Source organism: Enoplosus armatus, chromosome 9 (assembly GCF_043641665.1).
Source record: "Enoplosus armatus isolate fEnoArm2 chromosome 9, fEnoArm2.hap1, whole genome shotgun sequence".
Lineage (NCBI taxonomy): Eukaryota > Metazoa > Chordata > Actinopteri > Centrarchiformes > Enoplosidae > Enoplosus > Enoplosus armatus.
In genome coordinates, this window is record NC_092188.1 from 23,464,798 (window position 1) to 23,536,886 (window position 72,089).

Genomic DNA, 72,089 nt, shown 5'->3' on the forward strand with positions numbered 1-72,089 from the left:
GTGTGTGTATGTCTGTAATGTGTGTTACTGTGTGTGTGTGTGTGTGTGTGTGCTTGTACTGTATGTTACTATGAATGTGTGTGTGTGTGTGTGTGTGTGTGTGTGTGTGCCTGTACTGTATGTTACTATGAATGTGTGTGTGTGTGTGTGTGCCTGTACTGTATGTGCCTTTACTGTGTGTGTGTGTGTGTGTGTGCCTGTACTGTGTGTTACTATGTGTGTGTGTGTGTGTGTGCTTGTACTGTATATTACTACGTGTGTGTGTGCCTGTACTGTATGTATGTATGTATGTGTGTGTGTGTGTGTGTGTATGTGTGTGTGTTCCATTACTGTATATTCCTATGTATGTGTGTGTGTGCCTGTACTGTATGTTACTGTGTGTGTGTGTGTACTTGTACTGTATGTTCCTATGTGTTTGTGTGTGTGTGTGTGTGTGCCTGTACTGTATGTTAATATGTATGTGTGTGTGTGTGTGTGCCTGTACTGTATGTTATTATGAATGTGTGTGTGTGTGTGTGTGTGTGTTTACCTGTACTGTATGTTACTGTGTGTGTGTGTGTGTGTGTGTGCCTGTATTGTATGTATGTGTGCCTGTACTGTGTGTTACTATGTGTGGGTGTGTGTGTGCTTGTACTGTATATTTCTACGTGTGTGTGTGTCTGTACTGTGTGTTACTATGTATGTGTTTGTGTGTGTGCCTGTACTGTATGTATGTATGTGTACCTGTACTGTGTGTTACTATGTATGTTTGTGTGTGTACCTGTATTGTATGTTAATATGTATGTGTGCCTGTACTGTATGTTACTATATATATATATGTATGTGTGTGTGTGTGTTTGTATGCCTGTACTGTATGAATGTGTGTGTGTGTGTGTGCCTGTATTGTATGTACTGTATGTGTGCCTTTACTGTGTGTGTGTGTGTGTGTGTGTGTGTGTGTGTGCTTGTACTGTATATTACTACGTGTGTGTGTGTGCCTGTACTGTGTGTTACTATGTATGTGTTTGTGTGTGTGCCTGTACTGTATGTATGTATGTGTACCTGTACTGTGCGTTACTATGTTTGTATGTATGTGTACCGATACTGTGTGTTACTATGTATGTATGTGTGTATGTGTGCCTGTACTGTATGTTACTATATATATATATGTATGTGTGTGTGTGCGTGTGTATGCCTGTACTGTATGTTAGTATGTATGTGTGTGTGCCTTTACTGTGTGTGTGTGTGTGTACCTGTATTGTATGTTAATATGTATGCATGTTGTGTGTATTTTGTGCCTGTATTGTGTGTTACTATGAATGTGTGTGTGTGTGTGTGTGTGTGTGCCTGTACTGTGTGTTACTGCGTGTGTACTTGTACTGTATGTTACTGTGTGTGTGTGTGTGTGTACTTGTACTGTATGTTACTGTGTGTGTGTGTGTGTACTTGTACTGTATGTTACTATGTATGTATGTGTGTGTCTGTATGTTACTATGTATGTGTGTGTGCCTGTACTGTGTCTTACTATGTATGTGTGTATGTGTGTGTGTGTGTGCCTGTACTGTGTGTTAGTATGTATGTTACTATGTATGTGTGCCTGTACTGTGTACTGTGTTACTGTTAGGGTTCAGTGTCTTGCTCAAGGACACTTCGACATGACGGGGGCAGCCGGGGATCAAACCCGCTCTAACCAGCTTCACCTCCCGTGCGACAGTGCTAACCACTGTGCCACCATGTGTGCCTGTATTGTGTGTTACTATGTATGTATGTATGTATGTATGTGTGTGTGCCAGTACAGTGTGTTAGTATGTATGTATGTGTGTGCCTGTATTGTGTGTTACTATGTGTGTGTGTGTGTGTGCGCGTGCGCGTGTGTGTGTGTCTGTATGTTACTATGTATGTGTGTGTACCTGAACCGTGTGTTACTATGTAAGTATGTGTGTGTGCCTGTACTGTATGTTACTATGTATGTGTGTGCCTGTACTGTATGTTACTATGTATGTGTGTGTGTGTGTGTGTGTGTGTGTGTGTGTGTGTGTGTGTCACTTTATTTTATGTCACTATGTGTGTTACTATGTATGTATGTATGTATGTGTGCCTGTACTGTATATAACTATGTGTGTTAATATGTATGTATGTGTGTGTGCCTGTACTGTATATTACTATGTGTGTTAATATGTATGTATGTGTGTGTACCTGTACTGTATGTCACAATGTATGTATGTACATACATTGTGACATACATTATGTATGTATGTGTGCCTTTTCTTTATGTTACTATGTATATATGTATGTGTCTGTATTGTATGTATGTGCATGTACTGTATGTTACAATGTATGTATGTTACTATGTATATGTGCATGCACTGCATATGTACGTATGTACTGTATGTACTGTATGTATGTTACTATGTATGTGTGCATGTACTGTGTTAGTATGTATGTGTGCATGTACTGTCTGTATGTATGTTACTATGTATGTGTGCATGCACTGCATATGTACATATGTACTGTATGTATGTTACTATGTATGTGTGCATGCACTGCATATGTACATATGTACTGTATGTATGTTACTATGTATGGGTGCATGTATTGTATGTTACAATGTATGTATGTAACTATGTATGATGCATGTACTGTATGTACGTATGTTACTATGTATGTGGCCTTATACATATACATATATGGTATCTCTGGTCCAGGCACAGATGAGATGTTTATGTTTATGTTTATGCCAACGTTCTTTAGTAACCTTAGGTTTACACCAGTTTGCCTTCTGGAACTTGGCCTGCAAATCAGACGAAAGTGGGCTTTTAGGGAGGTGGGCCTTAAAGAGACAGGAGCTCAAACGGCTTGTGTCAGTAGAGGGTCAACTGAGGGGGCTGCATGAAGGGCCAGAAAAAGATAAATCAGGACTTTTTCTGAACTGTGAATCATGCAAAGCAACTCTAGTGGAATCACAAAATGAAAATATAGAGCTGGAAATGAGTATAATCAGTCTATTGCATCTTTATGGTAACATGAAATACACCTCGGTTACTCCATAAACTCTCAAGAGGAGACAATTGAATAAAATGTGTGTGTTTTCTGGAGACTATTTGTGTGCGTTTCTTATTGCACTATTTTATATATACAAATATTAGTTTTGCATTGTGTTCTGCACTTTCAGCAGTGGGTGGCAGATAAAATGGTATCTCAGAGAGTACATAATGTATATTTGGGTTACTGCATATATAGCCCATAGAAATTGAGCACATTATTTGCATGATCAGCCACTGTCAGTAATCAATGCACACATTATTAAACCATTAATCAAACCGATAACGTGTGGTGACAAAACGTTAAAAAATAATATATACATATTAGCAGTTGGAATATAACTAAAGCTCCCTGAGCTCTCCGGGGAAAATATTAAGCCAAAATCCCCTTCACAAATATGACATACTAAAAATTCCTCAAGTGTCCGTAAAAACACACGACTCTAGAAACACATGATAAATGGTTTCATATGTCGCCTGTCTTCTTGTCAATTCGGCATCAATATAATCCACAAAGACAAACTGGATTTCCGTACAACCTTTGCACTTTTGGATTTTGTCGCCTCAACTCGATACCAGCCTCCGCCGGTTAGCCGCGCTATTTTAGTGGGAAAAGGCCGTTAGATTTCTCACTAAAATAAGTGCTGGTTCGCGAAGCAGATGCACGCCGAATTAAATGCCGACTCATAACACTGTTCATTCACCGTCTACCGTGTGTGTGTGAGACGGTATTTGAGGTTGTTTTCTTCGCTTCCTGTTTGGTGCTGGAGGGGGCGCATGTAACGGTGACCGACGTCATCGAAATTCACTATTTGCACGAGACTCGACTACAAAAGTGAATAATATATAAACATGTTTGGTTTTGTCGGAACGTCAAGACGAGAAACTGCCACAGTGAAATCGCTGGAAACGTCGTTTGGTTGTAAGGCCGACATTAGTTGACAAACTTCTATTCAAAATAAGACCAAAAGTTACATCCCAGTGGCACAGTGGGGGGGGGGGGAAATGAGAACAAAAGAGACTCCACGGTATTGCCTGTAAAGGAACAACAATATAAAGCGAAAGGACGCAAAAGGCTATGGATGTAGGTATTTCCACTATGTATAATGTTATTGTGCAGTAAAGGTAAAGGTTTTTTTTTTTTTAAATTCCCACATTTCCGTGGGGACGTGAATGCAGCACGCGCCGGTTGCGAAACTCTGGAGAGAAATTACGCATTGAGACTGAATACTTTCACTTCCTACAACAGAAAGCCTCAGCGAACTAATGGGAACTTGTGACATTTAAAAAGAAATTAGTTCCTTTTCACGCTTTTTTTCCCCCCTCCCTCCATTCAGAGTGCACTGTTGGCAGCGCTTTTGGTGCGGACGCAACTTCATGGTAGGATTCATTTAAGTCTTTAAAGCGGCCTAAGATATTTGCAGCGTTGTCATAGTAATAACCCAGCAAATAACGCCTGGGCAGCTGTCCGTCAACAACAGTGTTCTTGATAGATGCACTTTGATGTGTGTATTTGTGTGCTCACTGAACCTTTTTTTTTCTTCTTCTTCTTCTTCTTCTTCTTCTTCTTCTTCTTTTTGACTGTGTTTGGTCCACCTTTGGTCTTGCTTGATGAGGATTCTTATTCAGACTTCTAAAAACCTGGACTGACAATTACACTCAAAACAGATTTTCCACCATGATCATGAGTCTAATGGACCTCTTTTTTTTTTGTTGTTGTTTGGCATGACGTAATAGGAAAACCACAGGTGCAATAGAGAACATCAGAAATGGCTGCATTCCACTTAGTTGAGCTTGTTCCAGGGTGTTGTTTTTTTTTTTTTTACCGCACGCTTGGCTCACTGGCTTTGCCGAGTCAAAATGTCTGCTGGTGTGAAAGGCCTTTTGCAAATGTCTGTGTGAATGCTGTATTCCTGGATTATCAGTTACCCTAACTGACTCTGGCGGATGTCTGAAATGGGATCATTAGGCAACATTCACCTTTTGCCATACCGCCTCACGACAGGGTGCTTCTCTCACCTTGTCTTCTGTTGCCCCTCAGAGATGACTGCTCTGCGGTGAACATGGGTCAGAGAGACGAAGCCATGTCGTGCCTTAACACCCTCACCTACCACAGAGAGCTGCTGGTGTCCAGGCTGAGGAGTGTTCAGTGCATCCTGGACAACCTGTCGGCCTGTGGCTTCGTCTGTGACGAGGACGTGGAGATCGTGCAGCGAACTGTCACCAAGACAGACCAGGTAGGAAAGCCAACGACGTCCAAAATACAGGTGGAACGTTTGTTGTGAAATGAACACAGACTCTCTCTCTCTCTCTCCTGTCCTGACTGTTTTCTAGGTGCGCAAGATCCTAGAGCTGGTCCAATGCAAAGGGGAGGAGGCCTGTGAATTCTTGCTTTACATCATATATAAAGTGCATGATGCATACATAGACCTCCAGCCGTGGTTGAAAGAGATCAACTACAGCCCAAGAGACGACGTCACGGTGATGAAAGTGGTTAACACAGATCCCAGTAAGCGTTACAATCATTACTGCTGCTCTGTTGCGCCCAGATGTTTTTTTGTTTTTGTTTTTGTGCTTCATAGATTCCGTGTAAAGGTGTCACCCCCTTGGAAATACACTTGGTGGAGCCAGTTTATCAGGTGCACCTAACTAAAAGCAAGACAGTCTTAATACAACAGCCCTGCTATACATGTGGCCTTTCAGAATCAGACTCAGAGTCAGAATCAGAAATACTTCATTGATCCCCGAAATGAGACGTATGTACAAATATAAGATATAAAAAATAAGAATATATACATTTACAATATTTAAGTGAAAAATAAAAGTAAAAAAAATACAATATCAATGTATATGTTTATATATGTATTGCACTGGTGAACTATAAGTAGAGAAGTAGAAAATAAATAATGAGGTAGTAGTTGCTGACGGGTGAAATAAGTCCAGAATAAAAAAAAAAACCTACCCAGAGGTGGGGGGGGGGGGGGGGGGGGGCTAGGTGCATCCTACACGTTAGCAAGTCCAGGGTCCTCTCCTCTCTAGTAGGACAGCTCACATACCTCTTGAAACGTCAATGTCAAGTACCTGAGAAAGAAAAAGTACAGTACTTAGTTGCCGCTGATGTGTCAAACGGTAACTTGCAAGTGGCAATTTAGTTTAATTAAGCTGTGGACAGCACTACAGATGACTCTGTGCAGTGCGTTGTGGGACAACAGTGTCCATCAAACAGCAAGATTAAAAAAAAAAAAATCAAGCAGCCCCAGTCTGAATCTTAATCTTTGAATGTTATTAGTCATGATAGGTTTTAATGATAAATATGACAAAAATAAAAGCTTCTATCTTTCACTTACTGTCTGACTGACTGACTGTCTGTCTGCCTGCCTCCTCAGTCAGCAGGTACTGTGAGAAGTTGAGGCACGAGATGAGCCGGGACACCTGCTTCATCATGTCGTACGGCCAGCGAGAGGAGACCCGTCTGGAGGAGCTGTACACGGACACTCAGATGGAGCTGCTGAACGACCGCAATGAAAGTCTGGGCTTCTTGGAGAGTCTGGACCAGCTCCTCGGAGACCACGCGGTCTTCAATCCCCAAGGTGAAACCATCTGCGTGGTGGGGGATGCTGGTGTGGGAAAGTCCATCCTCCTGCAGAAGCTCCAGAACCTCTGGTCCAAGAGGGAGCTGCAGACGGACGCCATCTTCTTCTTTAAGTTCCGCTGTAGGATGTTCAGCATCTTCAGGGACACAGAGGAGATCTCCCTCAGAGACCTTTTGTTCAAATACAACTGCCACCCCGATCTCGATCCTGATAACGAGGTGTTTGATTACATTCTGCGCTTCCCTGAGAAGGTAGTTTTTACATTTGACGGCTACGATGAAATTCAGGACCTAGACCCGATGAATGCACCTGAAGTGGTGTCCCCAGAACACAAGGCACATCCCCTCCAGCTGCTCATCAGCTTGCTCTGCGGGAAACTACTCAAGGGCTCCCAGAAGGTGCTGACGGCCCGGACAGGGACCGAGATCCAGAGTAGGGTGATCAGAAAGAAGGTGGCTCTGCAGGGGTTCTCCCCGGCTCATCTGAAGATCTACATTGACTTGCACTTTAAGGAGCAGGAGCACAGAGAGCTGGTGTTAGATCAGCTGGATGCTAGCCCCCACCTGTACGGCCTGTGCTCCACCCCGCTGTTCTGCTGGATTATATTCAAGAGCTTTAGGCACCTGCACACAGTGCACGACAGTTTTCACCTGCCTGAAACCTGCATAACACTCACTGACGTCTTCCTCCTGCTGTCTGAGGTGTTCCTCAGCCGCTCAGCCTCGCCTGCACCATCCCTGCTGAAGAAAAGCACTCGGTGTGCCTCAGAGACGTTCAAAGCAGGCCTCAGGCCTCTCGCGGCGTTTGCCAAACTAGCACTTCAGGCCGTGGAGAGAGGCAGCTTCATTTGCAGCCAAGAGGAGATCACTGTGTGTGGCCTGACAGAGGAGGACCTGTCCCTGGGCTTTCTCAGAGCTGTCAGTGAGTATGATGCCAGTGGAAGCCCTGCCACATTTGAGTTCCTCCATGTCACCCTCCAGTCTTTCCTGGCCGCGTGCGCTCTTGTGCTGGACGAGCAGGCGGCCGCCGGCTCCATCCTCAAGTTCTTCACAGAGTGCAGCAGGAAGAGAGAGCCGCCCTGTCTGCCTTTTGACCTCTGCATCAGTAGATCGTCAAAGCCCAGCGAAAACAATCCCTTTTCGACTAACGAACACCTTCAGTTCACCAATCTGTTCTTGTGTGGACTGCTGTCCAAGGCTCACACTGGCCTGATGGAGCATCTGGTATCTCCTGTGTTATTAAAGAAAAAACGGCACTTACTAAAATCCTACCTCTCCACCAGCGTAAAGTCCCACCTCCGTGGCTTACCTCACCAGGTGGGCGAAGAGGGCAAGAAAGTTCACGTTTTGCCCAACTTCCTGTGGATGCTGAGGTGCATCTTCGAGACAGGGAGCAAAGACATCGCCCAGATGACAGCGAAGGGCATCACGGCGGGATTCATCAAGCTGGGCTACTGCAACGTGTTCTCAGGTGACTGCACCGCCCTGAACTTTGTACTGCAGCACCGGCGAAAGCTCCTGGGGCTTGACATGGACAACAACAACATCAGTGACTATGGGGTGAAGCAGCTAAAGCCTTCCTTTTGTAAGATGACAATAGTGAGGTAAGAAGTATAAACATGCTTTTACCTTGAGGGATATTCAGACTGATTTCATAACGTATATAACTCATCTGAACCAACTGCTTGTCTTCAGATTGTGCGTCAACCACCTGTCCGACAGCAGCGTTGAGGTCCTTGCGGAGGAGCTGTGTAAGCACAAAGTTGTCGAGGTCTTGGGGTGAGTCGACATGTATTAGCGCACATGCGCACAGTGCGCCTGAAACTGCATTCCACTCATTCTCAAGGCACGTGTGTGTCGGTGGTGGAAGAAGTACTCGGATAGTTTACTCAAGTAGAAGTACCAATGCAACAATCTGTAGAATTCTCCATTACAGGTTCTGCATTCAAAATCCTATTTAAGTAAAAGAAAGTGTCATCAGCAAAATGTACTTCAAGTATCAAAAGTAAAAGTACCTTTGCAGACAAATGTCCCCTGTGACTGAAATATTATCATTACATATGACATTATAAGGTTGTTAATACTGATGCGTATCAGTGTGTATGCAGCATTTTACTGTTGTAGCCGGTTGAGTTGGAGCTGTCGTTTTAACTACTTTTCTTTGCTTAGTTTGGTAGCTCAATCCAGTGGCTCCCACCCTCGGAGTCCGGCCCCTCTAAATGCCCACAACGCAAACCTGATGTGAGGTGGTTAATGGGGTTGAAGAGACCACAGAGTTCTGCCACTGTACTCATTTGTTGGACTTTTGTCTGATCTTTTGTCATAAGCCAAACACTTTCGGAGCCACTGATTTGATCTTTAAAAATGCTGTGTAAACATGCGATTATCATGTGCTTTTTATTTAGAATCTTAACTGTGGCTGTGAAATAAATGTTGTGGTGCAAAAAGTACAATATTTCCATCTAAAATGTAGTAGAGTAGAAGCATAAAGTAGCATTAAATGGAAATACTCTAGCACAGTAGAAGTACTTCAAAATTGTACTCACTAGCTGCTTTTAAATGGACTTTCTCAAACGGCCAGTTATCCTGGAAGTTGCCACGGAAGGTTGGTAGATGTTCAACGTTCCATTTTTCTGAACCCTTTAAGGAGATCTCGCCCCTATATTGGCTTGTGTTGTTGGCTTGAAAGTTCATTATTGACTTGGGAAAAAAAAGGGCCCTGAACTAATATAGCTACCATTGCTACCAGAGGAGGAACTTAAAATGTTCTGGTCGTCGAAAGTGTTACATAATTCATGTTATATACCATATATCACAAGAAAAGTTCGATTAACATCCGTAGCGGGATTTTTAGTGAAATAAATTTCAGTTGCTATGGAGAGTTTGAGTCCTGAAAAGAGGAACGTTTTCTATGGAAATTGGTATAGCATTAGTGTTGTATAGTATTTTGTTGTTCCCTACTTCCTACCGCCCTTCTTCCGGCGCCCCTTACTCGAACCACACCCATCTTCGAACTTGAAACTTCATTTTGATCTCAACTCCCCACACCTGTAAAAGTTTTGGGGGTCCATAAAGGACAATTCTTCTTAATGTTTTTTCGGGGAGAGTGAAACAAAATCTTTAACCGCATTTTGTATTTTTCGTCCTCAGGCTTTACAACAATCACATCACAGACGTTGGAGCCAAGCTAGTCGCTCAGATAATTGAGGAATGCCCAAAGCTGCGAGTTCTCAAGTATGTCTCTAACTGGTACCAAGATAAAAGTAGAATATTATGATAATTCTAATAATTATATAACTAAGATGTCTTCTTTGTCCTCAGGATCGGTAAAAACAAGATCACTTGTGTTGGTGGGAGGTATTTGGCCAGCGCAATTCAGAAAAGCACGTCTATATTTGATGTGGGGTAAGACTTCACTGCGGTAAAACGTCGTTTCTATTTTAGATCAGGGGTATTCTCATCCCGCTGTACTCGTAGAAGAATGGATGAAATATTAGCTTTCAGATGCTAACATATAACGTATAAGTCATGATTAAAATGTGACGATTGGACCCAAATTTGACAAAACATTAAAAGACGTCCACATTTTCCAGAATAACTTGCCTCAGTGGTACCAGCCCCGGGCCAAAAACCCGCTGGTGAATAAAGCACGGCCAATTGGAGAAGAGTTTTAAACATTTTAAATTTAAGCATGAAAGCATGCTAAATTAATTTTCTCTCGGCCCTGGTTTGTGTGCTTCCTGGTGCAGATGACAGTTTCGATGTCTCTGACTTGCAGTATGTGGGGGAACACCATCGGCGATGAGGGAGCGGAAGCGTTTGCTGAAGCTTTGAGGCACCACCCGAGGCTCACCAACCTCAGGTGAGAAGGCAGCTACCTTCGAAGACAATAAGAAACCTGCTCCTCTTAACGCTTTGATTAAATAGAATAATACCTGTGTTCTAGTCTCTCAGCCAATGGCATCACATCGAAAGGTGGGAAGTTCCTGGCGGAAGCGCTGAAAGAGAACAGCGTCCTGAGTATATTCTGGTAGGCAGGTCACTTAGTTTGAGCCGAGTGATTTCAGCTGTTCTAACAGTCGGTGTAGGAAAACATGTCTGTGCTGTTGTAGGTTAGTGCAGAATGAGTTGACCGATGATGCAGCTCAGCACCTGGCTGACGTGGTCCAAGTGAACGCAAGTTTAACCCACCTCTGGTAAGTAAAAACAGACACGCATGAACACAGTCTGTATTGTTACCTGCATGTCACCACGGACGAGACCTGAAACTCGCCTGCTTCGTATATTTGTCTGCAGGTTAATCAACAACCGGTTCACCGTGGATGGGATCAAGCACCTAGCTGAGGCCCTTACTCACAACACAGCCCTCAAAGAGATATGGTGAGGATGAATTGTAATCCGTGGTCCATCCATAATCCTTCAGAACTGCTTTCACAACGTTGCGATTGCGTAGCCTTCCGTCGGTCGTTATTCCACCTTTCAAAATGATAGAAGATTTGAGAAAATGACTGAACATCTTGCCATCTTCTACCAAGGTGTTGCAGTTAAAGTGAGACTATGTAACATTTGCTGAACAGCAGCCTCATGTGACTATTACAGGATGATGCTAAGTACTAAAACATACTATGACTGCTATTCAATATCTCAAGTCTAGTTCGCTAACGTTAGCTAATAAGCGATGGTCATACCAGACCAAGTAAGACCGAAGCGGCTTTTACATTCAACAAGATCGTGTTCATTCGTTCTTCTTATTTCTTTCTTTCACCTTAATGTTACTGTAGGTGGGTTTCCATCCACCTTGTTTTATGCGTGGGAACGCAGAAAAATAAAAAAATCTAGGGTAAAAAAAGTATTTATTTTCATGGAACGCAAATACAGCTTGGACGGGCATTAAAACTCTCCATCAACAACTGTGGTAGAAAATATCTGGTTCCTCGGTGTAAAAAAAAAAGTTGAAGGTACTAGCCTGTGGACGTAAGCAGAGAAGTTGACTACAACTCCCAAGGTGCATTTCAGTAAGAAACATCCCAAAATGACCATACAAATATATTACGACGCGTGAATGCTAGCGATTACTGTGTTGAGAAAATTGATCATACAATCTGCCTCCGACAGGAATTTACTTTTGGATCCTTTTGGCTTCATTTTGGAACGAAGTCAGCAACTGTGCTGGTGCTGTGTTTTGTCCTCAACAGGAGGTGGTGTCAGGCCCCGGTGTTTAAAGTGGATTCAAACCGACCTGATTTAACCGGGCAACCGAGATTGCCACCGGCGCATAAGCTGAATTCATGTGCATGCATCCTAAAAGACAATGTGAATGAGTGTCTGATGATGGCGTGCGATCATGTTCCCACAGTGTGAAAGGAAACCAGCTCTCTGAAGAGGAAGAGGAACAGTTTGTGACAGAGAAAAGGCTGCGGTTCCACTGACTGGGGCGTCCTGCGACACGCGCATGTGCTGAGTAACGTCCATTTTTGCACCGGGGGGGGGGGGGGGACCCTGTGTTTCCTGGCCGTTTTACAAAAAAAGGAACAAGAAGAAAACAAACCTGATGTCTGACTTACTAAAATGTAACTTTGTCGATGCAACAGCTGGAATTGTTCAGTTTTGGGGGGGGTCCAGATTGTGGCCTAACCAATGGCCGACACCTTACAGCGCTAGAACTTTACTTTCCACTTCAGTACATAATAATCACTGAACACAATGTTTGGTTAAGCATGTTCATTTTTATTCTGGTTTACATTATGACATTCTGTTTGCACGCAGTTAACAGTTAATGGTCATAGGTTTATCAGAGTGGTTTGAAATGGGTTAATATAGTTTACCTGGTTTTCTCTTTGTTTCTCCATGAGCCTTTTATGCTTAAAACAGGAAGTGGGAGAAGCCTACTTCCTGTGTGGGGCGGGGGGGGGGGGGGGGGGGGGGGGGGGCTCTGGGGCTCTATGTGGATATTTATTTTTGGGTCTTTGTTGTTATTTCTATTTTCAGTGTTTACAATTACTGTTTGTTTCATTTATACTTTGTCATTATTGGTTGTTGGGTTTATTTGGGGTCTTTTTTGTAACCCCCCCCCCCTTGTGTTTGTGTAGGCTAGCCTATGAGTATATGTGCACCCCTCTTTTTGTGTCAGGTTTGTTCAGTTCAGACCTCAGTCTAGTTAAAGGGCCCAGGTTTGGTAGTATTTTTGATACCACTTTTCTTTTTACTTATGGGTTTTAAACATTTGCAACTTTGTTTTTCCAGCGATTGAATGTGATGATTAACTTTACAAAGTTATCCTGGAGTCCCTGCCTTTACAGCTTGGTCCCTGACACAGGTGGTGATTGCAAAGTAAAATGAAATTGAATGAATGAAAATGTCTCTCCCTTTTTTTTTTTTTTTTTTTTTGGTTTGTTTGTTTTTCTACCCCTACACACTGATTGCAAAAGTGGTCTCCTCTTTGACAAAACATTCCCAACACAAGGCACACTTTCTTGGTGTCACGGAGATGGTTTATCGGTTTTGGTCTCGCGTTGACAGACGGCTGATCAAAGTCATCGCGTCATCATCAAGTGACCGAAACGTCATACTCGTGTAGTCACGTGACAACAACTAAACCACCTCCGCGACGACTGCGCAACTCCACCCAATAAAAGAACAATAAAACAATCAAAAACCACAAGGACAGAACATTGAATTGTCATCGTCATATCTATTAAGGCCAGATCCGTTGCACTGCACCTCTGAAATTCACAGACAGAAATGAAAAAGACATCACAGAAACCGTTTGTAATGATCAGTCCTGAAAATGATAGGTAATTATTGATCGCAGGAGTGAGACTGAAGCGAGAGATGAAGGTATGACACGAGCCCCGCGAGATGTCCACCAGTCAGCCGAAAAGGTGCAGACTACTGCTCCAGAGAACAACACGATGAGGCCAACGCGACTCTGTAGCACCACCGCGTGGCCGGACGGTGTATTGCATGGCTCAGCTAATCTCTGTGTGGCTGTCGGGTTTACGTGCACAGTATGCTGAAGCAGCAGTCGTGAGTACGTCAGGGTGGATTCCCGAACTCCAAATTTCACTTCCATTTTACCCCCAGTGACCCGGAAAGGGATTCTCTCACCGTTCTCCCCACATAATTTGAAAGATAAAAAGTGAAAAGTATGTAAGACATGTAGGACTTTCTCATGCCAGATTTATGTCAGTATTCCCTTGTGAGACTTCTTGTAAAATATCGTTACATCAAAAAGATTCATATTTATCTAGATGATTTGGACTTGGGTTGATGCTATTCAGCAGTCCAAAGGGAGGGTCCAAAGAAAATATCAACGCTGGGGAGGGTCATGCTTTTTTTTAATCGAATCAAATCCCCTCCCCAAAATGTTTCCATACGGTCCCTAATCCATCTTGGCAGCATCTTTCATTATGCCACGTTCACGTCATGTGGGATGGGAAGATAGAGATGTTTACATGTTTACGCCGCGCTAGCGTTCACATTACCTGACGACTCAAAGGCTGGTTGGTTTGGAATACCTTGCTTGGCCAATACAGAACTGTATCTATTAAAATGTGGATTTAATTCTTCGGAGCCGCAGACTTTGGCTGATGCAAGGCATCAATTTGTTTTTCCTTATTCAAGCACTTCAGTGTGATTTAGTGCCAAGTCGGATATGTTGGAGCTTTCTGGTATATCTGAGTTTCCCAGGTCGTAATTTACGACTTGGATGCTGATGGGAAGATAAGCTTTGCACGGGTCGGAAACTGAGAAGTACCCCCGGAATACTGATCATTTTCTCAGACTTCACAAAGCGTCTCCAGTGCCACTAAAGACATTATGCAACTGTTTGAGTGCCCTCTCAAAGTCAACGTCTCTCAAACAGAATGTTCAACAAGACGCGAGCCGACTTCGTCTTAGGACTACATAAGCCTACACGCCATGTCGACTGGCTGCAAAAGGTGAAAATAATGATCTCTCCGCTTTTATTTTGCCTTAACCTTTCCTCCACTACCACGTGCTCCTATCTGGAGGTAGCTTTGAAGACACAGGAAGAGGAACGGAGTGGTGAGAGAAGAAAGCGGAGGCCACGTGGGACACTTCATCTCTCATTGGCCGACATTTTTGAATGACAGCTTGCTTTGAAAGTTGCTATTAAGGAAACAGTGAAGCAATTTTTTTTTTCTCCCCCAGTATGAAAATAGTCTTCAGGGTGGTGGAGTCATGGGGGAGGAAAAAAAAGGAGGTTGTGGAGGAAAAAGGTGACAAGTTCCATTGGAGCTTTGGGACCCACGCTCAGTTCAGTTCGTATTCTCTGGTTCGTGATGAGCTTCGGTGAAACCAGCAGTGACAGGTCCCCCCCCCCACCCCCACTGGATTAAAAGCCTGCACACTCGAGCTCCTCCACGCTAGAGGTCTTCAGGCAAACCTGACCCCACGAAAAACCCAAGAAACGGACCCTAACAGTGTGTCAGGCCGAGTTTATTTGGTGCTGAGTCTGCATAAAAGCAAAGCACTTGATTGATGTTTCGATTGAAGCTTGCCAGGACCCGAGACCAGACCAGTCCGCTGTTAACTGTCACAGTCCAAACTCACAGCACAGAATTGGAACAAATCAAACCCTGTCATGGAGATGGTTCACGCAGAGGGGATTGCAAGGAAACCGCGTGGGATAACATTAAAGCTGCCCTGTGGAGTTTCCCCGTAAGGAAACAAAAGTTTACATTACCTGTTGCTCACCAAAATTGTGTGCATCCCTGAGCTTTAAAAAATGTGTGGAATACACCCCCCCCCCCCCCCCCCCCCCCCCCTTTCCCGTGAAACATTTGCAAAGCCCGCATTGTTTACATTCATGTTTACCTGCTTGCGCTCTTGTTCTTTTGCCTTGGTTGGCACATTGCCGCACATCTCGGCGTCACATCACAGCCACCTGTGTATGTAGTCGAAATGTAGTTCAGAACGAAACCGGACCGGACTTGATGACATTTATTTTGCCATGTAAATGTATAATTCCAAACAAAACAGCATGTCAAATGTGCACTTCCAACAAAACACAGCGAAACCAAACCAAACGGTCAACGACGCAGCTAAAGCGAGAGAGCCAAGTCCTGTTGAAGCTACGTTTTAATGATCCTTAATTCAATGTAAAGCCGCACGGTGTCCAACTCTGTGACTGTTTAAAAGAGCTTGGACTGTGACAATCACTGAACACTGCACACCGGCCCTGTTCAGACCTGGTATTAACATCCGTCCTGGGTGATCCGATCGCAGGTGGACAGCTCCAGTACCGGGTGTGAATGCGCCCCAACGGCGCGTTGTGGACGCATATGATGTCCTCTGGCTGCTCTGCATCAACTCCTCTCTGCGATTTACAGAGTTTCCTGATGGACAGATGGCTTTGCTTGTTGCTAAAGTGGCCGCTTACTTGCTAGTTAGCTCAGTTAGCCGTGCGGTTCTGTTAACGCTAGGTGACTCTGCCCGAACTGGGAGCTCGGACCACTGGGGGGACGCGAGCACAGGAGCTTGGAGGCTTAATAAAGCTTTACTTAAGCTTTACAGCTAATAGACCACTAGCTGCACGACTGACCTAACTGAGCTAATTAGCTAACAGTTAGCGGTTACTTTACGAGTAAAGCTAGCTGCCCGTCAGAAACTCCACTGTAATTCACGAGTGTATAAAGTTATAAAGTTGTGTATGTAAGTATGATGGAATATTTAACACAAAACAGACATAGTGACTTTCTCCTTGATGTGAAAACGTTTCTCGTTATGAGAACCTATTCATGTTATAAAATTATATTTTTCATGTTATGATACATTTTTGTTATTACTGGACACCAACGTATTCAGTTCAAGGAGCAACGGGGTCACATTATTTTGCATCATTATATCACAAAACTCTCATTGTTGCACAAAATCCCAGCGTCTCTTTAAAACGAGACATGGCATAACAAGTTGTTAGAGTGAGAAACTTTGCGTAAGTTGTTATATGTCATTGTAACATGAAAAATATCTTGTTATAAAGTGAAAAGGATCTAGTTGAAACAAGAAAATGTTCTTGTTAGAACGAGAAACTGAGCAAATACAATATAAAACATTTTCTTTTGTCATGGTGGCAGCAATACTCTTCTGTAGGTAAGTCAGAGATCCTTGTCAGGATTGGGGTCAGGTTTCTGTACCTAAGGACCTCTACACCATGGATTAAAAAGCACTGATGATTGAGAGTGTGTGTGTGTGTGTGTGTGATATTCACAGTTGATTGGCACCATTTTTGCAGCAGCTTCAGTTCTGGAAATGTCCGAGCCACTGATGCAGACAGATGTTTCTGTTGTTCTGTCTCTGGCTTGTTTCTCCCGGACTGGTAGAGTGGCAGTTGCGGTGAGAGGGCCCTGCAGGTCCGTCCAGTCGGTCTAGCCGGCTCTGCGGACAGTCTGGACTCCTCCGTCCCGCCACGCGGTGGCTGGGCCTCACAACAACAAGTCACTGGTCAGACCAGACTAGACACTGACGCTGAAGGAGGAGGGGAGGGGGAGGAATAATCCACACATCGCCCCACCCCTCCTCCTCCACCCCCACACCACCACCCCCAGGACCAAGTCCCCCTCCTCCATTGTCCTGGTGTACAATCAGCTGACGTCTGCTGTCCAATGGAAGAAGAGCCCCTGCCTGTCATAATGTCCTGTGTGGCTTTGAGTCTCTGGTCTGGAGAGGATGTGAGGTGGAGCTCGGTCCGTCCAGTCTGGGACTGAGCGTGGATGTGCAACTCAAACATAAACACAAAAGTCTGTATCCCTGAAGATTGCTTAAATGAGATTTGGCACACTGTGGTACTACATTATTGGATGGTGGGGGGGGGGGGAGTGAACTGATCACAGTGTCCAACAGTCTCCCTGGATCCACACTTCATTTTGTAGATCACTCTCATTGTAGATCACCTGTCAAACAACCAACAGAGAATACTTATTAAAAGAAAATAAGCAAACATAGAAAACAGATCCTCCAATGAACATCAGTAAAAACAATTCATCACCTGGGATGTTTGGAAATGCTCCAAACTGTGCAAAAAAAAAAAAAAAAAAAAAAGGCTTCAATCTGATGGATGCTCTGGACATGATCTGTTCACTTCAAACCACTCATCAATACAGCTGGGAGGGGGGGGGGACAAAAAAAGCAAGGGAGAAGAAATGATTAACAGCAGAGTGCGTACAAGTCCTAGTGGTGACAAGTAGTGGTGAGGGATGGTGTTCCCACAATATGAAACAACCATCCCTGTGCCAAAACACAATTCTGCAATATTTACCCTGATGTAAATGTAAGCATTTTTATTTGAATACTGGAGGGGGGAAAAAAATGAATGGGGGGGTTAGGGTCAGGTTTAAACGGAGCTTTGTACCCCTTATGGTAGATGCAGAGGCAGGGCAGGCGAGCGATGGTGTCTCCCTGTACCAGCTCCTCCAGGCAGATTGCACATTCTCCTGCATCCTTGGTCAGGACGTCCTCTGTGAGACGACAGACATATCACACCACAGGCATCAGTAAGGACGAGGTTTACTGTTGCTTTCATCACCGTCATTTCACTTTTTATTTATTTAACAAAACATTTTAGGCATTTATTTATTTTGAATGTATTTATTTGAAAAAACAAATCTTGGCCTCTGCCAGGGTTGTCCCTTGTCACAGATTCTGTTTACGTTATGTTGATATTCATGGACAGGATCTCAAGGCGGGGTAGGCGAGTGTCCAGGTCTGCTCTTTGCAGATGATGTGGTTCTGTTGGCGTCATCAGACGGTGACCTACAGCACGCACAGGGGCCGGTTTGCAGCCGAGTGTGAAGCGGTCGTCTGAGGCCGTGGTTCTCTGCCGGAAAAAGGTGAATTGCTCCCTCTGGGTTGGGAGTGAGTTACTGGCTCAAGGGAAGGAGTTCAAGTACCTCTGGGTCTTGTTCACAAGTGAGGGTAAAATGGAGCATGAGATCGACAGGCGGATTGGTGCGGCGTCAGCAGTAATGCAGGCGTTGTACCGAACCGTCCTGGTGAAGAAGAAGCTGAATTTATCACTCAGTCTACATTCCAACCCTAACCTATGGTCATGAGCTTTGGGTAGTGAGGAGCTCAGACATCCCGAGGGAGCTCGGAGTAGACTAGAAAATGTGCCAGTTGAGGTGGTGGTTCGGGCACCTGATCAGGATGCCTCCTGGGCGCCTTCCCTTGGAGGTTTTCTGGGCACGTCCAACTGGTAGGGGACCCCGGGGAAGACCCAGAACACGCTGGAGGGATCACATATCTCAATCCTGTATCGAGCACTACTTTTTTTTAATTCTCTACTCAAAATAAAATATTTTCCTTGAGGGCGGTGGTTGAGGAAAGCCCACAAGGTCATTCAAATCAAAAACATGCACGTAAACATGTATTGCAATCTTCCAAAGTTCACATTTTGTCCTGGGGGTGGTGCTAGAAGAAAGCTCATGGAGTTCCTCTAGTGACAATGAACTAGTTGAATTAAATAAATACAAACAGAATGTATGCATGTCTCCACTTCTGCCTTCTTACTTATATTGTCTATGTGTGCTCAAGTTGTAATGCTGTTATTTCCAAAAGATCCCTGAAGGCAGCATTAAATTGTTCTCTCACTTTACTACACTCTGGGTTGAATGGCCACTCAGAAAGCTCTACCCCTGTGTACAGTCCGTGTGTTAACAGCGTGTGTGTGTGTGTGTGTACACACTCAGCAGTATTCATCTTTTCCTGCTATGCATAACATTGGGTCTAAAGTGGAAGTCAGCATGCGCACCATTAAACCCATCACCTGCAGCAAAACACACAGAGTCATTAGAGCCGGCCTTATGTAACAGTGGATTAACCCACATAGGCCTGGAAAAGTCAGCTAATATGGGCTGCAGCACATGGCATCCAGCTCAGCTGAGGGGGAAACATCTTCCATGTACTGACAGCCAGTCAGTCAGTCAGTCATTCACACAGTCAGAGACAGAAAGAGAGAGGACAATAATACCAGTGTATGGTGCAGATATTCACTATGCTAAAAATGTTTGTTTTAGTTGCCCAGCATTAATGCTCCCCGCACACTGGGAGATACAGTGAGACAGGAGGCGTCGCTTGTCCGTCTGTGGGTTCACAAGCAGGCAGTGTGTCAGAATCATATGATGCACACTGGTTTTCTAGTTCACAGTCATTGCAAAAGTCAAGGGTGTGACAGGGAATGGTGAGGACCAATGCAGCACAGACTCAAAGTCATATAATCTTTTTTTTTGTTTTGTTTTGTCAAGGACACAATATGATTGTCACATTTGGAACATTTGCTGCATATTGTGTCCGCAAGGTCCAATGGTCCGCTTTTATTGGAATTACTTTGTGCGATAATGGCCAAACGTACCACTAAGTACTGTATCATGAACGCACGCATTAAAGCATGAGTCTACAAAGCCTAAAAATGTTGACAGTGGTTCCTTAACAAAACCGTTCTGGCCAAAATCCAGACAGCAGTTAGAAACGTCTCGCTGACCTTTGACCTCTGGAACGACTCCAGCAGCAAGGATCAGGGATCAGGGAGGGGGAGGTGCTTCGAAGAGCAGCTTCTGCTGCAGCGAGTTGACTGAGCGAAGTTGCAGTCTCCATGTGTACGGTGCTTACTAAGAATGAACAACTCGCCTCTGAACGCGTCTTCAGTCTGTTTCAGAGAGGCTCACACATCTGAAGTGGGGCCATGAAAAATCTCGGGCTCTCGGTTGTATGGAAACACACACAGGCATGTTACGTGCGCATGACAGCTGCTGTTTGTCATGAACCAGTGGTGGATATATTTGGGGTTTATGTTTGTGTGTGTGTGTGTGTGTGTGTGTGTGTGTGTGAGAAAATAAACAGCATTTCAAGGCCAAACCCACAAGTCGTATTGATGTTAGGTCTGGGAAATTTTCACCTTTATCATTTCCTGTTTCTGCCGTGCTGGTTTCCAGCTACGTCATTCTGATTGGCTGTGTAAACATGCTGATTACAGATCTTCAGGGTCATATGTGTGTGTGTGTATGTGTGTGTGTGTGTGTGTGTGTGTGTGTGTGTGTGTGTGTGTGTTAAGCATGCATGCAGATAGCAGGAAGGCCTGAGCAGCTGATATTGAAATGGCCACACACACCACAGTGCAGCTGTGATCACTGGACTAAGGGACCGTGATATGGGAACACACACACACACACACACACACACACACACACACACACACACACACACACACACATTCACACAGGTTAACAAGTTAACGTGAACTATGTTGCTTGTTAATCCTTGTGTCTTTACACCAACTCCCCTGTTTCGGGGGACTTGTATGTGGCCATGGTGAAAGACAAGTTGGGCATGTAACTTGCATGTCGAAGTGTCCTTGAGCAAGACACTTAAGTTGCTCACGATGGAGGCCAGCGCCTTGCGTGGCAGCTCGGTGTGTGAATGTGCGAATGACAGCTGATCTGTAAGGCGCTTTGAGAACCGTCAAGGTTGAAAAGCGCTATATAAGTGAAGTCCATTTAAAATTTAAATGGCGCATAATCTGGGTGCAAAGTGAGGTGCAAGGGGTTGTATTTAGTGTCTTAAGTAATCATAGGTGTGTTTTGGGCATAACATGAATGAAACCAATCACCTCGCAATCCCCATGAAAGCAAGGTGTGCCTGCAAATGCACCGATATTTAACTCAGTAGTCTACTGTGCGGTGCGACTGGGGCACATATGAGGTTTTGGGCGCGAAAAAGACAACTGTGTCGGTTGGAAACTAGCAATGACATAGGACCCTCTTTGAGGCTGTACTTGTTCTTGCGGTACTTTGAGATGAATACTGACACATCTTAGTTTAGTGTGTTTGCATGCTAATGTTTGCTAATTAGTCCTAAACATGAACTACAGCAGAGGATGTCGTTCTTTTTGTAGATATTTGGTCATAACGATACTGGACCGTCACAATTTTTACTGTTCACCCTGAAGGGTAAAGCCACCAGGGTTCATCCGCTGGCCACCATGGATATGTGTACCCAATTTAATGGCAATTGTTGTTGACATATTTCAGTAATATATTTAACAATATTTCATTGCTATCCCCTAGAGCCATGCTGCTAGTATGATTAAACAGTAATAAGCCACATGCTCAAGTTTGACTGCTGACAGATGCGCTATTAACCTACACCTCCTCTCTTGAATACCCAATGCTGCTATTTAATACCTGCCACTACAATAAGATTTGAGTCTGTACATAATTATCCATGCAGTGACTTTACAGCACATTCAGAAGCTAAACAAATATCCCACTACCTTAAAACATATTTCTATGGAAGCGAAAGTCACGTCAGTCAGAATTCAAGTGTATTGTTTGGCCTGATGATGCTCACATGAACACATGATCTGTATTTGTATATCTTACATATAATGGTTGCATTGTGGTCAGATCTGAGCCAGTTCGAAATGCAACCTGTATAGTTTGGACACATTCTTAAGAAAAGAATCTGTTGGATCACCTAACTTTGCCTCTTTCTGCTAACTTATGCTACCTGCCACAAATCTACAGATGACCCCATAGTAGAACAAGTAGAGCGTCCCTTGATCTGGGTCAAGCCATATTTGTTGACATGTCTGCCTTCTCTGCCTACGTAATTTCCATATTGACATCCAATCACCATGCAGGAAGAATTCAGATAATGAGAATGCTTATTAATACCAGGTGCAAATGCAGCCCTTGGGCCCCAACTTGGGGCTGTTGTCTGGCAACATAGACAATTATAAATCAGAATCAGAAACTGTTTATTGCCAAGTAACATACATTACAAGGAATTTGCTGTGGTCTGAAGGTGCTATTGTTTTGATAACAAATAAGTAGAATATAAAAGCTAAAATAAGAATAAGAATAAAAATAAAAATAAGATAAGATAAATAACAACAGTGCAGTGACCAGAATAAAGTAAAGTGTCCAGGTAAAGTGTCCAGTAGGGGGTGGGTGCGTTAATGTAACGCAGGGGGGACAGGGGTGATGTACGTTAATATAACGTATAAGTAGTGTTTGTGTTTGGGGGGGGGGGGGGGGGGGTCAATGTAAGTTCGTCAATAAAGCAGCAGCCTACAATGTAAGTACAGCAGTGAAGGAGGACAACGGGAAGAAAGTGGAACTACAATTCCAGGAAGGTCTAAGAACTATGACAGACTCCCTGTCAAGTGCTGATGAATCTCTAGCAGGTGAGCTAAGCAACTTTTATGCTGCTTTGAGGCCATCGGCAGCCAACAAGCAAGAACAACTGAAGCAGAGGTTAATGGACCTTTCACACCTATGACCCTTTCTGAGCATGGCTTCAGGAGGGCCGTCAAACGTGCGACCACCAAGAAAGCAGCAGGACCAGACGGTATCAACGGGCTGGTCCTCAAACTAAGTGCTGACCAACTAGCACCGGTGTTCATAATGATATTCTGCTGGTCCCAGGTGGTGAGGGTGGGCAGGGAATATCGGTGCTGTTCGGTGCTCTTTCCGTACCAGGCAGTGAATAGGCTGCAAGGCCCTGCAATGACTGGTTCGTTCAGCTGAACGTACAAAAGGCAGCTACCTACCAGCCTAAAGGATATTTACACCAGGCGCTGCAAGAATTAAGGATCTCAACCACCCCTGCTGCGGTCAGGAAGAAGGTATCCGATACACCAAGCCAGCACTGGGCCTCTAGGATCATAAATGAAGTCACTGCCTAAGGCTGTCCTTCCAATCATACACATATTTATTACTATTCTTATTCTTTTGAAACTCTTTTTAATACACAAATTGAAGGAACTGGTGGGATTGATTGTGCCTTCTATACACTGCTCAAAAAAAATTAAGTCACACATCGGATCTCGATGAACGAAATACATATTCAAGTTCAAAATCTTTACCGCATATTGTGTAATTCATTGAGAACAAAATGACATAACAACGGTCAATGGAAACCAAAATCACCAACCCACTGAGGGCTGGATTCAAAATCACACCCAAAATCAAAGTAAAAAATTGAAATCACAGGCTGATCCAACTTGCGTGAATTTCATCACGGCAACTCATAATGTGACTCAGTGGTGTGTATGGCTCCTACGTGCCTGTATGAACTCCCGACAACGTCTGTGCATGCTCCTGACGAGACGGCGGATGGTGTCCTGGGGGATCTCCTCCCAGACCTGGAGCTCATGAACAGTCTGTGGCGCTACTTGGCGGCGGCGGCGGATGCAGCGATACATAATGTCTCAATTGGATTCAGGTATGGGGAACGTGAGGGCCAGTCAATGGCATCAATGCCTTCGTCATCCAGGAACTGTCTACACACTCTGGCCACATGAGGCTGGGCATTGTCTTGCACCAGGAGAAACCCAGGGCCCACTGCACCAGCGTAAGGTCTGACAATAGCTCTGAGGATTTCATCCCGGTGCCTAACAGCAGTCACGGCACTGTTGGCTTGCACGTGGAGGTCTGTGCGACCTTCCAAGGATATGCCTCCCCAGACCATCACTGACCCACCACCAAACCGGTCATGCTGGATGATGTTGCAGGCAGCATAACGTTCACCACGGTGTCTCCAGACTCCTTCACATCTGTCACGTGCTCAGTGTGAACCTGCTCTCATCTGTGAAGAGAACAGGGCGCCAATGGCGGACCTGCCAATTCTGGTGTTCTCTGGCGAATGCCAATCGAGCTGCACAGTGCTGGGCTGTGAGCACAGGTCCCACTAGAGGACGTCGGGCCCTCATGCCACCCTCGAGTCTGTTTCTGACAGTTTGGTCAGAGACATTCACACCAGTAGCCTGCTGGAGGTCATTTTGTAGGGCTCTGGCAGTGTCCTCGCACAGTCCTCGCACAAAGGAGCAGATACCAGTCCTGCTGCTGGGTCGATGCCCTACAACAGCCCTGTCCAGCTCTCCTCGTGTAACGGCCCGTCTCCTGGTATCTCCTCCATGCTCTTGAGACTGTGCTGGGAGACACAGCAAACCTTCTTGCAACGGCACGTATGGATGTGCCATCCTGACGGAGCTGGACTACCTGTGCAACCTGAATGGGCTGCAGGTACCGCCTCATGCTACCAGTAGTGACAAGGATACTAGCAAAACGCAAAACTAGAGAAGAATGAGTCAGGAAGGATAAGGAGAGAGCAACCATTCCCTTTTTGGGTGTTGTCTTGCTGTTGCCTCTCCAGTGCAGCTGTTGTCAATTTCATTTGCATCAAAACAGGTGAAATTATTAACCCTTAATTTTTTTGAGCAGTGTATGATTACATGTGACAAATAAACTACACCCAAATTTCAGGACACATGACGAAAGAGGAGTTCTCAGGGTAAGACCTATCACATAAAAACACTTAAACATCGATTTTGACTTCATGGGGACTTTAAAACTAGCATGTTTTGTGAATACCCCACCCACCCAGGTTTCAAATCTAACAGACAATCTAAGAAGAAGTAACTTGTATTTTTGAGTCCAGTCTCTCAAATGCAGTGGCAGTGTTTTTCCACAAACTTCAGTCCTTTGCTCTCCGTACTCTAGCGAACTGATCACACCATGATCATAATATGACTGATAGACGGGAAGACAGAGAGGAATCTGTGCCTGCTGGACAGGAAGTCAGCTTACTGGAAAACCCCCGAAAACCCCCGGAAACCCACGGAAACCTTCAGCTGAGGGGGAAATGTAGAGGAAAGTGTGTATGCACAAGTTGAAATGTCTTTACACTTGAGCACGTTTGTGTATTAATGTTCAGAGCACAGAGCACTTGGTCATACTGCAAAGAGTAATAACTTAATAATAATAATAATAATAATAATGCCAATGATGCCAGAGATTCACTTGTCTGCTGTCATGTTCCTATACAGACACAGTCTACAAGAAGGTCCTCCATGCTGAGAACGAAACACACAACGAGATGATTTGTAATGAATGATCTTAAAAACAGACAGAATCCCCACAAGTCCCATCAGATTCAAACCAGAGCCAGAGGTTATGTACTCGTGATGTACCTGCTTACCCAACGTAGCCTCTGGCATTTGAGGATATTTATCTTCACACGGCTCCCTCTGGAAACACTAAAGGCTTTATACAACTTTTTGCAGTAGCACTCACCAACACCTGCAAACTGACTTGAATGTGTAAAATCAGCGGAGTTCCCCTTTAAAAGCACCCCAGCTTTAGAGAAAGGATATGCCGATCCGATACACAGTTTCAGTTGTGAGTGCCTTGAGATGCCATGTGTACTGTACTGTCCATAAGTGAGTCATGTTGTGGGATCTGTACTTCTTCCTTAAGGCCTTTAAGGGAGTAGAGTTGCTAGTTTTTAGGTTTGTTAGTTAGTTGTTTAAGAGTTGTTTCACTCTACTTAAGAGTGAGCAAGACTTGGTCGAAACCTAGCATTTAGCTGGACCGTCTATGGTCATTGTGCTATATTGTGGCCAATTTTCTGAAGTGGTCGCAGTAAAATAGTCGTAAAGTGAGGTAGCATATCACATGACGAAGTTGCAAGAACAAAACTTTCCACTCTTAAAATGTTTGATTTGAAAGAGAACTTGTGATAATTATAACAATTTGGCCATCTGTGCCATATGAGGTGCTGTGCTACACTGGTGGGCTTGTGTTTGTGCTTGTGGGTACTGGATGGACCCAGTGGGGCCTGTACAACATCCTGCTTCACCCTTATCTCATTAGCGATAGCCTTAGAAGGTGAAGCATATATGAAATACCGCGCTGTATTCAGTTGATAGGAAAGCCGTGGAAGTGGTCAAAGATATCTTTGAGAGCATTTGTAAACAGTGTCACCATTTGTGTCCAACTGACACTGGTTTATGTCTCAACTCTTAACATGTCACACTCAAGCACACGCTCTTGGTCAGAATGCTTTCTTTACCATATCTAAGGGATCCTAATATCGGCTGAACTCTCAAATGTCAGTATCAGTCATAAAAAGCAGAGGCAGGCCTCAAGGGTCAACAACGTCCCCCAGTCACATTAACATTGCCATGTCATGACGTAACATAAGAGCATAACAGATCATTGATAAAGAAAAGAAGAAGCAGCCCCCAGGCAACCACAAAGTCAGCCTACAGTTTTGGAAATATTACAGAAGGATTACACAAGATTTCACAGGGAGGCAGACAGCAAAGAGAGAATCACGTTACATAATCAGAAAGCTGTGATTGTCTAGTTCCATGAGAGAGTTAGTCATTTTTTTGAATGTAACAATGATGATCACCTCTAAGATAATTATATGCCTGATGGAGGGAGGAGGGTGTCATTATTAAACACATAATATTCTGCATATATTCTTTTTTTTTTTGAGCAAGATTTTCATACATTTCTGTCCCACTGTTTGTTTCAATATGATAGCACCTCCTTCTGTTATTTCACTAACATACAGTACATGTATTTATATTGTAGTTTCATTCGCTTACTGGATTGTTCTGCAGCTACGGTTTTCTCACATGCCGACCGAGCTTGCATGTCCTTGCCTAAGCAAGTCAAGTGACTTGAAAAGGAGTGGTCAGGCCTACCGTTGTATGTCACTCTGGGTTTGGTCAGGCACAGGACCAGGTGAAGATCCATCTCATCTGAGGACACAAACTTGGAGCACACAGGGCACTTGAAGCCTGAAAAGAGAGATTAGGAGGTTAGGAGCACCGTACAATTAGGTGAGAAGTCTATCTGGGTTTGTCTGCAAGTGACTTCTCCCACATTACGTGAACAATCTCATCCATCCCTTCATCATTCAGCTATACCTGCTTATCCTTTTAGTTCGCCAGCCTGGCAATTACTTGTTGACGTGTTTGCAATTCACATGAAATACCAGAGGGAGCATATGCATTGAATAGGAATGACACCAGTGTTGTCACACAGTTAAACGGATGTTGCCGTCCACTATTTCTTCATATCAGTCACTGAAAGTGTATATAAAGGAGAATACCTATGAGAGGTCACCAATAATGATTTAAATGATGCCCCGAACATCGTGGTCCCTAGATGTTTCCAGTTACAAAAGTGATTGTAATTATCCCTTCGTTCCTGGCGTTGTCACGGGTGTCACCTTCATAGCAACACCTCACCTCACCCATCATCCATCAGCTGTTGGCGTACATTTGTGCAGCAGGGGGCACAGTGTCACATATCGCTGACGGGTGACGGGAATCAGGCAGAGGAGCGTAAATGCGTGCGCTCTCTAATGTGTGTGGAGCTTTCTACAACGGTGAAATCTGTCCACATGTTGTGATACTGATGGGATGAATAGATTAGCGCAGCCAGAAGCAGGCTGTCCACTGCTTGGCTGACCTATTTAAGTGAATCACAACAACACACGCTTGCGCGCACACACACACACACACACACACACACAGGATGCCATCTCTCAAGATCTCCTGGCCACCTGCTGACAATTAGGAATGTTTACTCTCGGTTGATTTATTTGAAAGAGGGATGAGGATGAATTGCAGCTCTGCACGACTCCACAAGTCATTCGGAAAAAGGCTACAAGAGACGAAGGCTGAGCACTACCTGTGAGGCTGTGATGACTCATCCAGTATACTGTATGGGATGCTCTCTCCAGGAAATTAAATTGCTGTGTGTGTGTCCTCAAGTGTCTGTCTGGGGTCATACCTGCTCTTGGTAGCATTAAAACTCTGGCCTGTTAAAAGTGTATATGTCCTAGAATCATTCACATTGGCTGGAATACGTAAATATAAATGACATGTTATTTATAACCCCCGGACCGATGAATATGTTTCAGTTTCCTCTTATTTTTTATTGCCCAATAGCAGACCGCTGCCGTGGTGGGATCATCACATCCCCAGAATGAGTGAAAACAAACTGAGAATTAACGAAGCAGCCTGATCTGAAACATCTGCTGCCTTGGGGGCGCAAATGCAAAGTTATAAATTCCGCAAAACAAACACTGAAGAAAGGTGGAAATGTTTGGGTGATGATGCAATAGGAAAATCATTAAAAAAAAAAAAGATTATCTCTCTCTTCATGCAAACAAACAAAAAACACCTCGTCTCAACGCTATGCACTGCCGAAAGCATGGGGATAAAACATGCTGTTGGACAAGAAGATTGAGAGCATCCTTTTCTTGCCGTTTTTGGTTTCAGTTAGATGAGGAAGAACAAAAGAGGAAGAGCCATAAGTATGACTGTGTAGTCATAAGAAAACCTCAAAACAGCAGTTTGGATGGTTTCGTTTCAGTAATGTTTCCATTTGGCTGCGAACAAGGTTGATTTCCTTCGGTTCCTGAAAACACGAGATTTTGGAGTCGCCGGATTTCGGCTCAACAGCAATGATGTGCAGCACATCTCATGTCACACTGTACCATTGTTCTCCTTCTGCAGTTACCGTCCTGTCGTGGTGTGTCTCAAAGACCCTGACAGCTAGGGGAGCTCGGTGTGAAAGACGGCGCAATGGCCCTCCAAGTCGAAGGTTTAGCATGGTCCCTGCACTAAACTGTGCATCATCTGCTCTGTGGCCACGTGCACACTGTCCACAACAATTAATGTGTACATATTTGAGCAAGTCGTGCTAGCCATTGATGTCTGACAATGTAAAGGGTACCGGGGACAAATCTGCAGAAGGCACATGGGAAGTCTACAAAAGCGGCAAGAGCAAATTCATCATCATCTGGTTTCCGGTGGGGGGTTTTTTTTTGGAGGTGGATGAGCAAGTGATTGGGTCAGGTGTGCCACGGACCAAAGAGCCAAAGTGACTCTGGATGTCAAGTGATGAGTGATTGAACTGCTCTCCTTGGGCTTCCTCAGGCAAAAGAAAATCCGGAATACCAGAAATGACCTGGCACAGAACTGTGACGGACAAACTCGAGTTGGGTTGACATCTTGCCAAGGATAGGGATCAACGATGGGAGCTCACAGTGGCCTTACTTGCCACAGGGGACAAGTAGAATTAAGTGAGCAAGTCATCTCAACATTAGGCCAAGTAAACAGCAAGTATGTTGTTCCCCACAAATGAATGGCTGAAATGAATGTAGAGGCTACACATCATTGTGATGGAGGTTCAGTAAGATTCCCATTGCACAACACGACAAGGCAGCTTACTTCTCAGTTATTCGTGACCTTGTTTCCTTTATATTTTTTTTCTATATTTTTTCCTGGTTTGGACCAACACTGTCTTTACACAGAGCTTTTGCATGTCAAACCCATTCATAGGACTATCAAGTGTCATTTTCCACGTGTTAAAGTTCTTCGGGAAAGAGCTGCAACCATTTGGCCACAGCTTAAAACATTGTTAACCAGAATTCTTCACAGTTTTGACTGTATAAGTGCCATCTAATCTGCTGTTTGGAGAGCATCCCAGGGTCAAGCGTTCATTATCCACTGTCCTTAACTCCGCATCATGGACTCCGTGCTACAAAGGCCTGGGATAAGGAGACGGTAAGTCTTTCAGTGGGCACACATCAATCAGGACTGACCAAATCACCACCTCCCTTTCTCTTTCAGCAGTGCTCTACTCTACATCCTACATTCAGACTCTCGACTACAGAGGAAACTGAGGTTCTAGTTCAGGAAGAGCAGAGCCGTAAGGCAGGACAAAATATGTTAACACCATGAGTATTTTTAGGCACTGTGGCTGCTGCTTCTTGTTCCATTACTCCCTGCAATATTTCAAACTGATCCGATGTCAAAAAGTGTCCATAATGACTGCATTTTAGATGGCCGATAGCGGTCAGTGCTAATCTCACTGACAAACACAATGCATTTCCCGTGACCTTTGTAATAAAAGTCAACTCGTGTTTCGCCAGTTAATGTGAGGCTTTAATGTGATGCTGCAGCAGTGGGAAATATCCCTTTTGCATTAGCAGTAACTTAACACAGCATTTGCCTCATTCAGTGGATAGCATTATGTGTTAATAGGCCATATACTCAACAGAAACAAACTAAAACTTACCAAAACCGCCTTGGTAAGTCTTTCCACTGATAAAGTGATTTGCAAACGGCAAGCTAGCCAATTTACCAGCCAGATCAGCCTCGGGAATCTGGATGAATTAGCTGACGTTATCCACTCAAGGTAGTATTTTGCTTAGCGAGCAAGCTACGTGTTTTGGTGGGTACCGGTGTCATTTGAATGGATTTTCCCGGAAAATTCGTCTCGAGTTTTTTGCATTATATAATATCAGTCCACAGGCTGTTATAGGCAAACCGAGAAAGTCTGAGCGAGTTACGTTACAATCCGTTTGCACATTCGCAATAAAAAGCAATTATTACATGTAAATTATGACATATAGTGCCTTTTAAATCATTCGGATTCAATTAGTGGATTCTATACTGGATTCCGATTCGATAAAATGCTATGGATCCCCATTCTTAGGTCAGTGTCAGACCTCTAGGGAACTAGACAGAAAGCTGGGAGACAGCAGAGCTGAGTCGATGCAGGAGGTAACTGAGGGTCATCCTATTGATAGCTGTGCTGAGAAACAGTTGCCCTGTTGATGCATGTATAATTCATATTACTGGCACCTGCACTCCAAGGGACTTGGAGAGGGTAATAAAAGGAAGTAGAGTGAAAAAAAAGGATAGGAGGGAGGGGGGGGGACGGAGAGGCCAGCGACAAGAGGGGTATAAATAAATGTGCTTTCAGTCGCTGGGAAAATGGGTTCACATATGGTGAATGATGAGAGGTCTTCCTCCTGTAAACTTTGGCGTCACACACAAAACACAGAGCGCCAGGAGGCAGTGGTGGAAAGACCAAAATATCCCACTCAGGTCCAAGTGAGGTGGTCTACGAAATCATACCTTCCGTCGCAATCCAACACTGTCGTCTCAAAAATGACAAAAAAACCAACATTCTAAATTTTACAAAAATAGGATCTCTTTCAGGGCCAGTGTATTGTATTACATCATATTGTGAAGGTGTTCTTGTGTAAGTTATGAATCTGAAGCAATAGTCAACACCATTTGAATTATTAATGCCAAGAAAAGAGAAGTTTCCACTGAAAGGACTTTGTGCAGAAAGATAAATACTAAAAATATTTTGGGATTTTCAAAACAAAACCTTAAAAATGACTGATGAAGTGGTGGTGACGCCGAAGTAATGCGACCGTGGTGTAGTTTGTTTGTAGCCTAACGTTAGCTTTTTACTTCTGGCGATTCCATTTACGCATTGGTGAAGATCATCTTGCTGAACAAAAAGTATCATGAACTTTTGTTTGCCACAGAGCTTACTTTCTGCAATAATCCAAAATCCCGTGGAAAAAATCCCGTTGGCTTTGTGTCGAGGGGAACCAGGGCGATGCTAACACTTTATTGTGGTTAGTACAAGTGGCAGTAAAGGTTCCACCAGGTGTTGAGTGCTGTTAATCATCTGCCACCTGAGACTCGGCAGATTGACAGCACTTAAGAAAAAAAAAAAAAAAACGCACGGGGAGGTTGAGAAAAAACAGTCGGCTGGCAAACAAACCAAAGGCTTTAAGTGCCTGCTGACTGCATTTATGCTGTACATGTGGACGGGGCATGGCTGCACGGGTGTTGCCACAACAGGCACTGAATACACTCACACACAGTAGACCCAGCCAAGTTAGTGTGGAAAACTACCCGCAGTGTTTTTTTTTTTTTTTAATACTTTGACTGTGTTTGTGGTAGGCCTGGTCTTATCAGCAGGAGGGCTGTGCTCACAGTGTCTGCACTGGAACACAAAGAACCAGTTGAAAGCAGCTGATTGCATGATGATCAAAAACTAAAAAGGAGGTAGTGTGCATCATAAATCATATCAAATCCTACCTAGATAGAATGGGCCCGAGAGTTTGGGACCGGCACCCGACTGAGCTCCCATCCAAGCTATCTTTTCCCTCTGCTCAAACCAGTCTGCTTGTTTGTGCAGGAGGTGGACAGCACCATCTCACCAACCAGTCCTAGCATGAGGCAAAAGGAGGGAGTGAGTAGCAAACCCAAGCTTTGAGACGTCTCTTCAGAAGCGTTTCAGGTGACGTCACAGCTGCTACGTCCATGCAGCGAGACTCCAGCACACACCGGCTGCAGAATTCAAATGAAGGGACTCAGCAGCAGAGATTAGGAGGGCAGGTTAGGCAGGCTCATCTCATCAAGACAGATTTCAGCTAAACTGGACCGACTCGGCCACTAACACCACCACGGCTCAGCTCGGTGGCGCGTGACCTCCTCAAACCAATTTCTACAGTACGACACAATATTAGTGTTGTCAGTGTGAGAGCGCGTGCAGGCCTCCCTGTGTCCTTGTTAATGTGTAATGATAGCAACAGTAAAAGACAAACTGTCAGACAGTGCTCTGTCTCCTCGCAAGTCTCTTTGGACTGCTCCAATCTGGCTTTAGCTCTTTGCAGAAAACAGATGAGCAACTAATCCATCCGCATTTTGCAGAGGGACTATTTCAGCCAGCGTCTTTGAACAATCTCACGGAGCAGGAACAGCCTCCTGCTGATTTCCATCAAAAGGAATGAAATATTGCAGCTTCTATTGGGGGGGGGGGGGGGGGGGGGAGAAGAAAAAAAAAAAAACGTACAAAAATGAAATGACCAAATGTTTGTTTACAAACATCACATGGGAGATTCAACTCATTCACATGAAAAGGAATGCAATCTTTTTGTTACTGTGGAACGTGTAACTTCCACCAGGGCACATTCTCTTGATTGTTACAGAGCCCAAAACTCTCCTCAATGTTTACACTGTACCAAAGTATGAAACTCTGTAGTATCAACACACTCATATTGCTGTATTATTACAGGCCTGTGCATAGTATTTGATATCGATTCAGGTTGCTCTTTGGTGGAACAGACAGAGGAGGGTTACCTAACAGTGAATGGTGCAACACAGCTAGCAACAGCTTCCTCCGTTTTGGACTCTGGCTCTCCATCCCCCCTCAAAAGGTCAGCACTGGCGAGGCGGCTTGCTATTTGTCAATGGCACCAAATCTGCGGGGTCAATTTTGCACTGCAAAGTTAATTTGCGTGTCCCTGTGAAATACTACACAAACTGCTGAAAAAATTGGTGGCACAGCGACTAGTTGCAAGGCTCGTTGGCAAACTACTGTAGCTGGTGAGCTAAGACAGCTGGGAACATGCTAGTGCCTGTCAGTCACAATATCCCTCCAAGCTAGCGGACTGCTAGCTAGGTCTGTCACTCATCAGACAATAAATGAACACATTTTTTTGTTTTTCAAGAGACGTCTCATAACGGCCTGTAAACTGCCTCTTTTGTGAAGCAGTGTATACTGACTAGAGTCAGATACCTTCCTCTATTTTGGACTCTCCGGCTCTCCATTCCCATTAAGGTGAGCACTGTCATTACGGTTTGCGGCTCAGATATGCATGTTTAACTTTACAAAAGGTTGAACTTGAACGCCAAAGATTTCAAACGGCTTTATCCCACACCTGCAAGCAAATACGCTAATCGCACCGATTCCACTGAAGTGACATTGATTCCCATTAAAAACACGCAAAAATCACAGGCCGCATCTGTACAATAAGAGAAATCTTGACGAAAGTAGAAATTCAACATCTACTTCACCCAGAGATGGCAATCAGACCGTAAATACTAGAACTGATGATGTCATCAGGTGAAGTTTTGGTCAGACTTTGGTCAATTTGAGTACTGCAAATAAAGAGTGTGGAAATGAAAGGAGACTTAATTAGGCCCAGTCATGGAGACAACGTCCGACATCACCTCAAAAGCCAAGAGTGATACTCCGTCTGTGCCAGAGGGTGAAGTTGAAAGGCAAAATAAATATTTCCATGCAGAAAGTTGGGTTGGTTATCCAGGGTATCGCCCATCTCATCTGCAAGAATACAAACAGAAGCAGCACTTGTGCACGGCTGCATTAAATCAAGAAAACATGAATTGGAAGCCAAAGAGGAGGAACTAAGATGGGAAAAGGGACCAGTTGGCCGGCTGAAATGGAACTGGCTGCAGCCAATTCAAAACTTCATGTGCTGGAAATCATTTCAAAGTGTGCTTCTAAAGAATCTGATGGAATGAACACAATCGTATTTTGAAAAGGAACAGCGCTCAAGGAAAAAGCCAACTGAATCCTTTGTCCCAGAAAAGGGCGACAAAAAAGTCACCGTGCGTGAATCTCCTGGGGGAAAAGGCTGCGACTGTCAGGCCGAAACGAAAGTCATCTACTCTATTCGGTAACACAAACTGACAGCAGACCAGTAATAAGTAATACCCAAGCACAAATGACGCAGGCCATTCAAGACGCTCAACAAACTGGACGTGAATCCTGTCTGAACCTGGCATGCAACGATGGCACCCAGAATGACACTGTGAACACCATGCAGCGACAGAAAGGCATCAGTGCATTGTTGGTTTAGCAACATTCAGCGTCTGCTCTGCCAATGAGAAATATTCCTGTGTTTGATGGCGACCATCTTCAGTTTCAATCCTTCATCAGAGCCTTTGAAAATTGTGTAGGAGGAAAAAACCTTTTTGGAGCAGCACACCAGGGGTCAGCCAAGAGCAGTCAGCATCTACCTGTATCTAAGGTTATAGACGACATCGTAATGCCTATAAGTAATATTAACGTTGCCTGGGCTACAGCAACAGCCAGAGACAGCTGATTTTAGTGTTGTCACTGCGTGTTTCCAAAGCCTAAAAGAATCTGTAAGGGCCTGTGTCCACATAGCAGGTTTTTTTTTTTTCTGAGAGCCAGCGTCTTTTTTTCCCCAATTGTTCCCAATGAGCAGAGAATGTATGCCGCCTTTTTTTTCCGGAGCGCTCCGCCTCTTTTGTGCGGCCGCTCCGAACACTTCTAGTTGGAAAATCTCTGAACTTTTCAGAGAGGCGCTGGAGAGGCAGAGACAGTTTGTGGGAGCAGACCGTCCGGACACTGAACGTTGCTGGGGAGCTACATGTTGTTCGCTTGTTGTTGGCTCTGTAGTAAACCCCTTAACATAGCATTAAGATATTGTTGTCATAGAAACAAGCGCTTCATCCCAGCGTTCCCAGCATCCTGCCCAAAAAAAAAACCTGCCAGAGTTTCTATGGGAATCAGACGCAGGCACAAAATGGAACAAAGTGAACCACCACCAGTACAAACTAATTCATTAGGCTTATTGCCTAATGTAATGTCTATCTTTAATATTAATAATTTCACCTGGGAGACAAAAATATTTGCACAGATCAGACATAGACCTGAAAGCCTTAGAGAAAAGCGGTGTGTTTCAGTTGAGAGGAAGAACCCCTCCTCTTCTCAAAGTGGCTCCACGGACAGCAGAGGGAGGGGGCTCCACAGAGAAATCACACACACACATCCAGAGACAAGAAAATAGATAAGTGTGGTTACGGAAGTACTGCACATTGGGCTAGTAGGGTCAGGAATGACTTTCACACACACTCGGATACACCCCAGCCGGCCCATCAGGCACTAAATCAGATCACTGGGCCAATGCCCAGCTCTTCTCACACCAGGTCACAATAGTTCTTTGTTGCACGACACAAAAAGTAAAATAGTCTAATTCAGTTGTTATGTTGGCTGATAGTGAAGCTATACAGTTGGTACCTGTGTAAAAATGTGGTTGTTTGTATGTTTTCGTTTTGTTTTTTTTGCTGGGATTCCAATTCTTAACCTTGAGATCTGGAATGCACGGTGCACGCTATCTGATAACACACACACACACACACACACACACACACACACACATATACACACACACCCCTCACTGTTTACTGATTGTTAGTTCTGCTGGCATCAGAGCCAATTCACACTTCATTTGAACATTTCTCAACTGCTTTTCACCTAAATTACAATTGTTGCTGTTGAGTTTATTGTGGGCTTTGCATGAAACAACGGTCGACTTTGCGACTTCAGCTCCTCCGCATAAAGTGACTTTGTGCAATTAAATGCATTAAACCTGCCGTTCATTCTCTTCTGGAGCAAGGTGTTCTGACACCTGCCTCTAGCCAGTGATGCACCTACATTTACATCCCTAAAGCTTACAAACCTGGAGAGATGCCGCTTTGTTCAAGACCTGAGAGCCGTGAACGCGATAGTCCTACAGCCACCGTAAATCCAGCTTAAATGCACTATCCCCCATTCAAAATGAATGGGAGGACGGTCGTTTTTGCTGCAGCGCCGGATTTGGGCCTGAACGTCTCCTAAGTCTCATCCTTTTGTGACACGGCCTGGGGCAGACACAACTGAAACCCTTTGTGGCTAAATACCACTGTGTTAAGTGAGAGGAAGTGAAGCAACCCTTTAAATGAACTGGAGAACTACCACAGGCCTCATCTCCCTCCCTCACAACACGCACCCACCGAAAGGCCATTCGTCAGGTCGTTGTGTGGGACTGATTTGACGCAGGTTAACCTTAATCTGTACATTTCTCACAGGCGTTCAGCGCCCCTCAGGGTACAAGCTGACCATCCAGTTAGTTATTGGGTTAAAAGTTACGAGGCAGCTCTGCTGTGTTTTCATCAGACTGCTCAGGCTGCTCGATCTGGATCAGAGAGAACACCACACCACCTGCTAACACAGCCTGCAGACACACATATGTGTGTGCGTGCGTGCGTGCACACTATTGATTCATCCATGCACCATTATAGAGGACGGAAACTTAACAAGTTGAGTTAATTATTAGACGCCTGTCTGCTGACTCACACTCCCATTAACCGCCTGTGTACACGACCTGCCGCCTATGTGTGTGCTGTGCATGCGTGTGTTTGTTTCAGTGAACACACACAGTGGCATGAATGACCAACCGCTGGGTTTTTTTTTTAATCGCCTAACGTGACATGATAAAAATGGATAGTACGACGAAGGGACAGCGAGGTGATGAACATCTCGCATGGAATCATCGATTCAGTCCAGGGTGCGTGCGGAGCAATGGCACTATGTCCTAATGTCAGTATTTAGAAGTGAAGCATTTCACTTGAAAACAGTGAAAAATCCCTCATGCTGGATATTATGATCATATTAGAGATAACTGCAGGCAACACCCCCCAGGTATTATGAAACTAAAAAAAAACAAAAAACCCAACATTTTTTGATAACAGGTAGAACGTGAGAACTTATTTGCACAAACTGATGTTAAGTTCTGTCTAATTAGGCCTGACCAATCAACGATGGATGTATTGTATTCCTGCTGTCCCTCCCTCCTCTATCTCTGAAGGCTGGACAACATGAATGATCTCGGATATCAGGTCCTTTATTGCAATATTACACCGAACGTCGTTGAGGCAACAACTACTGGCGGCTCAGTGCTAAATAGATCGGCATCATAAATAAGAGCTGAAAACAGACTGACGTGCGGATGCTGTCACCCTGATCGATCTTTGGACCCGGAACTGAGTGAACCTTCAGCCCCCAGGGTGACTTCAGATCACGAGGGGGACTCGCACAGTTCAACTTAACTCAGGTCGCACGCGTGAGTCATCGTCTGCACACACACACACACACACACACGAATGCCATTAAAACCAACAGGGGCCACTCGCTCACCAGCATCTCCGTCAGTGTCTGCGTTAGTTAGATCTTGAGGGTCTGGTTATTGAACCCCAGTACTTTTCCAGTCTGGATGCTTCGTCAGATTCCCTGCATTAAATAAAACTTTTCAAACAATTTCGGTGGTATTTTGTAAGTTCTCAGAGCCCTGAGTGGGGTTTTTTTTTTTTTTATAGCAACCTGGGGGAGTTAACGAACACACACACACACAGTGGATAATCTACGGGCTGATTCCACTGTTTTTAGGCTCAATATGTTTAAATGTGACCATTTTCAGGGCAGTAAACAAATTAAGAGTGCTTCCGGGACAGAATTCAATCCCTGGCTAATGCAGAGAGGAAGTTTAACCTCTTTGACCCGGGCTGCTAGTATGCCGGCTCTGGTAATGTACCAGTGCCCGTCTGTCAGCACCAACAGCTTAAAAACACACATTTACTTCCGGCAAACAACCAGGGGGCCCATCGTGGCCGTGTGGTTTAAACTGGTGCACAGGGCCAAAGACTACGCGTGAAAACAGACTTTTAAAACTAAAACGGACGGAAAGTTGAGCATTTTATGCATTATATTGCATTTTGGTTTTGGTTCTTGGACCAGACTTTTCCTAACACGACCTCGGCAGTCTAAAATCCCAGCCCTGGCTTTTTGCTCTGACCTTTTATTCCTCCAGTCCATCCCATGACCAGATGTGCTTTCAGATGTGTTACAACACCAGAGGATGTGCAATCAAAACACTGGAGTGGCATTCAGTTGTGAAAAGAAATGTGTTCAGAGTTCTTCTTCTTCTTGACACTTCAACCTGGTTTGAAATCAGTCGTATGTCATATATTAACTGGGTATCTTAAATAAATAAAAAAAAAAAACACTATTTGATTTTGAACATTTTGGGGACACTGCCCCCCCCCCCCCCCCTCCTAAACCATGCGCCAAGCCCAGCTGTATATGGTCATGGGTCAGTGTCACTGTGCGGCCGCTGCCCCCTTACCTCCGAACATGTGGGGCGAGAGGTGTGCTGGTAGTGATCCTATCAACAGCCGGGGACCTTCGTGCCCCCCGCCCGAGCGCTCCCTGTCCGCCGCCGCCGCCGCCTCCTCCTCCGGGCTGCTGCCGCCGGACTCCTGGGAGCAGTAAGCTCCGCCGCTGTTCGGAATGTTGATGCCGGACTGGGGTCTGGTCCCGGAGCCCCCCGCCGACCTGGCCCTGGCTCCGAGATGCTGGCCGGTGCTGGACGTGGCTCCGGAGGCTCCGGACGCGCTGTACGCATGGTACCTCACACCCCCGGCGGCAGTCCTGCTAACGCCACTGCCGTTGCTGCTGGACGTGCTGGAGGGCAGGTCCGAGCCGGAGTAGGCTCTGGTCCGTCCGTTAGCAGCTGGGTTAGCAGTCGGGCTGCTCTGCTTTGCCCCCATGTTAACCTCCACTGGCTCGGCTTTGAAATGTCAAAGAGGCGCTCTGTGAGCCGCTGCGGGACAGTGCGCCAGATTTAAGCCCGAGGCGGACGGCTTTACAGGGCAGACGTCCTGCAAGAAGAGAAAAGCAGAACAAACTCTGCGTCGCTACGACCCCACCGACACGGGGAAAATGGCAGTAAGTGAAAAGTTGAGCCGGCCATTTGTGACAAGAGCCGAAGATGCGTGCAAAACTTTGGAGGCAGTCACCATCGTGTTCCGTCAGCGATAGTCGCGGCCGCGCTGCAGGTAACGTGGATCCTTCCTCGTCTGAGCCGCCGCTGTGGACCCGGTGCGGTTCGTCCTCAGTGTGCGCTCCGCCATGGTTCCTGGGCAGCGTGAGGGGGCGAGGAGCCGGGCTCCTCACACCTCCCTGCCTGACAACACATTGCTCAAGAGGAGGAAGTGATGAAGGCGAAAGCCTTGGACAAAACCTTTTTTTTTTTCTTTTTTTTTTTTTTAAATCAGCGGCAGCAAAGGAGACTCGGTGCGCAGGCTAGCTGTCAAGCTAGCCGGGCTCACAAGCATTTCCGCCAAGAAGTTTCAAAATAAAGCCATTGCGCCATTGTGTCATTTTGGAGGCTGTAGTTGGTGGTGCTGTTTGTATTGTGGTATACTGTGAGGGGTTTCTTTTCTTTCTTTCTTTCAACAATATATTTATTAAACTTTTTTTCGTTTAGACACATGTATGCATACAATTGTCACAACCATGTACATATGTGCTTCAACAAACAGCACACTTTTTGAGACATGTGTGATTAACAAACAAAAACCACAACAAAAGGAAATCAGTAAAGAAGAAAGAAAAGAAATATATATATATGTATATCAGACATAAGACAATCTATGTATCTGTGAGGGGTTTCTTTGTCTACCTCAGTTTATATAAATGGGGTAGACACCTATACTGTCAAGAGGCAGATACTGTTGTCAATATTAAAGAGCAATTCTGCTTCTTTTCTTTTTTTTAAAACCTGGGTCCATTTAAAAAAAAAAAAAAAAAAAAATCCTTCCGCCCGTCAAACTACGTCCACTAAGAGTCCTTGTTTTGGCACCGACAGGCTCAGATCGGAAAAATGGTCCCCACAGAGACAGGCCACACAGTCCATGACACAGACCTTTTTGTTAAAGAGTAATAGTAATGAGAAGACCGGTTCTTTGAAGTAACCCGTAACTCGTTCCTCTTTAAAAGTCGTTCAAAAAGAACGATTCGTTTGTGAATCTAACGTCACTAAAGAGTAAGATCCCTTTTTTGTTTAACCGGAAACAGAAGTCTCGCTCAAGGAGAAGTCTCGTCGACAAGGGGGAATTCATCTATAGATATTTTATGATGGGTCAGCTTTTGCTGTTATCCAGCCATGCTTTCGTGTGTACTGATGCCAGGTCAGCACAAAAACTTTCGCTAACAGCTTTACCTCCACTGGGTCTGCAGCAGGTATAGCGTTTCCTCTCTTCTTTGGCCGTCAGTAGTCATCCCAGTCAAAACGTTCACTGCAGACCAGATGTTCTGCAAGGCACCGTGTATGGACAGGAGCGTTGGCATCCATTTGTAGCACAACAAGCCACAACTTCTTCTACTACTTCTGTCGGCACAATTCGGAAACGCGCCAACACGAGCAATTTTTCTTTTTTTTAATCTTTTGGATAAAACAAGTACACTAAGCTTCTCCAAATCTGACTCACATCTTCCTGCAACAACTCACCTCTCGCAAGATGTCGCAGCGAGACTTCTGTTGTCTTAGAATACCTGTCAGAGCCTGTCAGTGGCAAAGACACGCACTTGTAGTCGATGTACTTTGAGAGGTGCAGTTGCGCCCAAGGGTTACGCTGCCGCCATTTTCACAAACTCCAAAACTTTTTGTACCTATTAGTCATTTAGATCCCAGAATACGTAAAAATAGGGCCCAGGTTAACATACCGAGCAGGACATCTCGTAGTCTGCAGCCACGCCAACGACTCTGTGAGGCTGCACATGTGCTCCGAGCTTTAAATCAATCCATTTGTTTGTCACATGCAATCACGCAAGGTACAATCCCAGCGAAATGGCATGCTTATATGCTCTCACTGAAAAAGCTAACATGCTGATTTTAAGCAGGTAATGTTTACCGTGGCCACTGACTTCAGGTCTGGCTAATATTTGCAAATTAGCACTAAACACGAAAGTACGATGTCTAATACTTGTCGAGATCAACCAGATCTGTATTAAAGCAGTGGACCAGCGAACCGACCGATATTGCCATCCCCCGGGACCGGACAGCTAACGTGGCTAAAAAGAAAACTGGTCAGTGCTCCCTGGTGGACACACTATGCAACAGCAACGCTGTTTTCTCAATGTCCTCAAACATATCTTCTTTCACATTTTTATACTGCTTTCTGGTTATTTATTGGCACCAACATATAGGCTGATGCCGATAAAGCTGCGATAAGCTAAAATTGTCTGACAGATCACTCGGGTTCTAATATCTTTACAGTGTGAACCTGTAGACTTGCTACCTACATTGAAAACTGTTTATCAAAATGATTAGCATGACTGCTGCACCCCAGGATCATAGCATAGCAACAATAAGAGCTGCCATATTTACTGAGATGAATTACCATAGTCCCTAAACACCATGATATGCTTTGCAAAAGTGTGGGCAGCTGTAAAGTGAATTGGCTACAAAATGCAAAAATACTCGTACGATCCTTCTTGCCGTTGTATATATGGCATCTCGGATGTATGCATCTACAGATCTCTTCCACTGCATTAAGTGACTACACAGTTCACAGCCTTTATGAAAAGGTTTGCACTCCATATATCACTATATCAGAAAAGACATCAGACCCTTCAGTACACTTGGATACTTGCTGTCTGGCGTCTGGCAGCTGATTTCTGGAGATGCACCCAAAAGAACTATTGCACTGCATCGGGCACACTTGATTTATTCAGTGCGACACAATCTGCAATATCATATTTACATACTTGTATTTCCCAGAACAAAAGTCATGCTCTTATTGTGAAATCCAAAGGGAATCTTTTTTGGTCTGATGGCTGTGGACCTCTGTGTCGGGTGACGTCAGCAGCATCCTAATGGGTTTTTTTTTTTAAGTTAAGCAAATAACATGCAGCATTCAGGCTGTTTTATTGCCACAGTGTAGCGTAACTATATATATTTTTTGTTTTGCTACCGTGTTTGTGCAATTACAGCCGCAAAAAAAGAATGTTCAATCCAAAGGAAATATTTAAATCCTTTTAATGGAAAAGCAGATATGAATTGCTCAAGCACAAACGCACTCTCACCACCGTGGTACCAAGCCCCCTGCCAAAGTCACTTAAGAAGGAGGGAGGTCCTAATTTGTCCTCATTTTTAATGCGACTTGTGTGCATTCACACCTGGTAATGCCAGGTGTGAACAGGGCCTGTGTCTCTTTGTGTGTCAGCATGTGTGCGTCATCACACCTGAACACGGAAAGTCATCTGCTCGTCAGCCTTCACAGCCTCGTACTCGCGCCCTCGCAAACTAGTCAAACTCAGCCAGGTCAGGTCACGCCTTTGAGAGCGCGTGAAATCTAATCCCGAGTTGGGCGCTCAAGTCATGCGACCGTAGAGTAGCTTGTTTATAGACTTTGTGAAGATCATCTTGCAGAACAAAACGTGCAAGTAAGCCCATTATAAACTTTTGCTTGCTGCAGAGCTTATTTTCTGCGCCAATCCAAAAAACCCATTGGCTTTTTGGTCGAAGGAACCAGGGCGATGATAACTTGCGGGTTGGCCCACAAAATCCATCGTCCCTGCAGCACTGTATTTGTGTAGTATGTGTATGTGTCCGTATGAGTGTCATTTGCTCCCATTGACTTACATTGTAAAAATGTGTTGAAGAAAGCTTAATATCTTCAAAAGTATGAAAGCTACAACAAAAAAAAAAATCAGAACGATTGCAGTGTTGTCTTTAAGTAGTCAGCAACCAAATAAACATACGGAAGAAAAATATAGAGCTAAGATAAGAATCATGTTCCAGCTCTCACATTAATTACAATAATAATAATAATAATGATAATAATGAGGGGGGAGGGGGATTCGATTTTCCCTAACCAATCACTAGAGACCAGTGTATCCACTTTAATTCGCTGTTTCGTGTCACGGTGCCAGGCCAGAAGCAGTCAACTCGGTGGGGTGGGCGGTTTCAAAGGTTTGGACCCAGGCAAGAATTATAATAAAGACCCCAAGTTAACCAAGTTATTCGCTACCCCCACCCCCCCACCCCCGTTCTCCCTCAACCCACCGTTCCTTGCCACTGTCGCCAGGTACGGTCTAGACCTGCTGTATATGAAAAGTGCTACGTGGACTATGTGTTAGAAAGCCTTTGGTTAGGTTTAGGAAAAGGTCATGATTTGGGTAAAAAAAAAACCAACATCACTAATTTTCAGTGTCACACGGGACTCAAACAGCAGTCTACCAGGTGAGAGTCCTGTGTCTGATCTCATCGGGTCTTTGGCTTGTGGTCGACAGTGCCGCGGTTTGGTTTTTGTAAAACATGAACTACGAAAACGTCGGTGACGGCTGTGAACCGACTGACGACTTCCTGTCGACTACAGCAGGCACATGATGTAGACAGCAGGGTTCACAGAGCGGAAGAGAGTGGAAGGTTTCCCAACCCTGGACTGCGTTAATCCCTCTGATCTCCTCTGTCTGGAAATAGCCCGGGTTATCTCGCGATCGATGGCAACGACATTCATCACCGCCCCGCATAACGCAATGAAGGGGAGGAGGCAGCTCAGCAGCCACACAGCAAAATCACAATTCCATCAGCCTTAATGGCTTGCGTTTGCTTGAATGAACCGTCAGTGTGGTGGCATCATTTGAGTGTTGGGTGGCAGGAGCCCTTCTGGACTTGGCCTGCGCTGGGAAGCTTCTGAAACAACATTTAGGCCATGGGACACACAAACTAGAACTCTCCACTAAAACGCACGATTCTAACAATGGTATTTACAGCAGATTCAACCTGCGATAAATATGTAATTAGACTAATCAATCCATTTTTCTTCAGAGGAAAAAGTCACCGATTATACAACACAATATATACAGTGTCAGCCTAACTCTGACCCTCTGCACTCTCTGTGATTTTAGTTGAGATGCAGGGTGTGCGGTTGCATCCCCTAGTGGTCAGAATTAGGCAGTGGCATTTGCATTTCAAAATAAATGATTAAAAGGATTTTGAAGAACGCGTGTATTCTGGACTGGACATACAACATTGCTGCCTATCAGAATTCCCCTGAAAAAGACATGTTTCGTCTCAATGGGATCTATCCTGGTTAAACGAATGGAGAACATTCAACGTGTACCATGGAACTTTGTACAGTTCTTGTGTCTATATACTATGTACTGTATATGGTGTATTTTCTGGGGACTATTGTGCATCTCTACTTTTCATTCTATGTTTTACTAACGTGCTGAGTATATTTTTCTCCTCCCAATATGCCAAAAAGTTGTTTCATGTCTGAAGAAGGGCTGAAACGTCACAATGTTCATGGGAACATTATCTAGTGCACAAACTTTACTTTACTGTACTGTACTTTTGTACTTTTGTCCAGCACCTGGTATCCGTCACGTTTGGATAGGCATACTTTTGTAAACTTTTTGGATAGATTGATACCCTCCGTAATTAATACTTAATCGATACTAATATTTAAAGTGGTGTAAAAATGTTTTTGGCAAATGGAACACGCTGTAAACACTACATTGATATATTTTAGCCTTATAAAGTTGATGTGGCAAAAGTGTCCTATATTCACATGAAATAGACACGGTGAAATATTAGCAATTATTTACCAGGCGCGACAGTGTTATTGTGAGTCTAAGTGTGTGTCTCACCATGGCAAAAATGTGGTCCTGAGGACACCTCCTGTAGCGGGATTTATACCTCAGAAGCGGTTTTGAGTACTTTGCCAGGTCCTTATGTCTGTCTGCAGCCAGATTTTGTCAACGCCATATCGTCACAAGCGTGCAAAGAGTCAAAAAACTTCACAAGGTGTGCAGTTGGGATCAAAATGAAGGCCGAGTTCGAAGAATGGGTGTGATCCGAGCAAGGGTGCCGGAAGTAGGGAACTTTACACCCCTGGTCGACATTCGTTTTAAGCTGTGGATCACTGTTAATGGTCATTCTTAACGGATGTTACACTATGTTAGTATGTTGACGGGCGTCGCGGCTGGTGCGAGCCCATTGCAAGATGGTCTCGAGTGAACAGTCACTTGGTAGTTGAACCCAGGTCATTTGTCATTACTCTCACTATTAAAAACACAGTAATTGCAAGTCTTACGTTTTTATTACCCACGCTAGCAGTGTGGTCCAGACTGAAATATCTGGACACGGGGCTGCCATGAACATTTGCACAGACATTCATGATCCCGAGAGGGTGAAGCCAATATCGGGTCAAAATTTCAAATTTGCAGGTATGACCAAAGACCTGCAAAACTACTGACATTCCAGCATTACCATCCCAATTGGGAGGGGCTCAATTAATCTGTATTATTATGCAGATATTATGCAGATGAAGAAATCTTTATCAAAGTGCATACATGAATATTATTGTGATTTGTTCTCCACTAATATGATTCTACTTTGTTGATTCGATATTAATTCAATTTTCTGTAATAAAGTTATGTCTCACTTACTGCAAGTTAATGAATACTGATCAGTTACTGCATGTTTTAATGTCCTTGCTATCATTACGAAAATGATCATCCCACAATCAGCACTTTGTGAATCCCGCACTGATCCCATCCTCGCTTTGACCAAACTGAGCCGAAGGCCACAAATCAAGCGCGGGGCTCCTTTTCAAATCCATCAGCCCATCGGCCATCCGTCACACCTTTACTTCAGGTTGCATGGTGGATGGCCCGTCCAGCCTGAGCCACAGCACAACGTTGCATCATTCAGGCACCACGAATCTTACGACTGTGTCCCTGCTTTGGTCTGCTCGGTTTAGTTCAGGCGATTCGAGTCACAGTCACTCAGAATGCACTTACAACTGTTTATGTTCCCAGTATATAAAAAAAAACAAAAACCCACCCTGTAATAGGGACAATCAAGAGCAGGTATTTCCCATTTTTGTACGGAAGGATAATATGAAGTACCCGACAGAATTCCACCAGGTAAAAACAGAACACTGCTCACCCCTGCTGGTCATCAAAGGAGACTACAGCTTGCAGCGACAGTGACACTGATACAATTCAATAGAGTAATTTAACATTCCCAATATGCTTGAAAACCCTTTATTTTACAAAGATGACAGAAAGTTTACTTAGGAATCCCATAGGATTACTGCTGGAAAAGCTAAAAATCCATTAAGACTGCTATTGATCAGGGATAGCAAGTTTACAAAGTTATTAGGGAAACCAAACCCTCTGATTGAAAAGAAATACTGATATAGAGCTTAAGTAGACCTTTGTTAGTCCTAAGGGCAGTACAAAGGGGGTCCAGCAGGGTAACCCAGGGTAAACTGAAGCAACATAAGACTCAAACTTCCAGGCGCCATAGTTCCAGTCCCTGGGTTTGGGGATAGCAAATTAATTTGCAATTCAATTGGAGCCACGGAGAAGACAGTGACTATTATAAATCAGGCTTTGTTAAGGACTTACGTGCAGGAAGACTTGGGGCAGGTCAGTCAAAACAGGGGAAATGTTCTGTACTTCCTGCTGCTAACCCATCTAAACTTCAGAATTTTGACTTCACATGTGAGCTTAATACTTTTTTTTCACTTGACTGTCTTTTTCCTTTCCAGCTGTGTCCTCTAACAGATCCAGCCAGAGGATTAAGTCTCAGATAGAAAGCAAAACAGCTGAAAACAAACATCTTTCAAGCCGCGGCGGCCGATAATCACACAAACGATCCTACAGAGCGGAAAACATCCGCGTGCAGCTCATCAATGGTCCATCTAGTGACTGTGGAAATATTTCCCCAAGGCTACTTGCTTGTAGAATCTCATGAGCCCATTGAGACCCAGTGTGCATGTGTTAATCCTACACACCACTGGGTGGCAGTGTTGCTTTGATAAAATCAGTTCAGGCACTACAGGACAAAAGGGACTGTCAACAATACCCAACAAGAGCATCTATGTCCATGTCACTAAGTGTTGCAACAGCCCCAAACACTAAAGATTGAATTTTTACACCTGGTGAAAAGCATCTCAGAGTACCTGCAGGTGAGTAGAGTATGTCAGGTACTACTACTGATGTAGGAAGAACTGCTATCAGCTCAACCCTATACAACCAACACAGAAAGCCTTTGTGTTGTGTTGATCTTTGGTTGATTGTGTTACTGTATATAGATAACGTGGATTTTATAATATATAAATACATAAGAATTAAAATGAGCCATTTACTATACAAATACTGCACAAGAGGCTGCACAGTATTCTACATCCTCTAGCAACGTGACTAAAATCATTAGTATAATTGACATAATTACATAATTACAACATACGCAAACTACACATTGATGGCATATAGAATGGAAAATACATCTTCTAATCTACTAATACTTAATATAATAAAAGATATTTCACTAATGTAGTACAATAAACCCCCCAAAAATGTTTGCGTGTTGTGTTTTACATGACTGCTTTTGAAAACAATGCAGCCTTGACAAAGTGTTGTGTTGGTCATTCGAATCTGAGACCCTTGCTCTACATGAAACTGTTACATGGTCACAACCTAAGGGCCACTGGCCAAGTCGCCATCTCATAGAGGGGCCACTCAGGAACACAATTCCTACACTCCTTTGCCTCTCCTCTCCGTTGTGTCATATTGATTTACAGCTTTCTACTTACAGATGAGACACAAAGCAGTCACTGTTAATATATTAAACTGTCTGCCTACCTTGAAAGTGTCCGTCCCCCAGGTCCCTTTTTTTGTGGTTGAGAAAAGACACTTTTATTGTCTTGTGTTCAATACTAAATAATTAAATACGTATATTTATAACTAATTAGTCATATAATTCAATTGTGTAAAATATATAAATGAAACAATAATTTGTAAAATTCTTGAAACCGATGAAAATGTAATTTCATCATTCTTATTTTCATATGAGAGTTTTATGGGAGTTACCTACCTCTACCTGCCTACCTAGCTGGTTACAGAGCTAGGATGGGTTGTGAGCTCGATTTATTATTCGCCATCAAAGTGAAGAGACAGTGTTCACGGCAGCAGCAAGCTGGTTAATAGGGGTTATGCGCGACAAACTTCTGTATTCTGTAAAACGGCTCTGGTTCAGGTCCTCTGTACGAACTACGTACTACCTTCAGGAGCTACCAAAGATGAGCATGACCGATGTCCATCGCATGGGGTTTAAGCTACACACTTCCTCATTCATACGCGACTACGAGGGTATGTATCTGCAAACGTTAGCACTCCCAACAGGGATTATGTAGTATGTGACTAGCTAGCTAACGCTAACGTTAACTAGCTAATCTTAGCTAATGGAAAACCTGTCACTCTGCAAGAAGCCACACAGCCTGAGAGTAATGTTGGGGATGAGCTGGGTGTTCTGTTCCAGTTCTCAATCTGTTCCAGGTCAGGGACAGCTGTTATCAAGGCTCTCAGAGTAGGAGTAAGAGTAGACTAATCAGTGTTTATGACCAGGTCCCCTTGACAAACAAACCTTGAGATGCTTGGTAAATGCATGCAGAGTTGCTCCAAGTTCTGTGTTGTTTGTCTACTTGTTACTGGACGAGGAGAGTGAAGTCGCTGGGGCTATAGTTGACTCTGATTGTACATCCTTGATTCTTGAGTGCCACCCATCATTTCATATTATTCAGTACAGTAAGTACAGTATTAACAAATCCCGTTATGGTATTTATTGTATTAATGGCATTGCCAAACTTGCCCCGGAACCCTAACTAGACTGTTACTCAAATCAGTGGCAAATCTGTTTGGACCACTGCTCAAGTTTGGAAAGGTTCCATCAGTGTCAATGTTTGTAAAATGTTCTCTCTATATATACGTTTGTACAGATAGTGCTTTGGGATGGGCCCTGTCATCCTCATATCACCTGCAGTGTGTAACCACACAGTTGCTTTGCTGTTTCAAACTGCACACTATTCGGAACTGAATGTGCAGGTTGATCCCCCTGTCCACTGAGTAACAAAGTCCAGAACAGCACTAAGTGCTGAGATGCAATTCATAGGCCTATTACTCCTGGTATTAGTGATATTTAATTATCGACAATGGTACAACTATATTGGAAGCATGATCCATCAGTGCCAGAGCCATGGAAAATGATATTACTGTAGCACATGCCGCACTCAATGGTATTGTTGAATACCCCTGTTGTAGACAGGACCCTGTGGTGGGTCTTGTGGGTGGAACTTCACAAGTTCACAACTATTTTGACCTATATTGTGGGCAGTATTGCAGCCCAAAGGTGTTACAATAGTGGCCTTTTCATCACTGGTGCTTGCTACTAGTGGTTTCTCCATAACATCAGTTTTCATATGTGTCAGCAACCTGCAAATGTAATTAATAACTCCAGTATACAACGGGTAGGTAACGATGTCACTGAGTGCAGCAGACAGTGCAGTTTTTCCTACATATTCACCTGTGTCACTGCATGAAGGGATGCCTAACACTATTACTGTCTTTCATAGACATGACTTCGGCATTACAGCGAAACCTCTAGCAGCAACTATGGTCATCAGTGATGAGAATCAGAATCAGAAATACTTTATTGATCCCAAGGGGGAAATTACACAAGAAGACCCTAATTGAGACAGCTTTTGGCTTAGCACAAAAGGGGAGTGTGCTCTTGTACCAGCAGCCCATATTGCCCACAAAGTCAATCAAGATGCACCAAGATCTTCCACCGTGTGCACCGAGGAGGGGCATTTCCACCTTAAAAGCTTGATGGTCACACTGGACATCATGTCCTATAAGATTGAGGCAGCGACAAGTGAGCAAGCAGCAGACCAGGAGTGGCATCAGCGCCGTAGGCCTAGGATCACCTCCTCACGTTTTAGAGAGGTATGTTTTGTGAGCAGAGCAAGCTCTGCAGAGTCTCTCGCAGAAAGAATCCTCAAAGGAACAAGGCAGACTGCAGAAATAAGAAGAGGTGCAGACATGGAGTTTGAGGCAGCAATGGAGTACTGCAGGATTGAAAACGTCAACTACACACCCTGTGGCCTCTTCATCCACTTTGACGCCCCTTGGCTGGTGCCTCACCAGATGGCTTCATTTTCGATCCATTCGCATAGCCACCATTTGGACTGGTTGAGATAAAGTGCCCTAATGTGAAGAACTATATGGACTGTAAATACCTTCAAATGCAGTATGGCTGCAGTTGGTTCTCCGTGCAAGCCACTCGTATTACTGGCAGGTGCAGGGAAGAAGAAGACTATCAAAATGCTTGTCTGGTGTGACACTGTTGGTGGGGTTAACCATGAAGACAAGCCAGTCCTTCTTTACATCGTCAGGTAGCTTGCTCTCTATGGATTTAGTTATCAGAGGGTTCTTGATGGCACCCATGTTTCCAAGCTCTGTGAGATGCTAGGGCTTTCTCTACGGTCTGGAGTAAGTCAATAACCTTTTTTGGTTCTGTCAGTTCATGTCTGCTAGCTAACTTCCCGCTTCTGGTACTTTATGTCTTGAAAAGTACATGGTCTTCTTCTCATTGACTATTGAATATTAAAAGAAGATAAAACGCTAACAATTAAAAGTACAAATGAATCAAGTGAAAAATAATATTGCCGTCAGTTCATTTTCTCCAGTGGTACCAGAAAAATGGAATTTCCGAAGAGCGGATGTGATTAGACCTGTTTTCTGGTTTGGTCATGTGACGTTCGACTCCTCATGACGACTCTGCTACCTGGCTGGTCCAAATTCTCAAACCCGAACAACAGAGTAAACATGAAAGAAAAAGGGGAGAGGATAAACACCAGCTACGATCCCAAACACATAGACAAGCAAGAACATCTCTGCATCCATCTCAACATAGGAGGAAACACAGAGGTAACCGTGGAGTGATTAAACACCAGCTGCAATCCCGGCCACGTGGAACTGCTCTGCCTAGCATCCTGCACCGAAACTTGGCTAAATCCTGGAATACCAGATAGCGCGCCATTCAACCAGGTGACTCTTTTTCTGTATACCGATCTGACAGAACAGGGGACAGGAAAAATGGAGGAGCCGTGTGCTTTATGGTGAACAAAGATTGATGTGACAGTGGGAATATCAAAATGCTATCCCGTTCCTGCTCACCTGATCTGGAGTTACTGTCAATCAAATGCAGACTGCACTGCATCTACCAAGGGAATTTACATCGATCATTATCACAGCAGTCCCACCACAGATCTTTACAAGGACTGTAAAGACTGCTCACAGACCAGTAGACTTAAGGTTATGCCTGACTTCCAACAACCCTGCGCCACGAGGGGAATAAACACTCTGGATCACTACGGCACACTATTCCAAAATGGCTACAGAGCGGAATAGCTGCCTGCATTCAATTCAATTCAATTTTACTTATACAGTGCCAAATCATGACAGAAATTATCTCAGGGCACTTTTCATAGAGCAGCTCTAGACCGTACTCTTTAAGGTACTATTTACAAATACCCAACAATTCCCACCATGAGAAAGCACTTGGCAACAGTGGCAAGGAAAAACTCCCTTTTAACATTTAACGTTCGGGAAGAGCGACCATGCGGCCATCTTGCTGAGGTCAAAGTTCGTAAAGAAACTATCCAGTCGGAGGCCGCAGACATGACGCAGTCTGGAGCACGTTACAAGACCCCACCGTCGGCACCACCGATGACATCAATGGTTTCACTGAGTCTGTGGTGGATTTTGATTGTAAAATAACAGAAGCAGCTGTCCCAAAAACTAAGGTTAAATTATTCCACAACCAGAAACCATGGATTGCCAGAACCGTCTGAGATGTCAAACACACGCACTGTAGCCTACAACTCAGCCACTCAGGGCAGCAGTCTGGGCAACGTGGACAATTATAAAGCAGCAGCCAACTATGTAAGAAGAGCAATAAAAGAGGCAAAAAGGGACTACGGGACGGAAGTGGAACTACAATCCCAGAAGCATGTGGCGCGGTAGGTCTATTTAATAGACTACTGATAGACCTAGATGACACATTACACCACCATCATTCCTGCGCTCAAGAAAACAAGACCAGCCTGCCTAACTGACCACTGCCCAGTGGCACTCACCTCTGTCGTGATGAAATGCTTTGAACGGCTGGTCAAGGATTACATCTGCTCCTCACTACCCACCACACTGGACCTACTACAGTTTGCCTCCCATCCCAACCGATCAACGGAAGATGCCATAGCAGACAAGTCAAGACAAGAAAGGGAGCTATGTGAGATTGCTGATAATTGACTACAGTTCAGCATTTAACACCTCTTCCACCCCCATCCTTAACACTGGAGCACCCCAGGGCTGCGATTTGATCCCCCTGCTGTACTCTGTGTACACACGACTGTGTAGCCACTTTCAACTCCAACACCAACCCCTTTAATATCAACAGGTCCTTGGTAGAGAGGGTGGACACCTTCAAGTCCCTTGGCGTCCACATCACAGAGGCACTGCATACCGACTCAGAGGTGAGAAAAGCAAGGAAGAGACTGTTTCACCTCAGACGCTTGAGGAAGTGCTGGGTATCCCCTCAAATACTAAGGAATTTCCACTCCTGAACCATCGAGAGTGTCTTGACAGGGAACATCACTGCCTGGTACGGAAACAGCACCGAACAGGACTGCAAGGCCCTGCAAAGAGTGGTTTGTTCAGCTAAACACACAATAGGCGGTGCTCTACCTTGCCGAAAGGATATTTACACCAGGCACTGCAAGAAAGGCTGGGAGAATCATTAAGGATCCCAACCACCCGAATAACTAGATGTTTTGATATTGGAGCAGTGAGGGGCTGATGGGTGAAATGGTTTTTAATCACAAAAACAGAAAAAATGTGGTTAATCAGAACCAATTCCATGAAAAAATTCTCAATTGCCTGGGGCCCACCTTGTCAATCCCAAGGTTGGAGAGAATGATTGGTATGAGACTCCTGGGCCATTTTCTGTCAATGTGGCTTAACTAATTCAGGCTAACATGCAGTTATCAGGCTAAAATTATGCTCTTAATTGTCATCCAGCCAAGTTGGACTAATTTTGTGTGTTCCTGCGTTGTTACTGTGTTTTTGCTCACAGTACTTTTTTTTAGTGTACAAAGTCTACTTTTCTTTTTCATTTATTTAATTGGGGTTCACCCTAAATCATCTTGGTCATTATCCAGCTAATTGTCAATAAGCCTGCACTTTTGCAGGTTTAGACTCAAGGGCTTGTTGCTATGACAACAGTTCCAGATGAGATTTGAGCAGCTTCGAAGAACCCAAAAAAATCCAGACTCGTGTCAAATCGACATTCAATCAACATTCCGATCTGGATAAGGCGGACATCCTCGTGTGAAGAACGGGGCCCTGATGTCTGTTGTGGTTCTACAATCATGGAGGTCACTGACTTTTCAAGTTGCACATTTGAATGCATTTGACAGTATCCTGTAAAACTTAACACAATATCAAAGTCATTATATAAACTTGAGTGCAACTCCTATTAAAACACTAGGAAGAAAATCGATGGTCCTTTAATACCTGATTCATGCAAAAACATTCCACTGACATCCATATGTGTGTGTGTGTGTGCTGGTCTGGTAGCTCTGCGGTTTTACATCTCACAGAGCTGATGTGAATTCCGATCATGTATAGCTCCAGTTCACCGGCACATATTATCCGATTACACAAGTGACCATTGACTGACCTCCGTAATACAGCAACACCACCCCTGTGTGTTCTGACTCTGGCTATGCCACTCTGCATTCCAGACAAAAACTTGAAAAGAAGAAGAAAAAAAAAAAAAAGAAGCACTTAATTAATTGCCTGACATATTTTCCAGTCCTTCTCCCAGACAATTTAGCGGGAGATGTCAATCAGGTGGATTAGGCTTGTTTTTCTGTTAGCCCTGTGCTGACAGTGGGAAATGATTAAAAGGGGAGATTATGTGACAGCAAATTTGTGTTCATATCATTAAACTTTCATCATGGACTGGGTTTAAAGCTCTAAATTGCTTATTAACTCAGCTTTTTGTGGCTTTTCGCCTATCAGCACTTCAAATGAGCCAGATATCAGAGCAATTCCCTCCAACCCGCCACATTCTCTGCTCTTATTTGGCTGTGGAAACATCCTTTGTATGACTGGGATAAAAACATGGACGTGCATGGATTTTCTGGCCCTCCTCTGCAGTGTATCCGTACAGAGCCCTCCGTTGTATCAAATCAAACATGGAAATACTTAATAATGTATCAATAAAACAGAGTTATTATTTAGTCGTAGCTCTGTTCATTAATATTCTGTAAGTGAATAAATATGAATATGGTAGGTTTTTTTCCTACTCAGAAAGGATGATTATGGTATGTATACCATAGGTCAGAGAACAGCTGACTCTCTACAATTCTCGCATACGACGGCATACAACATTTCAAGCCAGGACGGTGGTAATATATGGACGTTTTTTGGCCTCTTTATTCAAACTGCAATGCATATTGCGGTCGGCAACTCAATGTGCAAAGAGGCAATGCAATCCTCAATTCAGTTTCAGAATTATTTTGATTAAAAATTCAAATGAAAGCAATGCATTTTGCCGTTGGCAATTCAATGTGCCAGCGAAACAGCGCCGCCAGCCTATTGCATTTACATTTACTTGTCACCACGCTCTTTTGGTGTCAAAATTCAAATGGGAATGCAATCTGTCTTTCCCTCATCAAGCATGCGTTCTGGGAAGACCCGCCCCTACTAAACCAACTGTTTGCGACCGGGTACGAATAGTCACACAGCAGCTATTCGGCTATTCACACCAGGTGCGGGTGATTATGCTGCAAGTGATGAGTGTCGACCGAGGGTGGTTATTGACCGCCGCAGGGGTTTAGTACTGGCCGCAGATAGGCTTCAGGAAGTCAGGTGACATAGTATAAAGAACGACAAAGTCCATGTTTGAAACAGGTTGGGTCGGTTGGGTCTTTGGGGATATTTCAGACATGCTCCTGTTCTGTCTCAGACTCTGAGTGGACGTGTCTGTCAGTGTTTAATTGACAGTTGAGCCGGCAAGCTACAGGGCCATGGAGTCAAAATGTAAACAAATATCTGCTAGTGACTGTAGCTTACAAACAAAAAAGGACCACAACATTTTACGTAAAATTACAGAAAGTACATTTGCAGGCACGTTGTGCCGCAGCTGACTGGCAAACTAAAGTACTGATACCACACCACAGAAGTACTTGTCCTGTATTCATAATTTCACCAAAGTACAAAAGTATTATTAGCAAAATGTACTCAAAGTATTTGTTTGTCAGAATGGGCCCTGTCAGTGTTATATCATTATGTTACTGGACCATATTATTGATGCATTAACATAAACAGCACATATATACATCTACTACACATCAATGTGTACATACATCAATCCTCTACAATGTCCACACTGACCCCCTTTACAAGGCTGATAGAAAGCAGAGGAAACAGCAAACTATTTATTTGTTCTTAATATTTTTTTCTGATTGCGGACTGTTTTTCTTTCGGGAACCAGCATGAAAAGGCCAAATACTTCTCTAATACTACTGTGAGTGGTAGGACTTACTGAGACAAACGGTACGACTGCAAATATTGTGTCTGTAGCTGTAAGGCAAATATAATAGCCTGTAGAAAACAAAAAAAAAAGTTTACAGCAATCAGTAATTTGATTACCCGCAGTCACAATACTGGACATGTACAACATGTACCTATGAGGGCAAATTACAGGGAGGACGAACTGCTACATTAGGACAAAGCAAACAGCCTTTACTTTCATTTGAGTAATCCTAACTTGCTAACGTGCAATTTGCTTTGTCTTGTGAGTATGGGAACACACAGTGTGTGGTGTGTTCATGCTGGAGGCCAGGCATCCTACACCATGGGAATATCGCTTTGCCGTTGTTTGGTCTGTCAGCACATCATGTCATAATTTACTTAAGACAAGAGTGCCTCAGACAGCCGCCGACCCAACCTCTGCAGAGAAGATCTCCCGGTGTAGGCTCAGCAACACACACACACACCCACACACACAATAGGAGGTGGATTCCTCCTCAGGATGTATGCAGATACAATGTAACCCCAGAGACAAGATCGGAAACTACACTCCTGTTTTTAAAGAGCCATTTGAGTTCTTTGAAACATAAGGAAGAGCAACAAAGAGCTTTTGTGACACAGCCCCCTGGTGACCATATTAACAGTGCACAGCTCTGAGGTTAACAATGACTCTGAACAACTCATCACATCTCGACATGTGCAACACACCTAAAAGGCAACATAATGCGTCGTGTTTTTCTTGGGCCTGGACCAAATGAAACAAACTGCAGGTGTGAAAGCAACCTTGAATTGTTAAAAGTGGAGCAAAAGCCCACTTGTATCGTCTAAAAGTGATGTATGGTTCAATCCCATCAATCATTCACGGTACAATTGCAGCGAAATGCAATCCTGCCAGTTCCATTAAATTAGTCCATTAAAAAGAGTTTAAAAAGAATTCTAAGCAGTGACTTCATTGAGGATCCTAGTGGCCTGAGGGTAGAAGCTCTTCCTGAGCCTCTGCTGGCTTGGTGTATCTGATACTTTCCTGACCGCAGCAGGGTGTAAAGGCTGTTATCCGTGTGGTTGGGATCCTTAATGATTCTCCTGCCTTTATTCTTTGCAGTGCCTGGCGTAAATATTCTCTGGGCAGGGTGGAGCACCGCCTATTGTACTCTTTGCAGGACCTTGTGGTTTGTGTACCAGGCAGTGATGTTCCCTGTCAGGACACTCTTGATGGCGCAGGGGTAGAAATTCCTCAGTATTTGAGGGGATACCCGGAATTACCTAAAGCGTCTGAGGTGAAACAGTCCCTGCCTTGCTTTTCTCACCGCTGAGTCAGTATGCAGCGCCCGGGTCGGGCCCTTTGGTGACGCGGACACCAAGGTACTTGAAAGCTGTCCACTCTCTCCACCGAGGCGTAGTTCCTTCCCTGCTTGACAGTGCTGACCTTCGTGGGAATGAGCTCAAAGAGCCAGACCGTCCAAAACAGAGAAAGCTATCATAGCCTATTAGCTACAACCCAAGAGTACCAACTTCCACACAAAATACACCAATTTGTCCAATTGGCAGAGCAGACTTTAAGGTGCTTCTCCTTCACTCCTTCATATCCGTCTGATCTCCTTAAACTTTATATCCCACTCCGTGCTCTCCGTTCTCGGAATACGGGGCCGTCTGCCCCCAGAGTTAAAACAGAAGTCACTAGGCTGCAGGGCCTTTTCCTGCCGTGCCCCCTTCCTCTGGAATAACCTCCCTTCTTCCCAAAGTCCACTATAAGCTCCTTAATCTTGCTGACATTCAGGATCCTCTACCTCCTTTGGTTATCTGTGATCAGGCCCACCACAGCTGTGTCGTCAGCAAACTTGACGATGGTGTTTGAGTAGAAAGCGGCTACACAGTCCCTGGGGTGCTCCGGTGTTGAGGATGACGGTGGAAGAGGTGTGTCCGCCCACCCTCGTCACCTGGGGTCTGCACCGTCAGGAAGCCAAGGATCCACACGCGCAGTGAGGCGTTTAATTCCAGGTCCTTGAGCTTTGGGACGATGTTCATCCACATGCTGGAAAAAAGCTGTAAAATATATGAGATATGACACTGAAAAATCTAACTAAGCATTAGACAGCTCCTCGCATTAAAAACTGTTCTCAGCCAACTGTTTTTATTGTAATAGGTGATTGTGGACTGATTGCAGACTGCTGACTTTGAAGCGTCACTATTCCAACAATAAAAAAGCCAAACATTTACATAAAATCAAGCCGTGAGCTCTCTGAACACATCTATCTATAGAAAATGGTTAGACGTCACAGCACGTCGCAAACACGGATAACACTGCAGTTTCAGGCGGCAGAACATTTCTGCCTGGCGGTTCTGCAGCATGTCACGGATGCAAGGAGAACGCATGCTAAAAGGTAATGCGCGCTTTTGTGTCAGCGATCAGCAAGCAGAGAAGTGAGCCTTGCTTTCCCCCGTGACAGGGACCAGCTGAGGGCAGGAACTCTGCCAAGTGTGCCCTGTCTCATTTGCATGCATAGATGGCATAGCATTAGCATAGTAATAGCGAGAAAAAGAAGAAAAAGACGGAAAAAAAAAAAAAAAAAAAAAGCGCAGAGAACTAACAGGAGATATTTGGCAGCTGATACTCAGGGCCCAATTACAAGCGTTCGCCTGCATTCTCCTTTACTCAGGGGCTTTCTCATCTCACAGCCCTCTGCTCAGCTCTGCTCGGCACAGTGGGCCTATCTTCAAACTGTCAGCCTGTTTAGAGCTGGAGATTGCCCTCTCTCTGTGTGTGTGTGTGTGTGTGTGTGTGTGAATGTGAGAGAGAGAGAGAGAGGAAACAGACCAGCTCTGCACTAATGAGGACAGGGACAGAGACAGCTAGAATCCCCTCTGCTGCCTCGCCTCTGCAGCTCTTCCCGCAGGATGGAGGAATGTAAATAAGCTCTCCTTATTCCGACTAAATGGGAAGGTGTTCCAGAAAAGGAGGCTGAGAAAAGAAGCCCAACTTGTTGTGAAAAAGCCTGACTTCAGCCAGCCGGAACTGGTGTAAACTGTTTCACAGCTCAGCTCTGAAAAAAAAAAAAAAAAAAAAATCATCAACTGTTCACATGGACAAGCACCTATCTAGCACCTCAGGCTAACGGAATCATTGTCGCTGAATTAATATGTAGCTTTCAGCATTGAAGCGCCCCTCACTGGTGACTAAAACCACTGTTGTCAGCTCAGACAGTGCTGACCCTGAACTTACACTCGTCTTTTCGCCTTGACTTTCAGTTAGTTGCTTACTTTTGATCACCTTGTTAGCATTATCCTACCAACGGGTCGAGAGCTATCGCGAATGACTATTACGAGCGTATTCCTGGTGGCTAGTGCGTCAGAGGTTAGCTTGCCAGCTACAGTGGTTTTACGAACTTCAGTGCCACCGGTCACCGAGCCTCTAGCACCGGGAATTTCACGGATGCGAGGAAAACGTCACTGTGCCACCTTTTTTTGTGCGACTGGGGCTTAAAACAAACCCAGTTGCCATTTTTTTTTAAAATTTTAATTATCATTCAAAATGACTTTCAGATAAATGTATGCTCATATTTTGCGTCGTCAAGTGTCTCGTCTTGAAACGCGAGCTTGTTGCAGCCAATCTTGTAGGGATGGTCAAATCAAAACAACACTATCGTACTAATACTACTAATAATAATGCTATTTGAAAACTATAAACAGAAATGGTCAGAAGAGGTTCTGTGTAAACCTAAGTTGCGGACGTACAGCCTGGTTAAGTGTGTTTACCATCCAGAGCACTATGTCCCTCTAAACTTGACTGGTGCCCAGCTGAGGTGCAGTATCTTGCCTCTGGCGGTGGAAACTGGACGCTTCCCGTCAATTCCACAGGAGAAGAGAAAGTATATGGTAATAGTCACCTGTGTGATCAGGTCCAAAATAATAATAATAATGAGAAGAATTACATTTTCTCACTCCATTTATTGTATATATTTTCATAACACACACGCTGTCAGGGGGAGATGTTAGAGTGATGGGGCTGCCACACAATCAGGCACCCTATGCAGTTTTGGGGCTCGGTGGATGTAAACTGGCGTACTCACTGGTCCATGCTGGACTTGAACTGGCCACCCTCCAGTTCCCAAGCCAGGTCCCTCAGGACATTACTCTGGTTGTTGGGGGCGGCAAGGAGAAGAACCCAAAGCAGGGTGGTCTCTTTCAACATGCAGCTATGCTATGGGGTGAGTCGGAATCAGCAATCATCCAGGCCAGCGTCAGATGCAGCATATTCTCCGCCTCCATTTGAACAACAAGAACACCCCCCCCCCGCCTGCAGCACCAGCGAAGAGAGAAATGATTGAGTCACCTGGGATCTCAGTAAAGAACAGAGAGAGAGAGAGAGAGAGAGAGAGAGAGAGAGGCTCCCACAGGACCGCAGGTCAATATCAAAACAGACAACTGCTCCTATTTACACAGCATCACCCACAGGCAACATCAAACTGACCTAGAAAGAGAGAGCTGGAACAAAAGAACTGGAGAAAAAACAAAACAAAACAAAAAAAACACACACTGAGTGGTATTCAGACTTACGGCTCCGTTTTAATGAAACTGGGAGCAAGTGCAAAGGCAAGTGCAAGCTCATGGCGCAATTAACTTTCCCCAGTTTGTTGGCCAGAGGCTGGTGTGCGGCTGTGACTTCGAAAAAAAACATGAGAAAGGAGCTGCTTACCCTGTGTCACTTATCTCCTCCTGCTCAGGGTTTGAAACCTGTTGAAGGATGTCTGCTTTTTTTTGGCAATGATGCAAGCTAACATTATGATTGGTAACATTAATGCAGCTTGTGAAATCTGTCCAAATATGCTTAAGAATACTGTGTCAAGAGCGTGGTTCACAAACTTTTATTAAAGGACTGCACCCTTTCATAGTTTTTTTAAAAATAATTTTTTAAATCAGGCTCCAGGGATGGCAATGTCGGCCGTTCTGTCACATCGGTCAGTCCTCGTGACTATGATGATCCGCTCACCCTGGCGCCACCGTGAGGATGACATTTATGTTTCTGAGTGAAATAGCTCAACAACTATTGCATGGATGCCATAACATTTGGTACATACATTTTATTTGTCCAGTGGTTTAGTTTATGACCGAACACCCGCATCAGCCTCAGCTGTGCTTTGTGTTTAGTGCCAATTAGCAAATTAGAAAAAGCTAACACGCCAAACTAAGATGGGCAACACGGTAAACATTATATCTGCTTTGCGTTGGCATGTTAGCACTGCCTTTGGGAGCATGTTAGCCTGCTGACATTAGCATGTGGCTAAGTTATGGATGTATAATAAGACACTGCCGCTCAGCCCTGCTTCTGATGTTCCAGTGGCCAGTCACGGTATTGCAGCGGAAAAGCATTTTCCCTAGAGACCACCATTATAAAAGGGACGTCCGCAAAACTGTTGACAGGATGCCTCGAACTGCAAACAAGGTCAATTATGACTCTTTCTATTATGAATAATTGATCCACGGAGGTTTTTATATTTGGGAAAACTTCCTCGAGCTGAGAAAAATCAGTCATACGCGGCAGGCGAGCAATTCTTATTGGACTGTGCAGGCGCCATCTTTGGGTCCGGCATCCGCCTCTTATGATACACGGCCTCACAGAGCTGAGGGCTTGAGAGCAGCACGTAAGTGGTCTTCTGTTTATATTTTTTTTTACGTAAGGTGTTCGCGGCCCTTTTACACAGAAACGGGTCAAAAACTGTCTATGTTAATATCAGAATCAGAATATTAATATATATTATAAGCAGCCAGACTGTGTACAAGGCGCCCCAGGGTCCAGCAGCACCCACTCTTTTTTTAACCATTGTGTTCGGCGATGTCTGCGTTTGTTTGCAGATTTCTGTTTGTGTCACGTAACATATTTGCGAGTGGATGCCGAGCGTGGACCGGTGTGACACGTAGATTGTAGAAAAGCAAAAGTATAAGCCCATAAAGGTGGTATTTTCCCTCTGCAATCTAAGGTGACTACAGTAGGAATCCGGCCATAAATACACAAATGCTGATGTCCAGTTTTATCTCAATAAACAAACACGATTCGTGGAAGGACGATGCATTTGTGACAAGCCATTCCCTTGAAGTACGGCTACATGTATTCTCCAGTAAATTTCTGCATTCCTCCTATTCCTCCTTGGCCTGCAAAATATGTCAATTACATAAACAATGGGATATTTAGACTTCCACTGCTGCGTGGAGATCGCTGTGCGATTAGGAACGGATCGTATTTTATCTAGCGCCGGGCTTTCGCTTCTGAGTGTCACATGTGTTCACAATTAGCCAGGAGACGAAGGTCCGGTCGCGGTTGGCCTGTGGGGAGGGAAATCATGAGTTCATGATCTTTAAGGGATTAAAGCTGTGTCTGTGTGTGTGTGTGTGTGTGTGTGTGTGAGAGAGAGAGAGACAAGGGATACCCCATCTGTTTCTACATCAGAGTGTCTCCTTGTTTGCCTGAGGCGATGCTGCAACTGCAGATCTATTTTGCAATCTATTGTACATGTAAGTGTACATAGGCACACAAACATGTGGGTTATATGGAATACACAATTGCAGTATATGTGCTCGACGTAACATTTATTGTATATGGGTGCACATGTGAATATTTGTAAAGGGCATTCATAATAGGTTTATGGTGTTTATCTATGTACCATTACAAACCGCAACATCTGCTGTATCATTGTTCAGTGTCTCAACTGACACTCACGCGTGCACCAGCTCTCCTGCCGTTTAGTGGCCTCTAGTGGCAGGAGACGTGCGCGCGGTCTGCTGTTTATAAGCTACTGTTAATGACGTTTTAGTTCGAAAACCGCCAAAATGTAGCACGTAGTATGCAGTACGCCAAAAACACCCAGATGTCATAGCTGATTCGGAAAACAAATCTCCAGTACGCATCGGACCGGTCTATCTCGCCTACTGCGTCGCACAATACAAAGTGCTCAGCAGTCCACCAAAATCTGTTTCTGAGCAAATTTGAGGCGAGAAATAAGCGACCCAAGTTACTGCACCTTCACTCATATTAGATCTACAAGGCCTCATTCTGCCCCTTGCCTTTCGTAAGGCAGACTGCATATGGATATCCACCTCCATCCTCTGTTTACAGGCATAATCTGTAAATACATGTTGTACGAAATACACTTGTTCAGAATTACATTGTACACATTGTGCGAGCTTTATTTAGAATATTAGTCAACTTGATGTGTATTTACTTTTATTTGTTAAGTTAGGTGTTATATGCTACATCTTTTGATATTGCTTTGTTGATTATTTCAGTAGCACTTACTGTTCTTTCATGGGTTATTTTCAGGCTTTTATTTCATGTTTATGGCGATATACAAATGTAAATAAGACTGACTGCTCGTATTGTCAAGTTTCAAGCCGTTCTTGGACATACATCCTATAACTGTATAGAGGAGTGAGTTCACACTACATTATTCCATTTTTTTTAGTAACACCATACGTTCTTGATGAGTTAACATTGGAATTAACATTGGTCGGGTGATGAAACTGCGATTCCAAATCCTAATGCTGCTTCATGTCCAGGATGGATGCGTAATTAGGTAACGGTTTGCTTTCAAGTTTGTGACACGAACTTTATAAAAGGTGATGAAAGAGGTTTGGGGGTCCAAAGAGGCATGTGGGCTGCCAAACCTCCCTGATGTGTTTCTTGTGGGCGTGGTAAAGATTTGGGCAAATGGTCCCCATTATTAGCCTATTGGACGCCGGAATTCTAATCAAGGTCGAGATTAGCATAGTTAATAAATAACCATAGGATCCCTGATCCTGCTGCAGATTAGGTTTTCTTGGGTCAGAATTTGTGTCAAACAGTCCTCCAAAAATAAAACGAATGAATTTCCTTGTAGTTCTTGCTTTACACATGCAACTTGTATTTAAATGTGTAAAAAAAAACATGCATTGTTGTGTCAAAACAGATGGAAAGAAACTTGACCTCCTTCTCGGTGCCCTCAATGCCAACCCAGGTTGCATTGTGTTGCAAGCCTGAAGGTTCCAGAGTTACACAAAGCCAAAGCTGAAAGTGACTCTCAGAAGACAGGAGAAACACCCCCCGAGGGATGGAGTCATCTGGGATTACTGGGCTGGAGAGTCAGCCTATCATATTGCCACTTCCTTGTCTTTTACTCCTTGCTCCTGTCAAAATAGAGATGCGCTGAGGCTACCAACCAATATCGGTTTACCAGCCCAACGTCGGACTCAAATTCATAGCAACGTTATGTCGCTCGTTAGATTGCACAAAAATTGCTCGCAAAGACTTTCACATTCAGGGTAAGGTAAACCAACCCAAAGGTGCACCTTTTAAAGTCAGTGAAAGCAACAGTAACAAGAAGCAGAAAGTAATCTCATTAATGGTAATGCAGTGCTGCTTAATGTGCAAAACCAAGCAGCTACGGCAAGCTAAAAGGTACCGTTCCCTGGCAGTGGCGATCAAACTCAGATTTAGGCTCAAACAAACTCAGTGTGAAAATGGTCTTTGGTTATTCTTCCTCCAGTAACTGGAGCTGGAACTCTGGGATAGCTTTACCCACCCCCCAGAAGGTGCAAGGAGAAAGGAGGCAATGGTTATAACCTATGGCCTTCGCGAAGGTCATCAAACAACAATTAGAAGTTTAAAAGTTCAGTCTTTCTGGCTTAAAGCTCTGGAGAAAAAAGAAGCTACTAGCAATTAATACTGCGCGGTCAAGGTTAGAGAAAGATTGTTGTCATGGTTAAATCTTCCTAAAGAAATTCCGTGTCGTTCACTGGTATGAGACAGGACTCGAGCCCAGGTCTTCAGTACAGAAGGTGAATATGTTATACACCTGTCCACCACTTTGGCATTCATACTCTACGGTTAATTATGGGTTTTATTTTATTTTTTTTTAGCTCTGGCCATCGGTTCTGTCGGCAATGATAACATTACAATCACCAAAGCAATTGCTAAGATCTTGAAACTCCACTAAAGACAGCGAGGCAGGTTGTAAACAAATCCCCTAGACCCCTTTGGGCTGTGGGGTGTAAACTGACAAGCCCATGGCACACCAATCAAACATTCAGGGAAACACGCTAATGTTCATGTTCCGTGTTCCAAACAAAGACTTGACCTCAAAATGGAGAACGAGGAGGATGTCTTCAGTCATTTAGAGACACTCCTGGTACTATTGTGTTTAAAAGTGGCACGATGTCCTCAAACAAGCAAGAAATATCAGAAATATCGGAAGGAAATCTGGAGCACGCAGTGGTTATTAAGAAGACAACACGAGGGAGATTTTCATCTCTGTCGTGAGCCGGAAAATGAGGACAGACCATGGATGTGTGATCTTCTCTCGAGTAGCACCCGAGCAGAACTACGAGCTGCTGGAAAAGGTTTTAGATGTCAAAATCCGTTATACACTTAGGCAGAACTTGTATTTTGGGTGGGCCAATACAAAAGTGTGTGTGTGTGTGTGTGTGGGGGGGGGCATGTTTTCCCAGAAAATAATGTGCGAAAAGTTAGAAGCAGAAGAAAAGAACAACCGTAGACCGAATGAAAAAAACGAGCGACCAGTTTGCTTTGCAACGTTCTGCATCACAACAGTCTATAAGCGCTGTGCACAGCAGTATAGACAGCAGGCGTCGTTGGGGGCTTTTATCCAGCCGGCTGCGCATTGGCTCTACACTCTGTTCCATCAAGAAAACGAGACCACATCGAAGGGAAAGCGCCTCGAGTTTCCAGTTATTAAATACTGCGATCCCGACCTCAGGAAGGTCTGCGTGTCAGAACCAGAGCACAGTTACATTCCGGAGACTTCCTCCAACTTATTTAAACAGCTCTGTTGCAGTCATTCCGCAATAAATGGAGTTTATATTTATTTATTTCCATATGTAGTTTTGACTTTTTTTTGTTACAAATTGAATTTTGGATCAAACTTGGCTGGCTGGACCAGTGAGCAATGTGGGTGGCCCATTACTGGCTACGCGCCTGCAGCAATTGTACCCCCAACCAGTTCCTATTAATGGACATGGTGAGCCTCTGCCATTTTGTATAGTGGCTGGTGGGGCATTCCCTCTGCAACCGTATCTGCTGGAACACTATTCTAGAAGAGGGCCGACCGTCGAACAGCAAACCTTTTAACTATAGGCTTTCAAGGGCATGCAGGGGGGTTGAAAAATGCATCTGGGATCATGACTAACTGCTGGCGTGTTTTGTCGTATTAGTCTCTGCCCAGACAAACGGTGGAAAGGGTAGTATTGGCTTGTTGTGTTCACTTGAGAGACGAACGTGGGCTTTACTCCGCTGAAATCATTGACAGGGAAGGACCAAATGATGCACGTAACAGTGCAGTGTAGCGCCGTCTGTCTGTGTTTATCCTCATGCCTTTGTAGCCAACAGCGGAGTGGATGTCCCTCCCGTGCCACCGTAGTCCTCGACGAGTTGGCTGGCAGTTCCCACTTCCCCTATGTTCGATCTGGTCGTCATAATGTCCAAGCAGCTGAGATTAACGCAGGATCGTTTCGTCTCGCTAGCCCACTTTGCCCGTTTTAAATTTGATTTTCGTTTTGTACATAATTTGGTTTGGTTCACGGCGGGTGGGTCCTACACCGCCCCCCAACATTGAATGTGTGTGGTCATTTTGCACTCTTGGCTTTTCACCAATTACACCCTTTCAATCTTTTTCTTTTGGTTTTTGGCAGCGCAAAGTGAGTGTGCGCGCTCATTATAGCTCGTCTTCTTTGTCGTTTCTTACTTGTGTTGATAGAGTACTCCTACCCTCGAATGCCTTTTTAATATAACATCTTAAATAAATGATCGCAGGTTTTAACGGGCTAAGGCGGTTGCAGCGTTTGAATATATTTATAATAAATGTTGCATTCTTGAGGGAAGGCCTCGTCTCTGGCTTTTATTGACTGCCAGGTGTATCTCTATTGAATCTGTGTGGGTTAGATTAGGTTTCTAGGAGCGTTTTGTGAAATTAAAAGGCCTCCATGCGATTCAAAATCCTTGGCTCAATTCGTTAATTGATCTATGACTCATGCACACCACAGACTACGCTGACATCCACACCCCACATCTGAATAATATTTAATTGGCGCTTTAATCGAACCAACTTTAAGTAAATGGAGCTTTTTGTTGAAACTTTATCATGGTGTGTCCTCTCCTTGGGTAAGTTATTAAATAAATGCAACCACTTTATGCTTCTACTCCACTACAACACAGAGGGAAATGTTGCACTTTTTTTTATGACAGTTTTAGTTATTGGCTACTTACTTACTTGTTGAAAACTTTAAAAACACACAAGTACAAGTGCTTATAAAATATGATGCTTTGTTATAAATTAAAAGTACCCAACAGTTTTACTAAGTACTGCTGAAACGATTAGGAGATTAATCGATTAGTCGATTGACAGAAAATAAACACTTTTCAAGCAGAAATACGTCGTGTTTGGCTTATTGCATTTGAATATTGTGCGGCAGGTTAAGGCTTTCATAAACTGAAAATGAGGTTACATTTTTTTTATATGGCATTTTCATTTTCAAACTTGAATTAACATTTGAAAATTGTCCACAGTACAGCGGTATACGACCAAATGTCAGACAGCTTTTTCATTTTAATATGGTCATAAACGCCCATACAAGTATTGCATTGTAATACACATATGTGGAAAATGATAACGCTATTGTGGAATTATATTTTCATTTTCAAGTTTGCATTATCATTTGAATATTGTCCCCTATAGGCTTCCATGCAAATGTGAGGATTTGCTGCTTTTTCTTGTAATTATTTTAATACAATTGAATTTATTTTGAATACTTTTTGAACTGGTTGGTTGGACAAAACAACTATCGTGACGCTGTCACTTTGGGCTCTGGGTAATTGTGACAGCTTTTCTCACTATTTTCGCATTTTTTTTTTACAAACCTTGATTAATGGAGAAAATAAACAACAGATTAATCCATAAAAGAAATAATCAATAGCTGCAGTCCTGTATAAAATAGTTCAAAATTTGCTCCACCTCAACCAACTACAAGAGTAAAATGCCACTCAGACGTTAATATTAGCAGTTACCTCGCTAGCCCTGTGAGTTTCCACATCTCCAAGCTTCCAGCATCACGAGGACACACTCATAAACATCGCTGTGTCACATCCTGGTGTGACCAGGTCTTTACACTATCAATACATTTTTTTGTTGACAGAACTAAGACTCAGAATGTCCCACGGATATGATTTTTACACCCCTGGAACAGTGACACTCGCCTCCATCCGTTCACGTATAGATGGTGTGTTGAAAACCTGTGGACATACAGGCAAAAAATCCAAATCATTGCGTAAAACTGAAAATATTTTCCATAAAAACTGTCCCAGAACTTAGTAAAGTATCACTGACAAGCCAACTTGTTCTTCTTAATCTAGGAAAGACACGTGGGCAGCATGGTGACGCATGGTCGCACAGGAGGTAAAGCACGGTGGAGCGGGTTAGGGGTTTTCCGTCCCCGGCGCCCCCTGCCATGTCGAAGTGTCCATGAGCAAGACACTGATCCCTAAAGTTGCCCCCCCCCCCCCCGATGGAGGCCGGCACCTTGCGTGGCAGCTCGGTCGCCACAGGTGTGTGAATGGGCGAATGAGACCTGATCTGTAAAGCGCTTTGGGAACCGCCATAGCGCTATATATAAAAGGGTTAGAAGACCATATAACATGTGTATGTAGCGACTGTGCCTAAAGCCCGTTGATAAAAAGAGTGAAAACCGAGAAAAAACAAGATAGCTTTAACAGTTAGGTGTAGCTGCATGAGGTTATTTCTTACTTTTAAGCTTGTCGTTGGCTGTGCAGTAAACCCCTTATCGTAGCGTTAAGATATTGTTGTCATAGAAACAAAACCGACGTGCAGCCCCCCCCCCCCCCCCCCACCCCCACCCCCTCTCACTTCACCCCAGCGCTTTTCTGCCAGAGAAAAACGCCACGCGCGCACACGCCCTTAAGCAGGACTTCCATCTCAGTAATCATGTCTTTAGACTTTCCAGCCCCGCTTGCTGTGTGTTCTCAGGCAGACGGAAGCGGTGCGAGGGCTCAGCTCACCTTGACAGCCCGGCCCCAGAGAGAGAGAGAGAGACAGGGAGGATCTGGGCTCAGAGAGCTGGAAAAGGAGAACGCTACAGAGGTGTGGAAGACACAAGGGGCCAACAAGGGTGAAAGAGCTGGAATGAAGCTTTGGCTTGCGTTTGACAGCTGGCAAGCTGAAGAGAAACACAATACACCAATGGGAAGACCACAGTTGGGGCTGTGTGAGGGGGGCGGGGGGGGGGGCGGGCAAGTGAATGCACATGTATGAGTGTGAAATTCACTTTAATGCATGAGTGTTAGAAGAAACTCTTAGAGGATTGTATTGCGCGAAGCTAGATTGATAACTAGATGGCTTGAAAGACAGATACTTCTCATGAAATGTTCATGGCCACACAGATCCAGCTTCTGCTGCGCCAGGCTGGTGGAGCGCTGCATGCCCTGACACACCTTTGAAGTGTGAGCTCAGCTTTTTCCCTCACCACTGGAAAAGTCTCTCTCTCACACACACACACACACACACACACATCATATCTCCTCTGTGCACAGTAGCAGTCATCACACTGTCTTCCCGGTGCGAGGCCTCGACACAGGCGTAGTGGGAAGTGAAACGGCGATGAGCGTCGCTCTGCACGCGTGAGACGCCGAGCGCATTAATCCTGCAGCAGCTCGGGCTGCCGTGCATGGGTAATCATTGCATATTATTATTATCTATCTACAGTGGTTCCTCCAGTCAGAGCTACAGCAATGCTCCATTTATCGGAGGGCTGGTTATTTTTTGTGGCATTTGTCTTCCCCCAGAATCACCAGTGGGAGTGGGTGGAGGATTAATGGCAACCAGAGGCAAGTGGCCACGCAGATGCGGCAGCCATGAATTGACCACAATAGGCCTCTTTTACTGAAAACATGGCTTGCAATAGCAGGAAAAGCACAGGTGTACTTGATAACATTGAGAATGACTGCAAATGTATACTGTAGATATACACACACACACGTGTATAAATATGCTATACGTAGTGTATAGTTTGAGCAGCTATATCTTTTCGGTTGCAGCTGTTTGCTGACATGAAGAAACAATCTGACTTTGCTAACGGGAAGAAAATCACCATGTATAGAGACGTATACAGTACGTGGTCACTTAAAGGATAGTTATAGAAACGTACAGTGGCACAAGGGAGATTCAAATTGATTGTGATGTCAATATAAGGGCTATTTATTTATGCTCTGTTTTATGATAGCCAGCAATACTTATTATTGATATTGATCCCTGGGGGGGGGGGGGGGAATTACACTAATGAAATCCACGGGTCTTCAAACGATTGCCTTGGCAGGTCTGTACAGACGTACGATGCCGCAGACGAAAAGCAAATCCTTCGAGCCGGAGTCGAACCAGCGACCTAAGGATTACTGTTAATATCAACCTACAGTCCTCCGCTCTACCAACTGAGCTATCGAAGGGACAAGAATGTGTAATCTAACGCATTCTGTTGTGTCCAAGTCTGAAACATATAATCAATTCGAAGGATTTGAGGATTTGCCTTGGCATATTCCCTCACTTAACTTATAAGCGTAATAAAGCGTCCATTACATGTTATTTGAACGTCCACGGGTGCATTTATGCAGAACTTCTCAGTGCCTTCTTCTGCGCACAGAGCAGCAATTGGAGGCAAAAACACAGGAAGTACATCATTAACCACATGGTGAATAAAACACCACAAAATAAGTATGTGTGAAGCCATGCTTAATTATTTTCAGTTTCGCAAGTCGCAGTCAGAAGCAGCCGAGCTTGTTGCCGGTTTTAAATATCCTCCATCCCTATGGATAACATTGTTTATGCTGCTGTAATATTATTTTCAAGTGGCAAGATATATCAGATCAGATCAGATGTCAGACTGGCTGCCCTGTATGTCAATCAAGTGACATATTTCATAGTGAGGATGGATGACAGGCTGACGTCTATTTTTTTAATGCCATGATGCTGCGATCGACGTATTGGGCACCCCTGTTCTAAACATTAATGCACACGTGCATGTAAGCTGTCGCGAGTCACGCGCGCATCCTGGGCAGCACCCCCGACTGAAAATAGGTTCCTGGGCTTTGTGACAACGAAAAAGACCACGCCCCGCAGCGCGCGCCCCCTCCTTTAGTCTGTTTTTGCAGTTTGCAGTTCGAAGGGGGCAGTTGGAACGAGTGTGGGGAAGCGGCGGCCATATTTTATACGTCTTTCGCGCGTTAGGAAATGCACGTGAAGGTGTACATTGGTGTGATTTTAGTGCTGTTGGTAGTAAAGATGCTATGGAGGCCAAAGAATCATTATAAAAACAACGTTATCAACACCATGGCAACAGTTATCTGTAGTATTACTACATCAAACGTAACGCAGTCAGATAAAACACAATACTTGCAGTGGTAACAAATCAGTACTGAGGCTTGCTGATGATTTTAACTAAATGGCTGTCTCTTACGCGAAGCCTCACCACGGGCGAGTGGATGGAATCTCGCGTGGGAATTTGGACCGCACCATTTTTGCGCGGCGCTCACCGGAGCTCGTGTCATTCTGATAGCTGGTGTGTGCGCTCTGACACCTTTTGCACAGCCGCGGCATCAGAGTTGGAGCCAGCACATCTAACACAGTGTTGAAATTACACGCCCGTCACTCTCTGAGGCATTGCGATGTGTTTGAAGTTGAGCAGCTCCAAATCGGAATTCTGTTCTACCAGAGAAAATCCTTGTCCCTGACACATCTTTAACAGTCTCTTGAACCACTTTTTTTTTTTTTTTTTAAATAATTCACAGCATGATAAGTAAGCCATGCTCCTGCACCCCGAGCCCCCCCCCCCCCCCCCCCTTACCTGCAAAATACATCCTGTAATTTATCTGCTTTTGAAACATATGACCACCTTTTCACCTCTCCGAGC

At 44.3% G+C, this 72,089-nt stretch overlaps 2 protein-coding genes and 1 non-coding gene across 3 annotated transcripts; 1 reads left to right on the top strand and 2 right to left on the bottom strand.

Moving 5' to 3' along the window:
• Positions 1 to 4,267: 4,267 nt before the first annotated feature.
• nod1 (nucleotide-binding oligomerization domain containing 1) lies at positions 4,268 to 12,076 on the top strand. The gene is made up of 12 exons (XM_070911546.1): positions 4,268 to 4,400; positions 5,062 to 5,257; positions 5,355 to 5,529; positions 6,407 to 8,216; positions 8,308 to 8,391; positions 9,763 to 9,846; positions 9,934 to 10,017; positions 10,391 to 10,474; positions 10,559 to 10,642; positions 10,725 to 10,808; positions 10,909 to 10,992; positions 11,969 to 12,076. Exons 2-12 carry the CDS (start codon positions 5,084 to 5,086, stop codon positions 12,039 to 12,041), a joined length of 2,820 nt encoding a protein of 939 aa, XP_070767647.1. The 5' UTR covers positions 4,268 to 4,400; positions 5,062 to 5,083; the 3' UTR covers positions 12,042 to 12,076.
• Positions 12,077 to 17,677: 5,601 nt separating this feature from the next.
• znrf2b (zinc and ring finger 2b) lies at positions 17,678 to 39,445 on the bottom strand. The gene is made up of 4 exons (XM_070912537.1): positions 39,022 to 39,445; positions 27,125 to 27,220; positions 17,984 to 18,089; positions 17,678 to 17,735 (listed from the first exon to the last, which is right to left on the bottom strand). Exons 1-4 carry the CDS (start codon positions 39,443 to 39,445, stop codon positions 17,678 to 17,680), a joined length of 684 nt encoding a protein of 227 aa, XP_070768638.1.
• Positions 39,446 to 70,540: 31,095 nt separating this feature from the next.
• On the bottom strand, positions 70,541 to 70,629 carry trnay-gua (transfer RNA tyrosine (anticodon GUA)). The gene is given in 2 exon segments: positions 70,541 to 70,576; positions 70,593 to 70,629. It is a non-coding gene; the product is annotated as a tRNA-Tyr (tRNA).
• Between the last annotated feature and the right edge of the window lie 1,460 nt (positions 70,630 to 72,089).

Excerpts from the sequence above, each read along its gene's own strand:
- znrf2b (XM_070912537.1), bottom strand. The coding sequence starts at position 39,445 with ATGGGGGCAAAGCAGAGCAGCCCGACTGCTAACCCAGCTGCTAACGGA. Across the intron at positions 27,221-39,021 it reads CTCGCCCCACATGTTCGGAG|GCTTCAAGTGCCCTGTGTGC; the intron begins GTAAGGGGGCAG and ends CTCTCTTTTCAG. Across the intron at positions 17,736-17,983 it reads CTCTGCATCTACCATAAGGG|CTGTATTGATGAGTGGTTTG; the intron begins GTACAAAGCTCC and ends CCCCCCTCCCAG.
- nod1 (XM_070911546.1), top strand. The coding sequence starts at position 5,084 with ATGGGTCAGAGAGACGAAGCCATGTCGTGCCTTAACACCCTCACCTAC. Across the intron at positions 9,847-9,933 it reads CCAAAGCTGCGAGTTCTCAA|GATCGGTAAAAACAAGATCA; the intron begins GTATGTCTCTAA and ends CTTTGTCCTCAG. Across the intron at positions 10,993-11,968 it reads ACAGCCCTCAAAGAGATATG|TGTGAAAGGAAACCAGCTCT; the intron begins GTGAGGATGAAT and ends ATGTTCCCACAG.